The sequence below is a fragment of the Lissotriton vulgaris genome, chromosome 4_1 (genome assembly GCF_964263255.1).
Source record: "Lissotriton vulgaris chromosome 4_1, aLisVul1.2, whole genome shotgun sequence".
Taxonomy (NCBI): domain Eukaryota; kingdom Metazoa; phylum Chordata; class Amphibia; order Caudata; family Salamandridae; genus Lissotriton; species Lissotriton vulgaris.
Genome location: NC_141691.1, coordinates 136,145,608 through 136,217,696, shown reverse-complemented (window position 1 = coordinate 136,217,696; position 72,089 = coordinate 136,145,608).

The window sequence follows — 72,089 nt, the reverse complement described above, 5'->3', positions numbered from 1 at the left end:
TGTGGTAAAATGCAGGCAGAGACATACTAGAAGTAACTCTTGGCATGCCCCCTGTGGTAAAATGCAGGCATTGACATACTAGAAGTAACTCTTGGCATGCCCCCTGTGGTAAAATTCAGGCACTGACATACTAGAAGTAACTCTTGGCATGCCCCCTGTGGTTAAATGCTGGCACTGACATACTAGAAGTAACTCTTGGCATGCTCTCTGTGGTAAAATGCAGGCACTGACATACTAGAAGTAACTCTGGGCATGCCCCCTGTGGTAAAATGCTGGCACTGACATACTAGAAGTAACTCTTGGCATGACCCCTGTGGTAAAATGCAGGCACTGACATACTAGAAGTAACTCTTGGCATGCCCCCTGTGGTAAAATGCTGGCACTGACATACTAGAAGTAACTCTTGGCATGCCCCCTGTGGTAAAATGCTGGCACTTACGTAGTGGCGGAAATTTTGCATCGGGGCTCCCATGCAGAAAGGCTTAAGCACGTACTATGGACATAGTTCTTTGCATAAGGGAGGACATCCAAGACAAAATGAAGAGCCTGAAATGCTGAGAAAAGTACTTGACATAAAGAGACACCTATGACAAAAAGCGGCTGCCATCATACGAGAGACACTTCTTTGCCTTAGAGATGGCACCCAAGGTGCGGGCCCTTGGCTAGGCATCAAAGAAGAAGGTTTCCTTTCCTTACTCTCCATCAGGGTCTGGGCATCCTCTCTGTCTGGACTGAAAACATTATTTAACATTTATTTATGAAATATAGATGACTAAAGTTCACTGACTATGCTCACCTTAATTATGCAAGCACCCAAGTTCTATTTTAAGCAATAAATATTTCATTACACAGCACAGAAGGGGCACCATTCTTTGCTCTGAGAGCTTCATGTTCTCCTCAGAAATACAGTAATAGCTCACAGTCTGAATTTAATTAATTCAATGTAGACACGTTCATTCTACCCAATATTTACGGCTATGCTAACACTTTCTGACATTCAAGTATTTTCTAAAGAGATTAATTCTTTTTAAGCTTCCAAATACCTAAAAGAAACAGCTACCGGTCTGAAATTAATTAATCCATTGTCAAGAATTTCTTCTGAACAATATTTATGACTATGCTGCCACCTTTTTACCCTAACTTATTTTCTGAAATAGATTGTTTCCTGGAAGCAATGGCATTTGAAACATCATACATATGGTGCTTGTCTTCTATTCACAGGCCTTGCTTTGAAAATAATTTGTCTCCATGTGTATGGCTCATTTGTTCTAAGAAAGTAATTCTTTTAACTGGCTTGTGTTTATTTTAGAGCTCCTTCCCACTACTTCCTTTACTGCAATATTGCCTTCTGGGACACGCTTTTCAAAAGATTTAGATTCGTGCATATTTCTTTTTCACATGCAAGGTAATGATATAATATTTAATTTAAAGTGATAGCAGTTCGTTTTCTATTATATTGTATTTTGCTCCCATAAGCAAATTCCTGTTCACCACACCCTGTCATTAAGGTGGATCAGATAGGAATTGACTTTATAGAATCAACAACCCAGCTCGGTTGTTTGCACAAATCTGATTGCTGCTCTTTGTATTTGTCTTTCATATGGGAAAAGCCAGGAGACTAAAACTCCTCTATGTCTGTTTACTTTACTCCTCAGGATAATACAACTATACAATCTGTATCTGCTTTCGATATCAGAGATGACCCTTCAACTCTTAAATATGATTCTTCCACTTATGTATTCCTAGACCATCCTCGTCTATTAAATCTGGTCTGCCCTCAAACGCTAATCTAACAAAAAGTCATAAGAAAGATCCCTCTTCTCCCATTAACTTTTTTCCTCTGTTTCCTTTGATCTGTTACTTGAGGAAATTAAGGGCCAGATGTACGACCATTCCATTTTGTGGGTTGCAAACTGCGATTTTGTGCAACTCACAATTTGTGACTCGCAAACGGAATGTACGAATGTGTGTCAGACACATTTAGCGATTTCCAATGGGGTCGCAAATGAATTGCCTCATCAATATAATATAATATATTAACATGAGGCAGATCGCAATTTGCTGCCGATTGGGAATGAGCTACAATCACAGAGATGATGGCCTGTTGGGGACAGCAGACCACCATGTTTGTTTGCTTTCTAAATAAAACAACTTTTTTCTTCAAATGTAGCCAGTTTTCCTTGAAAATAAACGGGATGCATTTAAAAAAAAAAGTTTTTTTCATTTTTTGTTGATTGTCTTCATGATGTTGATTGTTTGTTTCTTCTCCCTTTAGGTACCTACCCTACTATATAAGGTCCCATCTATGTATTTTATGTCTTCCTCTCCTAGACACCCCACTCATAAATTAAAGATGCACGTCTTCGATTTGTGCATCCCCCAACCCAATAGGAATATTGTCTGGTTTATTCCTACTTGGTTAATGTTGTCTGTTCTTTTACTTTTCCCTTCCTCCTCCCCCTTTCTCTCATTTTGACATTAATATTGTCTCTCTCTTCTGCTCACTCTTATCTTATATCGCTTTTCTATTCTTTCACTTGGATTTTGCAAAACTATTATCCATCTGTTCTCATGATTCAGAATGTTTGGTACATAATATTTACCTATGTTTTGATATTCATACTGTACATGGTACTCAAAATAGTCTCTTGGAATATCTTTGTCTCTTCATGCTCTCACATGAAGAGACAAAGAGTGCTAGATCACTTATCTAAACTTTTTGAAAGATTTTTTTCTTCCAATATTATACAGAGAATGAATCATCAAAAGATGTATTAATCCATCATCAAACGCATTTCCCGATGCATTTCGGGCAATGTCAGCCCTTCGTCAGGGGAAAAATACGAATGGCGTTAGCAAAAGGTGCGTGTTCAGAGGCGAGTGTCTATATGATGGATTAATGCATCTTTTGATGAATCATTCTCAATATGGAGCCATAATATCAGAAGAATAAAATCTTTCAAAAAGCTGCCAATCTATTTCATTCATTCATCACAGCATTTATTAAGATTCATAGATCCTGCTTTCAGCAGGCCTCACGCTGTGCTCAGGGGACGTCACCTATGTAGGAGACGCTACCTATTGTCTATTCAGTCACACTCTTCGGTCAGAGAGTGATACTCCTGAGGCACGCCACAACATTACAGCTTCGGACCAACAACCGAGTGTGTGTTCCAACCTATTCATTCCTTTCAATTACACAGAGGTGTTAGACAAGGCTGTCCACTTCTTGTCTTTTATTTATCCTAGCCCTTGAACCTTTTTTTTTACACAAATCCATCAAAATATAGAAATACAAGGATTTCCTTATGGAGATATACAACTAAAATTGTCAGTTAACGCTGATGATTTTCTTCTGTTTCTTTCAAACACTTAATCCTCACTCCCCACTTTTCTCACTGAAGTTAACTCATTCACTACTGTATCAGGTTATAAACTGAATCCCGATAAATCTGAAGTCTTGCCATTATAAACATTTTGTTGTAAACATATATTTAATTTTGATTTGATCTCACACCGTGCGAGATACTGAGCCGACAGAACGCAGACAGGCATCCGTTTCAGAGGGTTACATTGTTTGGCCGCACTCAGTGCCCTTTGCTTGCTTAATAATAAATACGAGACGCGGATCAGCGTCGGTGTCAGACAGGCCCGGTTCTAGAGGGTGGGCCGGGTGGGCCAGGCCCACCCAAACATGAGCCTGGCCCACCCAAACATGAGTCTGGCCCACCCAAACATGAGCCTTGGCCCTCGAGGTGAATCTGCCACCGATGTACAACAACAATAAAAACTGTTCAGACAACTAGTGATTTACGATACTGCTGCAGAGCAACCTTTTGTCTTTTGGTCGTTTTTAAATGCAGATAAACTGAATTTTATGGGAATAGCACAGTGGGTTACTACCTCTGTCACAGATATCCTTGTGTTACTTGCAGTTCAGAAGTTACTATCCTAACATAGGACAGTGACCTATGAACTGTCATCAAAGAGCTGAATATAAACGTCGCTTTTTTGTGTTTTGATATAGTTAGAACTTCTCCATTCTTTCAACATTCTATTGTTACTAAAAAGAGTTTGTTTGGGCAGTTATACCTTTTTATCAATAAAGCCAACCCCCAACCACTGGAGTACTCTTTAAATCATGAGTTTGTGCTTCCCCATACCAAACCATTGTAAAATATACTACCCACCAGTGTGGAGGACGTGATTTCTACACCTTGTAATCCTCGTTGGCTTCTGTGACATTCCCCATAGACTGATTTATTGTCTCTGTATAATGTGTGCTGTTATGTAAAGTACTGTGACAACCTACACTCATATGAGTAGCGCTATACAACAAATGGAATGGATATGCGAGAGGGGCAACGGCGAGATGAGGGGCACTAGTGGAGGGTGGCAGTGAGGGAATCCAAGTAGGAGGTCATGGGGTGGGGGGGGCTGCGGAGAGATAAGGGGCACTGGTGGAGGGTGGCAGTGAAGGAAGCCGAGGAGGAGGTCACGGGGTGGAGGAGGACTACAGAGAGTTGAGGGGAACTGGTGGAGGTTGGCAGTGAGGGAATCTGAGGAAGAGGTCATGAGGTGGGGGGGCTATGGAGAAATGAGGGGCACTAGTGGAGGGTGGCAGTGAGGGAAGCCGAGGAGGAGGTTATGGGGTGGGGGGGGACTACAGAGAGATATGGGGCACTAGTGGACGGTGGCAGTGAGTGAGTCCGAGGAGGAGGTCACAGGTTGGGGGGCACTACAGAGAGCTGAGGGGCGCTGGTGGAGGGTGGCAGTGAGGGAATCGGAGGAGGAGGGCATGGGGTGAGGGGCTATGGAGAAATGAGGGGCACTAGTGGAGGGTGGCATTGAGGGAAGCTGAGGAGGTAGTTATTGGGTGGGGGAACTACAGAGATGAGGGGCGCTGATGGAGGGAGCAGTGAGGGAAGCCTAGGAGGTGGTCATGGGGTGGTGGAACTACAGAGAGATGAGGGGCACTGGTGGAGGGTGGCAGTGAGGAAATCCGAGTAGGAGGTCATGGGGTGGTGGGGACTACAGAGAGATGAGGGGCACTGGTGGAGGGAGCAGTGGGGGAATCTGAGGAGGAGGTCATGGGGTGGTGGGGGGACTACGGAGCGATGAGGGGCGCTGGTGGAGGGTGACAGTGAGGGAATCTGAGGAGGAGGTCATGGGGTGTGGGGGAGCTACGGAGAGATGAGGGGCACTGGTGGAGGGTAGTAGTTGGGGAGTCTGAGGAGGAGGCCATGAGGGGGAGTCGCTAAGGAGAGATGAAAGGCACAGTTGGAGGGTGGTAGTTGAGTTATCTACAGAGAAAGATGTCAAAAAAAGAGGTCAAAAAGACTTTTGCACCAGCACTAAAGCCGGCCTAATAGGACAACTATGGATCATACTTTAACATGCATGATAATTACACTTACTGCTATATTCAGTGTTTCAAGTTTGAAGGTGATTTTACTATTGTTTTTTACTGGGAATAATGAAAGGGGAACTGAATGGTGGCTGATATGGGGCTGGGGCGCAAGGTCAGCTGTGAGATAAGGTGTAAAGGAGAGGGGTGATAGAAAAGTGGATAATCAAGCCTTTAAGGGAGTGTGTTGCAGAGTCAGGGGTCAGGTGGAGGTAGTAATGAAGCGGGGTTCTCCAGAAGGCTCGCACAGAGGGAGCCCGAGTACTGTCACTTGCTTGATACTTCTACCTTAGAAACCTCCTCTTCCCATCAAAGGAACATTATATGGGAGAAAAGCACTTTTTGAGAGTGATAACATTTAGAAAGAGACTTTGAAAAGAGTGCGTTTTACTGTGCCTTGTAAGACTAAAGAAAGAAAGGAGGGCCCAGAAGCAGGCCTGGCTAGATATATTAGCGATAAATCGGGCCAACAGTGGCCCACCCGAATGTACCTTTGGCCCACCCAAATAAATATTCCTGGAGCCGGGCCTGGTGTCAGATCGTGAGTATTTATTGGAGATTTACCACATTTGGGGCCTATTGTTATGTGGAGACAAAATTGTTTGGCAGCATCGGAAACTTCCGTAGAAGTTGTAATCTGATTTCTACTACATCACTGGCCAGGACGGAATTATAACCGGTACAGAGGTTCAGAACTTTTTGACATATCAATACAGCCATGAGGAAGTCGTGGGTGATTGGCCCAGACGACGAAACACGTGTTGGCTGGACAAACAAACAGAAGAAAATAATGATGAAGAATATAAATGGATTTGTGTGCCATTATATGATTGCAATAGGCTGTTATACTGTCTTTTGTGTGTGCTCGGGCAGCTTGTTGATTTAGACAGATCTCTTTGGATCATGTTGAAGGGGTTTGGGTGGTTCCCCCTCCCTTGGAGCACAACGTCTGGATAGACTTGGTTTTGACACACCCGTAAAGAGTGAGCGCCACCTCCACTCGGTGTCACATCACCCGTCATGTAGTTTTTGATAGCTTATTTAATAATTAATTATTTTATTTATTGAGAGTTTTATAACGTGCGAACATGGTCCGAGGTATCAGAGCTCTGTACGACACACAGCATGCAACCAACAATATACAACAAGTTTCCTAGAGGTAGTAGAGTCATGGAGAAAAAGAAAAGGGTATTGTGAAAAACAGCATATTGTGTGATGGTGAACATAGCCAATGCCAGAGTTTCCGATCCATTACGGAATCAGATGAGAGGCTCAGCATAGCTATGTAACCTGTCTAGGAACACTATTTGTGTCCAGGGTGATCAAAGAGTGATATTAGCAGTGTGCATCCTGAATATCAAACCTACAATATCAGAGAGACAGAATATCGGTGACAAAAAAATCAAAATAAAAGGCAACCATTAACCCCTTGTTCAAGTTGTAGTTTCTGCCACGCACTTTTGAAAACAGCACAGTCCCAATCACATTTAGCTGGTTAAGAATTTCTACCCCAACAGCACATTCCCATCAGATTATATTATACATCCCTTTAAATCAAAAGAACATGTTACACATACCTCTGGCACCGACGTTAGGCGAACATGGCGAAAAACCTGTTGTCCTCCTCCTTTGTTTTAGGTGGACAAAAAGTTGAATTTGTGATGCAAAGCACAAATCGTGCTTCAGAGGTTCTGAATTTGTTGATCTCTCCACTTGCTTACGGATACGGGTGGGAAAACAAAGGGGCAAGTCAGTGCAAAATATCCGGAACATCCGTAAAGCCAGAACTTAGGGCCTGATTTCGATCTCGGCAGACGGGTTATTCCGTCACACCTGTGATGAATATCTTGTTTGCAGAAAAATCAATCCCATGGGATATAATGGGATTTATATTTTGGTGGATGGGTCATCCGCCACGGTTAAACCGCCCGCTGAGATCTTAATCAGTCCCTTAGGTTTTTAGAGTATAAAGGAGTATACATCACTCTAATTTTTCAGGGGTGTATGGAGGAAGATTTTGTCAATAGTTAAAGTATTTTTAGGTGGATAATTCTGTTTTTTTTTACTCTTCTAATGCACATCTTTCCTGCTCATGAGGCCAGATGTACTGAGCAATTTAACGAAATGCCTTTTTGCCGTGTACAGAAGGCACAATGTGACTCTGTAACTTGTTACCAAATTGCATTTTGCTTTTGCGATACAGTATTAGGAAGGGGTGTGTTCAGAGCGTCCCTTTCTAATACCCAATATCACTGGTATGTATGAATGTTTTGCGACAGGTAATGTGGTTGCAAAACATTCAAGGTTAATAACCCATTCGCAAATGGGAAGGGGTAGGGACCCAACATTTTTTAAGAGCAGGCAGTGTTCCTAATTGTTTCTACTGCAAGAGGAGTCGTAATTAAATGGGCTACTTAAAGAGTCTGGGGAGAGAGCATCAGAAATAAAGGCTGCTACTGTCTCACGCCACCAACATCCGCAGACAAATATCAGGGTATCTCTTGACAAAAGACAGACAATACAATCTCCATCAGCAGATGTAATTGAGAGAGAGGGTTTTGGCAGAAACAATCTGAAGAGGATTGTTCCCTCCAAAGTAAAAGTTTAAAAAGTTACGAGCATCAAATTAGAAAGTTCATCTTAGAATTTGTTTGCTTTACTTTCTCAGAACATTTAGCCATTTATAACATAAAACACTTAAGGCACTATGTAAATGTAAATTGAACCGAAATGTTCCCTTCGGACAGTGGGTTCTATTGAGCAATCATTTATGCTCATAAAAACGAATCTGCATAATTGCCAGATTTGTGCCTTTTCCTGTGAATATGAGGTTTATATCACAGCTAAAGGAATGTTATAGTTACATTCCAGTACAAAATCTTAAAACATTTGTTGGACTTGGCCCTTCTGGCAGGTTCACCCCTGAACTTTTTGCTTTTAATGGTGACCTGGTGTTAGTGATTTTTGGCTTCTGTGCACTTTACCACTGTGTCCAAAGGGTAAAGTGCGTGCGTGTAGGGAGGTTGGCCTGCCCTCCAATAGGAATGCATGGGGAATGTATGTGTCCCTGGTAGTTCCTGATGCGTGGGGAGTGCAGGTGCGAGTTTGGTATGTGCGGACTAGTGTGATTAAATGCTGCGCGATGATGTTTGCGGCATAAATGTGTCTAGTGTGGAAGTGCCACTTCTAGAAGTTGGCATGTCTGTGTAAATTATGTGAATTGGCTTTCCGGCTTGTGATTGGCTGATGCTGGCTGGTGAGCCTGGCTCCAGGAGTCAGGATGGGTCTGCCACGGTGGTGATTGGAGAGATCTGCATGATTGATGTGAGGGAGGAGTGCACCTGGGACCTGAATAGGGCTGGGCTTTCCCCACACAATGCTGGCTCCGCCCCCTGTGGTGCGACTGATGACTCTAGCCTGGCCAGTGAATGGGAAGAGGGGCTGAGCACATCAGAGTGCTCCAAAACCAGCTGTGTCTGGTTTTCCCCCACCCTACAGACACAGTCAAAGGATTGAGGTGTATAAAAAAGGTCTGTGACCCCCTGCAAAATGTTCTCTTGCTGAACCTAACTTGGAGGGGGCCTGCTGCTGGGCGCCAGGAAGAACCACCACTTGGGACTGCCTCCCTGCCTGGAGGGCCCTGTGAGCTGGCCCCTGTGCCCAGCCTTTGCCCCCCCTGCCTTCCTAGGGACTTGGTGCCTGAACTTTCTCCTAGCGCCTGGGAGTGCTTTATTTTGCATCCTGGGGAAGGGTTCTTTTGTGCCTGAAGCTGCGCTTCTCCGTCTCCTAGTAGCACTGGGCTGGGCACCGAGTGCTGCGTATTCTTTCTTGGTTGTATATTTTAATTATCCCCCGAGCGGGTGCCTACCCCGCTTTATATTTCAATTTAGCGGGTGCCTACCCCGCAATTGTGGGCCTCTTGAGGGAGCCTACCCCTCATTTTCAACCAAGTTCGAGCTCCCCGGAGAAAGCAAGCCGAGGAAGCAGCCGCTGACGTCACCCGGGGAGCCGCGCTGCCATTGGTGAAGGCTGCGGGAGGCTCGCCCGGCGACCCGCGCTGCCATTGGCTACCCCAGCAGGAAGCAGACGGGAGCCTACCCCGTGCTCCTGCACCGAAGAGAGGTAGCAAGCTCTTCCCCCCTGAGGCTCCCGGTAGTGAGGGAGAGCCCCGGAGTGCCGTGGGGAGCGTGGGAGAGCCCCTGACTGCTGTAGAGCCCTGCATCCCAAAGGAGAGACAGCCCGAAGCAGAGTGCTGGCAAGAGGAGCACCGGCTCTGAGCGGAAGTAGCCGGTGAGTGCAGATGGGTCGGGAGGGAGCTCGGAAGGGGGCCAGTAGTGCAGAGAGGAGGCACAGTTGTGTTTAAAGCCCACGAGGGCTCCAGGGGGCACATCAGGGCATTTTGTTTATTTTGAGTCTGTCGAGGCTCCAATGACCGCGGGGGCATTATTTTTCCGAAGCCCCCGAGAGGGACTCCAACGAAGCGGGCATTTCTTTAGAGCCCACAAGAGGCTCCTGGGGCACAGTATATTCGAGCCCAAGAGGCTCTTGAGGTCCCCAGTTGTTCAATCACAGCCCACGAGGCTCCTACATCCCGGGGGCATTTTTGGGTAGGTAGAGCGGCCCCGGTTGGCAACGGGCCGCTCCCCCCAGTGAGGTAGCATTTGTTTCTTGAGCCCACGAGGCTCCCACATGTTCTTGGGCCCCATTGTTTGGAATTCAGAAGAGAGCAAGGAGGCACGCTGGTGCCAGGCTCCCTGCTACAGCTGCCCAGCACTTAGTGGGCAGCTGCTACATTTAGGCCCTTGCACCTTCTTCCTTGGCTGCCCGCGCAGCCTGCCCTGACTTTGCTGGACATAGGGTGTTTCAACCCCTGAGAGGCCAAGTTGGCCTGGGGACAGTTCCATGTGTTGTACACTTGCGTGGAGTACGTGTTTATGCCCTATGTGATCCTTTTGCACAAATGTAATTACCTGCCTAATGTGATTTCTGCGTCATGTATAATGTCTTTGTGCCTATACCTGTGAATGTGTTTTTATGCTTATTTGGTTGTGTTTCCTAGTATAGTTACATCAGTGAGTTCATGGTTCCCTGCGTGATATTTTCCTAAGGTGGTTAGGGTTGCGTAGGTGGTACTTACCTTTTATCAGTGATTACTGGTTGTGTGCTACATTTGTTATTTGGTGCTACAGTTTTAATATGTGCTATGTGCTAAGCGTTATTCCTACAAAGTGCTAAATCTACCATGTGCTAGTTCTAAAAGTGCTTATTCCTGACAGTGGCCCACGTGGCCCTGTCCCATGTATATAATCCCCTGTAAATTCCGCCCGTGCCTGTTGGCACATTGTAAAGTGTGTGTTTATTATCTAATGTGTTTGGTATAATACAGAGGCTATTTCTATATATAACCTTGTGTGGAGTTTCCTTTGTGGTGGGCCTGGGGTGTTATTGCTGGATGCGTGCGCAAATACTTAACCTACATTGCCTCCGAAATTAGCCTTACTGCTCGTGTCACCTTACCTAGAGGATGAGCAGGGGTGCCGCTCGAGTTGAGAAGTCTGTCCTGCTGCCTTGCTCGCCACTGGAGTGGTTGGGAGCTAACGCCTACCTGGGGGAACGTCCTTTGCACAGTCCGGCTGCAGTGGAGGTGAGAGGCGCAGGCGAGCGGGACTGCGAGGACCAGCATTCCATCTGACATCGCCAGCTGGTTCCTCTTCCCGCCGCGCCGCGCCCCCTCCCAGTGCCACGCCCCCCTGCCTGAAAGTGTACTTTGCTCCTCGCGGCCCCCGCTTTGCGGGTGCCGCTCGAGTTGAGAAGTCTGTCCTGCTGCCTTGCTCGCCACTGGAGTGGTTGGGAGCTAACGCCTACCTGGGGGAACGTCCTTTGCACAGTCCGGCCGCAGTGGAGGTGAGAGGCGCAGGCGAGCGGGACTGCGAGGACCAGCATTCCATCTGACATCGCCAGCTGGTTCCTCTTCCCGCCGCGCCACGCCCCCTCCCAGTGCCACGCCCCCCTGCCTGAAAGTGTACTTTACTCCTCGCGGCCCCCGCTTCGCGGGAGCCGCTCGAGTTGAGAAGTCTGTCCTGCTGCCTTGCTCGCCACTGGAGTGGTTGGGAGCTAACGCCTACCTGGGGGAACGTCCTTTGCACAGTCCGGCCGCAGTGGAGGTGAGAGGCGCAGGCGAGCGGGACTGCGAGGACCAGCATTCCATCTGACATCGCCAGCTGGTTCCTCTTCCCGCCGCGCCGCGCCCCCTCCCAGTGCCACGCCCCCCTGCCTGAAAGTGTACTTTACTCCTTGCGGCCCCCGCTTCGCGGGTGCCGCTCGAGTTGAGAAGTCTGTCCTGCTGCCTTGCTCGCCACTGGAGTGGTTGGGAGCTAACGCCTACCTGGGGGAACGTCCTTTGCACAGTCCGGCCGCAGTGGAGGTGAGAGGCGCAGGCGAGCGGGACTGCGAGGACCAGCATTCCATCTGACATCGCCAGCTGGTTCCTCTTCCCGCCGCGCCGCGCCCCCTCCCAGTGCCACGCCTCCCTGCCTGAAAGTGTACTTTACTCCTCGCGGCCCCCGCTTCGCGGGTGCCGCTCGAGTTGAGAAGTCTGTCCTGCTGCCTTGCTCGCCACTGGAGTGGTTGGGAGCTAACGCCTACCTGGGGGAACGTCCTTTGAACAGTCCGGCCGCAGTGGAGGTGAGAGGCGCAGGCGAGCGGGACTGCGAGGACCAGCATTCCATCTGACATCGCCAGCTGGTTCCTCTTCCCGCCGCGCCGCGCCCCCTCCCAGTGCCACGCCCCCCTGCCTGAAAGTGTACTTTACTCCTCGTGGCCCCCGCTTCGCGGGAGGCGCTCGAGTTGAGAAGTCTGTCCTGCTGCCTTGCTCGCCACTGGAGTGGTTGGGAGCTAACGCCTACCTGGGGGAACGTCCTTTGCACAGTCCGGCCGCAGTGGAGGTGAGAGGCGCAGGCGAGCGGGACTGCGAGGACCAGCATTCCACCTGACATCGCCAGCTGGTTCCTCTTCCCGCCGCGCCGCGCCCCCTCCCAGTGCCACGCCCCCTTGTCATACTTAGGTGAACCTGCTCACGCGCATCGCGGGACGCGCGCGGGGCGGTCACCGGGGCGAAGACCGGGCAAAGAGCGGGCCGTTCTAGGCCGTTAGAGGCCTGCAGAGACCGGACCGGGCCACCCCTCTGACGCTCCCTGCCCCGTAGCGCCTCCCTACACACTCCATAATGGCGACCAGAACTTCACGAAGTAAGTCCGCCCAACAAGGTCTAAGTACTCTGGAAAAATTCTTCCCAAAGGCGAGTAACCAAGCTAGCAAATGCTCGTCAATCACAGAGGCGCACCTTGAGATGGGTCCGGAAAGTGTGTTCTTGGATCAGGGGGATACTTATTCTACAGATGCTAGCACACCGATCCCACTGGATGCCACCCACATGTCCTTAATGGACAGTATTGATCAGACGATTGAGTCGGTCCTTCAGCAGTTAAGAACTCCCTTGACGCAGAGGGATAGGAACTCCTCCCGGTTATCTGGGATCTCTGACCATCCTGCCATTCCGGAAAGTAGGGGAACAGACTTGCAAGATGCAGGCCAGGTTGACCTGCTTACAGACCCTGCAGGCAGTGGAGTGGAACAGCCTCCAAAAAGGAAAAGGTCCAGGAAAGCAAAGAAGGCAAAGAGGGCCAAAGTCGACACAATAGAGCTAAATCAGGTGGACAGTACAGACATTTCTGCCTCCCCTGATCTTAATCTGTCAGGGTCCAGGTCAAATCATATGGGCTCTCCAGCTCCCGCCGCCCTACCCTTGCACCCGGGCCCTTTTATTTTTGGTGGGGCAACTTCTAATAGCACTGACACAATAATTAACTCACTCACAGATATCATGAAGAATTTGCTAATCCCCATCTCAGCTAAATTGGACGCCATAGAGACCAGACTGAAGGCCTTGGAAAACAGTCACTTAAGGAAAAGTCCCGGGTTAGCCATAAATGCGATAAATGCCCCTCCAGCCCCCCGGGCTCCATCGGGGAATAGACCGCTGTCCTCTGCACCGCCCCAGGGCGCCAATACGGTACTGCTGAGTACAGACGGTGCGCCTGTTCCCCAGACACACCCTTTGCCACCTTCAGCACCTAGGCCCCCTGTCCCGGCCCCTAGGAGATCTAAGCAACTTCCTGCGCCACAAACAGGGGGAGTGGTGAACTCTACCAATGCTCCTACTGAGGGTACCACTCCCCCTTTTGACAGGCGCAGGGTGGTAAATCTGCCCCCAGAAGCAGTCCCATACACGGTAATCATGGTGGGAGTACCTGAGTTAACTGGTGATATGAGGGAGCCTCAAGACTCTTTACGCAATAAGGTGATAAGCTGGCTTAGTATTAATAGGCCGCTGCCTCCTAACCTGAAAGGCGATGTCCTGATGGTTAGGAGGATCCCCTGGATTGGTCTTACTCCAAAGAATAGGGCAGGGGACTGCATTATTATAAGTTTTAAAAGCCCCCACGTTGCTAACTACATCTGCAACTGGCTTGTAAGGCCTGACAAGTCCAATATTGAATTAGTCCCCCTCTCACACTTCTACCCAAATGTTAGCAATACAGAGGCAGAGAAGGGGTGGACTAGAGTAGGCTTTGCTGTAGATGGCTCACGTTACAGACCAAGGCATTACTTACCACCTGCCCAGGCAAATTTCATACATCATAATAGATTTTCCTGCCTAGATCAGGTCGACTGACCACAAACCAGGGTGACCCCTTTCAGCCCTGGGAAGATGCTGGATGAGGTGCAAAGTCGGGTGGGAGAGAGTACAGCCCCTGTAACTGAACATGGTCTGCAGGAAAATGCTAAAGATGAGGTGCCAAGTCGGGTGGGAGTGAGTGCAGCCCCTGTAACTGAACATGGCCCGCAGGATAACGCTAAAGATCGATCACTTAGCACGGGTGACAGTCTGGGTCAACAGGAGCCTCCACCCAACACCGGGGCTGACCATATCCTGCAACCCGGGGGGGCGGAGTTGGCTGGTCCATCCGCCATCGCAGATTGCATTACTGCCTTGCCAGGAATTCATCCACCCACAGTCTTTGCGCAACCTCCTATTATAGGTCAAGGCCCCCCACCAACAGATCAGGGCTTGAGAATTGTCTCATGGAATGTGGCAGGCATTGCAAATAAGGAAGGCACACCGGAGTGGGACCATCTAGTGGGTAGTAGTGACATCCTCCTTTTTCAGGAAACATGGGCGAGGGACACCCAAACTAGGAGAGGGTTTGAAGTATTTGAAATCCCTGCCAAATGGAGTGGGAGGGGGAGGCCGTCAGGTGGCTTGGCAATCTGGATTGCGAGTCACACTGGGTGCCAGGCGGAACAGGTGCACACGTTCTCGCAGGACATCCAGTGCGTTCGGCTCACATGGCCTGGTAAACCATCATGGGCTATTGTGAATGTCTACTCGCGACCAGTTGCCGCGCCAAATGAATCACCAACCCTAAACGACTTGTCCTCCTTCCTGGGGCAACTCCCGGGAGATTTCAAGGTGGTGCTTGGAGGAGACTTGAACTGCCACTTTGAACCTCTCGAGGGCATATTGGAGGGTGCCCTCACGGCCGAGGATGACTACTGGGGGGTCCCACCCTCGTCTTCCCCTCATCCCAAAGCCTGGTCCCCCCTTGCAGTACAACTTATGTCCCTTACCCTGAACTACGCACTGAGGGCTTGTAACGGTCGTACCCCTTCCGATACCCCCTCAGTGTGTACTTTCAATAGGAGGGGCCATGAGTCGAGGCTAGATTATATCATGTTAGATATTACACTCTGGCCCAAAGTCCTCGACTTTAGGGTAATAAACAGGTCAGATAGTGACCACAATGCCCTTTGTTTAAACATCCAGTGGCCCCTGCATTTAGCGGGCATATTGGTAGAAAATCCAGGGGGAGATACGGGGGAATTGGTCCTTACAACTAACAGGCGCCGGGTTAAGTGGGGAAAGCTTGTGAGTTCAGAAGAGGCCATCATTAAGCTATACGAGTTGGCACTCCCAAGGTTTATGGAGGTGGACGCACTTCTAAATGCACCAAGAACCCCAGAATATAATGAGAAACTGGGTGGCATTCACCAGGATCTTGTGAGGGATTTGGCTGAGGTATTTCACCCAGTGGTCCCAAATCGAAAGAAAAAGACCCATGTTCCCACCTGGTATACCTCCTCTTGTAGGGCAGCAAAGTCTGAGCTTATTGCTGCAATAAAAGAGGGGTCAAATAAGGCCAAGGTACGTGACCTTAGGAAACACTATAAAGCAGTGATGGCGACTGCTAGGACCGAGTGGGACTGGAATCACTGGCAAGATCTTCATGATGCCCTAAAAGTCAGGGACTCCCGTAAATTCTGGGCCCTTGTTAATAATGGGATAGGGGAACTTAAAAAAGCAGTGGAACCCAACATTGCCCCCGAGGTTTGGGAGGCCCATTTTGGGGCGCTTTACCAAGACACTAACTCCTGCCCTGATATAGCCCTGCTAGCGCCCTGCGGCGCACAGGACCGTGACATGGAACTATCCCTGGGGGAAGTGGAGGCAGCCCTGAAGCATTTATCATCGGGGAAGGCGCCAGGTCTGGATAGGCTACCTGGGGATCTGTTTAGGCATCACTTGGACATCTGGGGTCCATACCTTCTTATTCTTTTCAATGCCATCCTAGGAGGTATGTCAATCCCCGGGTCTTGGCTAGGGGCAGAGATTGTTCCGATCCACAAGAAGGGATCTACTCTGCTCCCCGCCAACTATAGGCCCATTAGCCTAATAGATGTACCCCAAAAGCTTTTTGCGCGCCTTATCCTAAATCACCTCCTGGACTGGGTGGAGGACAATGACATCATGAGCCCCCTACAGGCTGGCTTCAGAAAGAACACGTCGACCATGGACCAGATCTTCCGCCTTCTCCTTCTATATTGGAAGACTGTAACACTAGAGGGAGGAAGACTGTACATGGTCTTCGTGGATCTGAGGTCAGCCTTTGACCTAGTCCCTAGAAGGAAACTATGGGAGGTTCTGCAGAAGCTAGGAGTACCCCCCCACCTCCTTAGTATTATCATCAGGTTGCATGAGAACAACTATGCACAAGTGAGGTGTGGGAAGGATGGCAAGCTCTCGGGCAAATTTCCGGTCCGTCGAGGAGTCAGACAGGGCTGTGTCTTGGCGCCGACCCTGTTCTGTCTTTTCATTAACAGTGTCATTCAACATCTTGACACTGTTAAGGACAATGATGCCCCGCTTTTGGCAGGCAGGAGGGTCCCGGCAATTATGTTTGCTGTCGATACCCTCCTGCTTTCCAAATCCCCCATGGGAATCCAGAGGATTGTGAATGGTTTTGGCCTCTTCTGTCGCCAACATGGGTTGGAGGTGAACACAGAAAAAACTAAGTTCATGATCTTCAATCCCCCTACCAAAACCAGACCCAATCCAAAACTGGGGGAAGTTAGTCTTGAGAGGGTCTCGACCTTTATATATCTGGGGGTAACACTACAAGAAAACTTAGCTTGGGACTGCCAGATAGCGAGATCAAGGCTGAAACTATCCCAGCTATCGGGCGCACTCCTGAAGGTGGCAAATAAGTCCACCTTTAAGCCTGTAAGCCCGGCCCTGGAAACATATAGATCCCAAGCGAAGGCAGCAGCCATGTATGGCAGCGAGTTGTGGGGTCACAAAGCAGGGAAGGCACTGGCAGCGGTGGAAAATAGTTTCTTGAGACGCCTACTTGCTCTCCCGCAAGGTACGCCACTCCTCCCCCTAAGACTAGACTTGGGTTTACACTCCATTGCTGAAGATCTCCTGTCGAAACCCGTGAAGTTTTGGCACCGGATATGGACTACCGAGGAACTGTACCATTACAGACAGGACCTTATTCATGTATTGAGCCTGAATGGTAGCAACAAAATTCCTTGGCTGGCTTTTATCAAGACGGAATTGCTCAGTTTGAACTTGCCAGACCTATGGGATGATCCAGCTCAGGGCTGCCAAAGGATTACGCGAAAAACTCTCGCCCAGCTCTACAAAAACAAAAATCTGGCTGACATGGATAATGCTCATAGCAGCGGCACCTTGATGGGACGTTTTATGGAATCCAAAAATTCTTATCTTTTCGAACCTTTTATGGATTTTATCTTTCCTCTTTTAGCGAGGAAACTGTTCCTGCAATGGAGGTTTGGTACACTCCCCACTAAAGTATTCACCCATAAATGGTCCACAGGTGGTGACAAACTTTGCCCTTGTTGTAAAACTCAGGATGAAGATGATTTACACATAATGTTTGTTTGCCACGCCTACCAGAGTCCCAGGAAGCGTTGGATAGCACCATTGTGTCGAAACCTGGGTTTTAGGGAGTACTTACAGGCATACAGGGTCATGAAAACTAATACCCTGGGCCATATTGTCTTTGCTGTTTCAAAATTCCTAATGGCAGCATGGATAATAAGTATTCCTTACCCCATGCAGACCCAGTAGATCTTTTTATATGTAAATAATGTGTAAATTATGTACTGTATTTTATTGTATCTTTTATGGCCTATGTGGCCGAAATAAAGAATTTTTGGAATTGGAATTGGAAGTTATCTTTGGCTTGTAACTCCCTTGCCCAGACTAGAGTGATGGTTTCTGCCTGGCTTTGGCGCAAGCCTTAGCTAACCGGAATTCCCATTTCTAACAACATTGATTTCTCTGGGTATGCTGAACTATGACTAGTGAATAGTGATGGTACACAGCATCCTGGGAGTCACAGCTCAGACGCAGTGACCAGTATCCCTGCCCCTTGGACTTGCAGAGCATGACAATGCTGGGTTTGACAACCCAAGTCCAGCTAGTGCCTGCACTGTGCATGCCCAGATGCCCTGAATTTGTAGCTTTGTGTGCTACAATCTGACGGCGTTCACTTCGCAACAACGACCGCATGCGCTGCTCCTGATGAAGGCCTGGGGCACATTGCATAGGGTCATGCAGGTGGTCATGCAAGTGCAGCACAGCTTCGGCAGAGCCCAGGAAATTATAGATTACATTAAAAGAGTCAGAGACAAGAAATGGAGGTGGCAATAGGTAGAAATAAAGGTGAAGGAAAGAAAGGATAAAGATCCACACAGAGAGTAAGAAGGCAGTGTGGGAGAGAAAGATTAAAATGAAGATAATAGTGACGGGGAAAAAGAACGAGGGGGGACCTAAATATAAGGGAGAGGGACCTAAATATAAGAGGAGGGGGACCTATATATAAGAGATGAGTGTGAGCCAACGAGCGGTAGAGGAAGAAGAGAAAATTAGAGAGAGACAGAAGGAAACAGGAAGTAGCGTATTGGAAGTGGGAGTAAGCTGGTGAACGAAAGTGAGCATAGAGGAGCAAGGGAGAAAAAGTCAGAGGCAATAAAGAAAGGAGAAGAGAAGTAAGGGAAAGGAAGAAGCGAGAAAAGAAGAAAATGTCAGAGAGGTTAGGAGGAGAGGAAAGAAAAATGAAATACCTGCGGGTAAAAATGATGGAAAGAGCGAAGGGGAGATATTAGAGGGGGCGGGGGAGTACAAGAAAGGGGGAATGACAAAAAAAGCAGAAAAAATAAATGTGAAAAAGTGAGATAAATGTGAGGATAAAAACAGAAGGGAGAGGAAGAAATATATGGGAAAGAATGAAAGAAAGCAGCGATACAGGAAAAGGGAAACAAAAGATAGAGGGCTGGCAAAAGTGAATGATAGTGAGAGAAAAAAGCAGGAAGGAAGTGAAGAGATAAGGGACAAAGGGGCAGTGGTAGGATTAGTGGAGAAATGAAGAGGATCATGACAAGAAGAACGAGGTGGGCTAGAAAAGGAAGAAAGAGGAGAAAGAGAAAGAAGGGCAAATTTCAAATCAGACCTATTCTTTTTTTTTTGTCCTCATACATGCCTTCAGGGACGCTCTAAATGGGATTCTTCCACACGTTATAAACAGGCAAATTCGATATCCACCCTTGTATAATGCCTATGGAAGGGGAGCGGAGTTCTCCCTCGAGATAAAACTGTTGCCTAGTCCCGATCACATCACCTGGAAGACCGTATGTTACTAGGGAGGACCGGACCAACAGGACCCTGGCATAATCATAGGACCAATTTATCTTCTCCCTCCAGGCCACTAAAGCCGCCCAGATCTTTCGTATGCTGGTTTCATCACAGGCCATGTCAGATTGACTAGTCAAAATAATATGCTTCAGACAGTCCGCAAAGGATGGAGGAATTTCAGATTTTCAAGCTCTGCAAATTTACCTTCTGGCGATGATTATAACATAGAACACAAGTTTCGAAGCTGGTGCGTTCAAACAATAATCCGATATAAGACCAAACAAAATCAACCTTCGGCTAACTTCAATCTGCTGGAGCAGCCCAACATCTAGAAAACCACATACCTCAGTCCAGAAGAGCTTGATTCTTGGGCAATCCACAAACATGTTCAGATCGTCTGCTGTTGAACACTTACATCTGGGGCAGTTGTAGACTCTCCCGGTTACTTTAGACAGTTTCTTAGGAGTACAGTAGACTCTGTGGGCAGTATAAAGGTGATTCCTCTTGAGTGTGGCTGGTTTCACCACTGCTTGCAACATAATGAAAGAGTCACACCAGAGTTTCCAAATTCCCTCCACATCTTCTCCAAAAACACTTCCCCAGAGTTTCCCAACCTGCAATTCCACACGATCCCCAGCTTCCAATAGGGCCCCATACCAGAATGAAACTTCACGTCTCCATGTACCCGTTCTGGAAACTGAATCGAATTTCAGACTTGCGTCGTCATGGCCCAGGTCTGCGTTGCCCACCATGCGGATAACTAGTAGAACTTAAATCTTGTCAGAGTCCCACCAGTCAGACTGGAGATTGACCCCCAACTAATCAGTTATGAATCCATCTGAAGATCCCCCCAGAGTTTGATACCAGCTACTCTAAGTGGTTGGCAAAGTTGGTCCTGAAGGCATTCAGAGATACCGGGGGAACCCCAGATCGGGGCCTGTACTGTATAGTACAGAATTTTCAGAGCCCTTCTAATGTAAATCTAGTTATTAAGTGCTGCTCGCAGGATCTTAAGTCGGACCTTCTTGTAGAACTTGGGGTCGCCAAATTTGTAGAGAAAAAACTCCTGTCCCAGCTGAACATCATGTAACATCGCCTGGAATGATAGACCAAGAGAGGAAGAGTCCATTTTATTAGCCATGATTCTAAAATTCTGAAAATGGAAAGCATGGCAATAAGAAAGTAAGTCGGGTAAAGCAAGTTCACCCAGTTTTAACCCTCTCCTGAGTTTTTTCCAAGGCAACTCTCTGGGTTTTAGTGGCCCGTATAAAAGACCGGATTTTACCTTGGAGTATAGCGATGTACTTAGCGCTGAAAGATAATGGAATTGAATTAAACAGAAAAGTTAATTTCGACAGAATTATCATTTTGACGAGGTTGACCCTCCGGTAGATATTCAAGGGGAGATTTGCCCAACGCAACAATAAGCTACCAACCTCCTTAGACACCTTCTTCCGGCTGATCTTTGATATATCTACCAGAGTCTGGGCTAGATGGACCCCGAGGTATCTCATCTGACACTTTGCCCCCTGTGTTATATTCGCACAGTTCCATTCCATTATATCAGTCTTCTCCTTATTGATTTTATAACCCGAGACTTCAACAAATTTCTCAGCCAACTCAAACAGCCTGGGTATAGATTCTGCGGAATTTGAGGTACGCATGAGAAGGTCATCGGCATAAAGAGCAAACTTTAACTCCAGGTCTGCGATTTTAAAAGGCCTAATGAGGTGGTCTGCCCTAAGGGAACATACGAAAGGTTCAATATATAGATTGAATAATAATGGTGACAGAGGGCACCCCTGCCTGGTGCCTCTTGAAATACTGAACCACTCCGTCAGAGCACCATTAACTAAAACTTTTGCTTGGGGGTTAAAGTAAAGGGATTTAACAGCCTGCACAAAATTTCTCGGGAAACCAAATTTTTCCCAGAGATGAAACCAATTCACCTGATCAAACGCCTTAGCGGCATCTATTGCAACTATTGTGAGTGGCAATTTGTTATCCATTGCAACATCTATTGCCCCTATGACTTGAAAGGTGAGCTCGTTTGGCTGTCTTCCAGGTATAAACCCCCTCTGGTCTGGATGCACAATGGTCTTAATGATTTTCGCCACCCTTGCAGCCAGTATCCCGGCAAAGATTTTATGATCAGAATTTTGTAGCGAGATGGGTCTATATGCCTCAATTTTCTGCGGATTCTTATTCTGTTTAAGGATTAAGGACACTGTTGCTTCAGACCATGATAGGAAGGTGCATTCTCCCTGCATGTATATTTTATTAAACAGGGTTTTTAAAACCGGCACCACCTTATCCAATAGCACAAGATAGACCTCAATTGGGAGTCCGTCCGGACCAGCTGCTTTGACCCTAACAATTTTTTTTAATTGTGCTCTGATTTCACCCTTGGTAATACTGGTGAGCAGAAACCGCCTATCATCTTCAGACAACTGAGGAAGATCCCTTGAATTTAACTACTCCCAAGCTTTCTCTGGTCAAGGGTCCATATCTTCTTCGTACAAATTATGCATAAATGATCTTGCCTCCTCTCTCATCTTGTCGTCGTCATATAATAGGGCTCTGAGTCCTGACCCTCTTTGGACCAAGCTCTTTATATGGTTTCTAACCCTATCTGCCCTAGACTTCCATGCCAAAAGGGAACCGCATTTTTCACCATATGCGAAATGTTGTAATTTACTGGCATCCCATCTGTCCTCCAGAGTCTTATCTAAATTGGCATGAAAGTCTGCCTGAAGAAGCACCAGCTCTCTTTCCAGCTGCAGCATAGGATTCCGAGAGACCAGGGCGGCCCGCTGTAGCTCGGCCTCCTTTTCCTTAATCCTCTTAAGCCTCTCGATTTCAGCCTCTTTCAAAGATCTTCTTTTATTTATCATTATAGAACTTAAAAGTCCTCTTAAATAGGCTTTAAAGGCCTCCCAAACTATCTGGTCCTTAGCAGAATCCAGGTTAAGCCTGAACAATTCTTCTGTTTTTACTTCTAGATCAGACTTCACCCCCTCATTTAATAGCAGAGTCCTATCCAGAGTCCACCTCCACTGGCGCTCTTTTTGCTTAAAATTAAGTATCAGCTCAACAGCGGAATGATCTGATAGAGTTGCCAGGATATAAGCTATAGACTCGAGTTCTGAAAACATAATCTGATCCACCATAAAATAATTGATTCTGGAATGGTGTTTATATTTTTTGCTATAGAAGGAAAACTCCCTTAAGTTACCATTCTTCACCCTCCAAATGTCTAACAAATTAAACTCCTTAATGACATTTTTGAGCACAGAAAAAGTTCTAGGTGGAACAATATATTTTGCTTTCGAAGTCCGATCTAGCTGCTTATCGAATACCAAATTAAAATTGCCTCCATTTATGACAGGAGCAGATGAAATTAGCAAGCTGGCCTCAAGATTCAAAAGAGCCCCTGAGTTGTCTTCGTTCGGTCAATAATAGGCTGCACAGACTAGCGGGGAACCACAGATTGTCAGGGTAGCCACCAGCCACCTCCCTGACTGATCCGTATCTAGTTTATCAACCTTAATCCACATATTGTCTCTTCCGATCAGTGCCACCCCCTCGTACAACCCCTTTGTTTAGAGCATAGCACATCCTGGACCCAGCTGAATTTACTAAACCCCTGTTTGAGGATGCACAACCGGCAGAGGAACATGGCGACCGGCTGATGCCGGTTGTGGGAGCTCCGGGAACATCGAGGCATATAACATCATTATTCAGTGTTTTTAAGAGCTGCCTGAAGTAGAAATGCCCGGTAAGAATGTGGCACCCTGTTAGCATTTGCGGAGAGAATGGATGGTAGTCATTCGCAGCTTGAGTCCCTGCTTCAGTCCGTAAGGGGTGCCCTGCTCTCTAAGTTTGAGATTTCGGAGGCAACTCAGAAGGAGACCCATGAGAAATGTGAAGCTCTGGAGACGAAATTGGATGATATTTGTGCACAAACTGGGACTCTTGAACTTGAAGTTAAATCCCTCTCAGAAGTTGTGCAGGGTAATACGAAAGACATAGAGTCCTTGAAAATTCAAAACAGATCTCCACAGGCAGATATAGAGAGGCTCGAAATGCAAGCGCGGAGGAACAATCTGAGAATCCTCAAAATACCAGAGGGGTCAGAGAAGGGGGACATCAAGGCATTTGTGTGCAAACTGTTAAAGGATGGAGTTTTGAAAGACAGAGAAGACATTGATCTTGAGTCGGAAATTCAGAGAGTGCCCAGAGATCCTTTTAAGCTGCACCCTGATAGGAAAGCTCCCAGGAAAATATTAGTCAACTTCCAGACGTACACGGTCAAAGAGCTGATCCTGGGGAGAGCCCTGACTGAGACAGCGTTGTATTTTGACTCTGGGCCATACCAAATTCGCTCTGACCTTGGTAAAAGAACAGCACAGAGGCAGTGGGAGCTTGGCTCCAGAATGACAGAGATGAGGAGTTTGGGGGCACATGTTCAAATGAAATTCCCCGCATTACTTAAAGTAATGTGGAAAAATAAGATGCACAATTTCAGCTCCCCAGAGGCCTCCTTTTTGAGCAGATGAAGGGGTAGCTATAGCTGTTTAGGGATCCGATAAGTTCCCCTGCGGACATGGATTGACTACGATGGGGAAAAAAGGAGAAGGAAAAAAGAATGTAACTGAAATAAATTAGGAAAAAAATACACATGGAAAGCACAGGGGTCAGTGCTTATTGGGTATTAGTTGAACTTTTATTTTGAGTGGGTAAGGTGCCTTCGCTGTTCCGGGGGAGGTCCCAATTTGACGTTTTTTTTATCGCCAAGGGATGATAGGGGGGTTTCTCATGGGAGGGCGAGGGAGGGGTGCACTGGGTGTTGAGAGCAAGGGGGAAAAAACTGAAAAAATTGTCCTCGTACGAGTCAAAGTAGAAAATGTATGATAGCTCAAGTTGGGAAGTCTTTTGTTTTGAATATGAATAGGTCGAAGAAAATCAAATTCCTCACCTGGAATGTGAACGGTTTGAGGAATAGTAGGAAGCTGTCCTGGGTCGGTGAGTTTTTGAAGAATAGTGAGGCCCATATCTGCCTGTTAGAGGAAACCCATCTAGAGGCCCATGACTCAGACCTGTTCTTGGATGTAATCTTGCAAAAAAAATTAAAATGTCTATAAACACTATCCGGTTTCTACACATGTTGGGTGCTTCGGATGGTTTAAAAGAACTCTTTCGCCGTCTACTTTAAATCCTACACTTTTATTATTAGTCCATTATAAATAGCCAAGTTAGCTGTATCCTCGGTGGGTCATCTGTAACTAACCTGCAAGCTCTAAGGACAACTACCCTCTATTGGAGGCGCATCCCATCATGCAAAGACAGGTGCCAAGACCATCTAGTTGTCAACCATAGGCGCCTCAAGAGCACAGCCACAATCATACCATTGTACCTCACTCTACATCAACAGAACAAGAGACACTTGCACAATGCACCTAAATAGCACTTACTTGTCCTCTCATCAACCAACACATCAGAACCATACAAAACCGAGTCATTGGACACTGATGCCCCCTAACTCAACAGCCACCCTTGTCCTTTGGCACTGCCTGCCACACATAAACAGCACTGTGTAGATTCATGATAGGGTGTAACCAGACACTGCCCAATGGGGATCATTAGACAGTTTCTATGAACCACCTTGACTCCAGTCAACAAAACTCCTAGAATCATAAATCGACAGCAAAATTACTACAGGACCATACAGATGGCGGAAGTGTGCTACGAAAAAACATAACATCTTTACAAACTGTAAAACAAAAAACGTGGTGTACGCATTAATATACCCATGCCAAAAAATGTACATTGGTAAAACAAACAAGGAAGTCAAACAGAGGATTGTGCAACACCGTTCAAGACTAAACTGAAATGACTTGGAGACAGTGGTTGAAGGTAGTGGAAAAGTAGTTTATTAGATCAACAACCCCAGGAGCATTCAAGGACCAACTTCCTCAGTATCTGTGCATCTCTGATCTGCTCCCTGGATTCCACACTCTGGAATCCAGTGAGCACAGTGACCATGAGACAGTGACATCATTGCTAAGATACAACATATCTCCCTTTCTATAAAATAACAAAACAACAACGAAAACAAAGAACACATTTCATATTGATACATATGAGAAATACACCATCAAGGACATATGTAATCCTTCATCCAAACTGGTCTACATTTAGGCCTAGTAGATACCGACATAGAAATGGGTACATCATCCCTTTTCTCCACAGATGTTTTTGAAGAAATGTTTACCAGACCATCCATTTGTTTGCACTCTAGATCGTTACATCTTGTAATGCTTCTCACATTCCACTGCTTACCATCATCTAACTTTACTATATTACCTGTTACACAAATAATTCGTTTGGGTTTTGACCATTTAGAAGAACCAGGTTTCCGATTGCCCATTAATTGAGAGCGTACCCAGTCGCCAACCCTAAATGCATTAGCATTACAAATGATCTTAGAATTGTGATTCTGAACATATTTATTTTGATATTGTTGAACCTTAGATGCAAGATTCTTACCATCAGTCACTTTTGAAATATTTTTAAACATCCATACAGGTTTAACCTTAGATCCAGCCTCACGCCCTTTTAATAGAGAAAACGGAGATATTCCCGTAGCCGTGTGAGGGGTATTTCTGTAACACCATAACATTTCCTTGACAGCATCCTTACAGTTATCATTATTGTTGCTGGCAAGTTGGATGCATTCCTTCAACACCCGGTTGAATCTTTCTATTAAACCATTTTCTCTAGGATTATATACAGAGGTGGTAATGTGTTTAACTCCAACTTTTTTTAGATAAGCGGAAAATTCTTCGGCTATAAATTGCGGGCCGTTATCTGATAAAATAGTGCTAGGGTACCCTTCTCTACGGAAAATACCATCGCAAAATTCGATTATGTTGGAAGCTTTGATATCCCTTACAAAAGCTACTTCAGGCCATTTAGAGTGAAAATCCATCAAGACAATTGCAAACTTATTTTCAATACCTTTGACATGAAATGGACCACAAATATCAATGGCAACTCTATCCCAAGGCTTTTCAGGAAAGGGAGTTGCTGAAATAGTGGTTTCATGCGATTTGTGAGATTTGTCACTAGACATACATGCTAGACAATTCCTAACGCACCTGTCTATATCCTTGTCCATTCCAGCCCACCAAAAGTCATTCCTTGCCCTCTTCTTCATGCTAGTCATTCCACTGTGTCCTTCGTGTAACAAACTCAATAGTTTGTCACGCAAAAGTGCAGGTACAACTAATCTGTCGCCCCTCCTAAGAATACCATCATGAAAAGATAATTCTGGCCAAACCATCTTAAAATCAGCCAAAATACACTTATCCAAGGATGACAGATCTACACCAACATGTAAGTTATTAATGATTTGTTGTAATAACGTGTCATCAGTTACAGCTTGAACCCACTCTTGTTCACTGATAGCATTATTACATGATTCTTCGATGCTGGCAACTAACCATTCATCTTTATCCTCAGAAGTATCATCTTTGTCACACGGCAAGGGAAGGCGTGATAAACAGTCTGCATTAATATTTTTGTGACCAGGAACATAATTTATTTGAAAGTTGTACTCCTGTAGTCTATATAACCATTTGGCTATTCTGGGAGTGGCTCTTGAAGCACCCTTAGTTGTGAAGATATCAATAAGAGGTCGGTGATCTGTTCTTAATTCAAAACAAGTGCCCCAAATAAAAGTTTTAAAATGGTCTACACCCCACCAACATGCTAAAGCCTCTTTTTCAATTACGGAATAAGAGGGTTCAGCACCCTTAAGTGTGCGAGATGCAAACGCTATGATACGTTCAGCTTCATTGTGCTTTTGCATAAGGACAGCACCCAAACCATAAGCACTTGAGTCCACCACAATTATAGAGATATGATCAGGATCATAAGGTTTAAGAGCCACTGCTTTTGTGATGTCTTTTTTGATGTTCTCAAAAGCTTGTTGACACAAGGTTGACCATGCAAAAGAAACGCCTTTTTTCATTAACAATCTTAAATTATGCACCTTGTCAGCAAAGTTTGGGACAAATTTAGAATAGTATTCCGCAAGTCCCAAAAATGATCGTAACTGATCTTTATTAATAGGGTGGGGTGCTTTTTCAATGGCATCTAAAAGTTTCATTTTAGGTTTAACCCCTTCGTTGGAGATGGTATGACCAAGATAATCAATTTCTTTGACTCCAAACTTGCATTTTTCCCCACATACAGTTAGACCAGCATTCTGTAATTTCTGCAGCACACCATGTACTGCTTGATCATGAGAAAGTATGTCTTTCCCCCAGATAAGAACATCGTCCTGAAAAATTCTTACATTAGATTCATCCTTCAGGACGCTACACATGACTCTCTGAAAAACTGAGGATGCAGATGCCAATCCGAATGGCATTCTGAGATATTGGAAGGCACCCTCAGGTGTAATGAAAGATGTTAAATGCCTAGAATCAGGATGTAATTTGATTTGGTGATATGCGTTTGACAAATCAATCGACGAGAAAAACATGGCATCTTTAATGCTTGAAATCATTTCATTGATGTGTGGCAGAGGATATCTATCAACCCAGATATTTTTATTTAAGTCCCTCAGGTCCACACACATCCTAATTTTTCCATTGGGTTTGCGAGCCAAAACGATGGGACTAAGCCAATTTGAAGCTTCAATAGGCTCTATTACCTTGGCATTACATAACCTATCTAATTCATCCTTCAAGGGATTCCGTAAGGCAAATGGTACATTCCTTACCTTATGAACAGATGGAGTATTGTCTGCTTTTAAAATAATTTTGTGTTCAAATTTGGTCAAACATCCTAGTTCCTTACTAAATAATTTGGGAAAAACAGATTCCCATTTAGAAGATGGATCCTCATTAGTTACCAATACATGCTCAAGATAATCATTAGCTAAGACTACTTGATCAGGATGATTACGATTTAGTACCAACCCCATTTTTTTAAGATCTTTCCAACTCAATAAAGCACGTCCCTGTTCAACAACATAAACTTTGGTAGAACATGATCTACCTTTGAAAGTTACTTTGGCCTCAAAATAGCCAATAACAGGTAATCTAACACCACAGTAACCTTTAGGTCGTGCATCAGCTGTTATTAAGGTGTACTTGTTACCATTTTCCCACATGTTTTTATCAATGATGGTGTACGGTGAACATGAATCCGCCCACAGCATCATGTAGACATCATTTATCAATACTTCACATTTAGGCGGACAGTAGTCTTCAGAGATATCATTAACAAAATCATCCTGCAACATCATCACTTCAATATCATTTTCATTGCCATCAAATACTTCCTCATCACTATCAAGGTGAGATTCTACGAGATTTACAGAACGCTTCCAATTACTGTAATCACCAGTTCTACACCATTTGGCAAAATTACCGATTTTTTTGCATTTAATGCATGTAACTTTACTAGCAGGACATTTAATGAAATCAGCAGTGTGTTTCTGACTACCACATCTGTAACAGACTCTCTTGGAAAAACTGGATTTATTTTTGGAAAAACTAGGTTTAACTTCCTTGTTATCGCTTTTATAATCAGTTTTTCTATAGCCTGTAGATCCAGCATTGACATTACTAGATTCATCCTTAGAACTTAACTCTTTGACATAGTGAGACGTATTCTCCATTTTTCTGGCTGTATCAAGAGTTTTCTGTAGAGATGGATTTTTTAGTTCAAGTAAACGCTCTTGAATTTTGATGTTTTTAATTCTATTTATAAACTGATCTCTTATTATTTCTTCGTGTAAGTCTTTGAACTTACATGTGATGGCTAAGGTTCTTAAACATGCCACATATTGTTGCACATTTTCACCAGCTAATTGTGCTCTAGAGAAAAATTTGTGTCTTTCAACAACGATACTCGTTTTCTTACCATAATTCTCTTCTAATGCTTTTAAAGCATCAGAATATACATCAATAGCTGTATCATTAGAACTGGTTTCACTAGTTTCACTTGTTTCATCATTATCAATAACCGTTGAGACAACACGATTTGTCACGGGTAAAGTTTTCAAAACTTTTCTGCCTTCAACGCCCAAATTATGTTTAAGTAATGCTAATTTTCTAGATGGTAAAAATACATCACCACCTATAGCCTCTAAATAAGTCTCAAAGGATTCTGACCAATCCTCCCAATTCATAGAAGGAGGACCAGGAGACTGCAAGAACTTGGGAGGAGCAACTACAGAAGATGAAACATCCATAATGACTAAATTAAAATTATAAATATTAAAATAATACTTTGTAAGTACAATAAAAATAATAAACTAAAATAATTAATGTAGTCACCGTTGTCAAAGTAGTTTGTAAATAATAAACTAAAATAATTAATGTAGTCACCGTTGTCAAAAGCTGGTATTTGCTTGAAAAACTGTTGTCAGCGTTTATTTCATTAAATATGTATTGTTGTTTAAAGTTATTTTCATGTTCAAGGTTCACCTCGTAGAAAATGTGTATAAAGATGAACTGTTTACTGAAGAACGTTTATTTATATTGAGTTATGCCTTTAAAAGTAATAAATTGTAGACCTGCCGAAGAAATTGTGTCCGACGAGTGAAAATAACCTTTTTTGCTTATGTTCGACGTCTGAATTGCTTGCGCGATGGAAATAGCATCAGTTGCTATGGTTATTCAAGATGGCCGCTACCGAAACGTCAGACGTGGAGCGTCAGACGTGATGATGCAGGTGGCTGATGTCAGAGCGTTAGACGTGGAGCGTCAGACGCGATGATGCAGTGATTAATGCTGGACGCGCTAATGTGATAGCGCGATGTGCACGCGAAGACAGGAATTAACAGAGCGGCATTTTTTAAAAGAAGAAACGAAGTAAGTAAGCGGCATCATTCAAAGTAAACAATGTTGAAATCCTTAAGATGATAACGACAGCATCTTTTGAAATACGATGTTCCGTAAATAAATGGCCATAAAATTATGAAGTTGCGTGGTACGTTGACATGCCAAAAACAGTTCAAAAATCGGATTTAATTAATTTAAATAAAAAAAATCCGAATTAAGCGCAAAACAAAAGTCTACTCGTTTCCAAACGACAAAGTAAATAAAGGTACCTTGAAACTTTTACAAATGTTCAGGCTTCCTGGGGTTGTGTGGAGAAATCTTCAGTTTGTAGGAAATCTTTAACCAAATTCACGAAATCTTCAATCCAAGTCAATTTTCTTCTTTAACTGGATCCCATCCTCGTGGCCACTGAAATGACTTGGAGACAGTGGTTGAAGGTAGTGGAAAAGTAGTTTATTAGATCAACAACCCCAGGAGCATTCAAGGACCAACTTCCTCAGTATCTGTGCATCTCTGATCTGCTCCCTGGATTCCACACTCTGGAATCCAGTGAGCACAGTGACCATGAAACAGTGACATCATTGCTAAGATACAACATAAACAATAACATTCTCACAGTTCTTATGGTAAACCAGTTTATGGAAAACAACCACACGGAGAAAGACTTTAAGTGGACCGTACTTTGTGCCATTACAGCAAACCCCAGAGGAGGGGACTCAGAAATCTAATTAATGAGAAAGGAGGCTTACCTCATCATGAAATTTAATACAGTCACGAGAGGGTTAAACAAAATGACTGAAATTGCCAAATTATGAAACATGCATTTTTTGGTTACTGAATATTTTTTCATGTGCCTGGAACTTCAAAGTCCATCATGCAATTCGACAAGACCTGGAAAATGAACACATTCCAAACATTTTTATCTCGGCAATTGACTGCAGCCCCTGGATACAACATAACAGCAAGTAGGCTTTCAACAAGTGAGCAGCCACAGAGAAGCAAGCGGTGTGGAATGGACGGAATAAGTTAAAACACTGAAGGGAAGTGAAACTTCCATAAACGGGGCCTCCCAGCATAATGCTACCTTTGATAATCAACCGGTTACAACGAATTTCTCAAGCAACATGTTTAAGAAATTAAAACACAGAGCGTGCATATCAAACACACGTGTTTATATATTTAACTGACAAACAACTTGTTTCCATTCTTCAGGCTTTGTTCATAACAAAGGCAACCAAAAGGGGAGTGTAATGTAGTGGAGGCAGTGGAACAGTCCACGTCTCTCCCTGTACTGGGGGGTGGTCCTGCTAGACCACGCCCTGTAAGTGTAGCTTAATGAGTCGGCTCAGACCACGCCCTGTAAGTGTAGCTTAATGAGTCGGCTCAGCGTACGCCGGCACAACATATTGGATTTAATAAATAACCCAGGGCTCTGGGCGTGGCTCAGTTTGGAGCTGGCCAGCAAAGTAACTGTGCCTCCTAGTGTCTTTATGTACATTGCCCCAGACCCAGGCCACAATATTACACTGGCGACGAGGTGGCTCAGCTGTCTGCTGCACTACCTCTCACCCACTGAGTCTACCGCTGTCGCCTATGTGGGAGCGCTCCTGCTGCGCCTCCCACACCTTTGACCCACTACGCCTGCGTGGCCAGTCCGGCCTGTGCCTCCGAGCGGCGCCAACTGCCTGGCGGCCCCGCAGCCCCCTGCCCGCATCTCGGTCCGGATCCTTGCGGGCAGTGGAAGTGTACGTGTGCGCACGTGTGATCCCAGGATACAGCCCGCGTGTCACCGCGGCGCTCAATGACGCAAGAGTGGGCTCGAGATAGACTGCGCTGCTCAGCCCTACTGCTCCCTGGCCACCCGGCTGCCCATCGACGATCCTGCGCTCCACACCGAGCGTCCTGCCTTCACGCTCCAATGGCGGCCTTTCTGCAGCCAGTTGCCTCTGTCCACATGGTCTCCCGCCCCCCCGGTGCCTCTGGCTGCCATCAGCTACACCCTGGGCTGCCGCCTAGACCGTGCTACATCCTGCTCGCATTGCCAGAGACTTGCCTGCCGTGCACACTTCTCCTCCTCGCTCCAGAGCCCAGGCCCTGCCGCCTGTCCTTCGCCACTCTTACTGTCTCAGGTCACAGGCCACCAGCCTCACGGTTAGCACGCTGCCACGCACTGCCTCCGGTGGTGGTGCCTACACCTTCCTGCTCCTGTCGCCTGTGCGCACGTCGCCACTCTCACCGTTTTTCTTCGTCTGGCCAGCATGACATCCATCCCGCTGTTAGAGCCCTTCACCATCACAGGACCGCTGCCCTCCCAGGCCGCAAGATGGAAGGCGTGGGTAGAGTGCCTAGAGATGTTCTTCGATACTGCTGACATACCCGCCCCACGGCAGAGACCCTTGCTCCTCCATTTAGGGGGTGCGGATAATCACAAAATCGGGAATACCGTCCGCGAGGCTGGGCCCCCAAGAAACTACACCACGATTAAGTGTTGGTGTATAATCCGTTCCGCTCGCGGATTTTCGGAAATTTCGCGATCCGCGAAATTGCAGAAAAATCCACCCGCGAGCAGATATGCAGATTTTTTCAACACAGCGGCATCTTCGTGGATAAATATGGAGGCAGGATTCATTCTGGAACGATGCTCCTGTCACAATAATTAAACCTCAACAGGAAGCACTTCCAGATATAAATAAAGCTGGTGCCCGAGTTGAAGCTCAATTTCAGTCACGCATTATAATCAGCCCAAACAACTAGTGACGTAGTGAGCACGGTCGAGGCTATGCAGGTGTGCTTCCTCCCTATATCTAACACCTACAATTAGATGTAATCCTTGATGGAGGTCTTTGCATACACGAGTTTCTTGAGCGCAATCCCTGTGTTCTTCCTGTGACCAGGAGGCTGCTTCCTTCTCATCTGCTGCTTTGATCAGCCTCTGACCCTTTATAAACAAGAGGCATGTGAACTCGAATAGAAGCCCTGCCCGCTTGGCCCCGCTCAACACACACTAGGGTATGCAACGTCTTCCCGCCCTTTCCTTACTATCATGGACAACTCACTCGAGGGACCTCGGCGCCTTTCGGCGCGGTGGCAAAGTTACAGACACACGTGGGCACATATTTTTGCAAATGGCAAAAAAATCCGCGTGAAAATCCACAAACTTACGGATTTTTTGCCATTTCGCGTGAATTCGCGGACCCCAAATCCGCAAAATTCGCCGATACTTAACCACGATGTGCGACGCTATCACCGCTCACTTCGAGCCCTACGCTAATACAGATTACAAGCGCTTCCTCCTCCGCCAGGCGAAACAGCAGCCAGATGAGTCTGTCAACGTATTCTATGCCCATCTCAAGGAACTAGTTAGCAGTGCACCCTCCCCGATGATGATGACGAGATTCAGACACAATTAATTCAAGGCTGTGCCTCCTCTAAGATGCGTGAACGCATCCTACAAGAACACCACATGCTGATGAGGGACATCCTGACCCTGGGACGCTCCAAGGAACTATCCAAAGCCAGGGCAGCCCAAATGGAACTCAAAGCTAAGGCTACCATCAAAGAGGAGCCAGTCTGCGCCGTCCGCTCTGAAGCCCGTGATTCCCGACAGAAGCCCAGAAGATCCTCAACCCAAGGCTCCAGACAGAGCCCAAAGACTCGCCTCTGTGGATGGTGTGGCAGTCCGCTCCCCCACGACGACACCTGCCCAGCCCAAGGAAAACCCTGCAGTGGGTGTGGTAAGCTCAATCATTTCTCCAAGGTCTGCCATTCGAAGCCACAACGACAACTGCAAGGCCCACCTCACCACGGGTGAGCGTTTGAACCTCTCCCGGACGACTCCTCAAGCGGCGATATGGATGAAGATGAGGTTGCAACTGTGCATTTGGTACCCATGCTACACGCCCTCTCAGCCTCCCTGCAAGCAGCTCCCATGTGCACTATCAATGTGCAAGACCACCCTGTGGCAGCGCTCATCGACACAGGTGCAACCATTAATCTCATGGTTTCCAGCATCTACTGACTCCTGCCCGGCCTACCAGCCCTTCGCAACACCAACATCCAGGTGTACGTGTTCGGCACCGGCGCCCCACTCAGGATATGCAATGTTTTCCAAGCCGACCTCTCCCACGACCATATTCACCAACGGTCCAAGTCTACTTCTCACAAGTAGAGTCTGGATTCTTACTCAGCTGTTGCACCGCACAGCACCTTCGCCTCATCCACTTTGCCTTCACTGTGCTGGGCCATGACCTGGAACGCCTGCTGACTTAGTTCACATCTCTCTTCGAAGAGATTGTCTGCCTCAAAGGCCCGGCAGTTCAGCTGCACATAGACAAGTCTGTGGCTCCTATAGCCCTCAGACACAGGAGGATTGTCTTCCACCTCTGCCCGAAGGTCGAGGCAGAACTCCGACTCTTGGAAGTGTCTGGAATCATTGAACGGATGCACGGACACACCCTGTGGGTTTCAGCCCATCCTGGTCGCAAAGAAGCTGAAGAAGCCTGACGCAGTCCACATCTGCGTAGACATGTGGATTCCGAACCTCGCCATTAAACGAGAGCGCCACCTGACTCCCACAGTAGACAACATCATTGGCGAACTTGCATGGTCCAAGTGGTTCTCAAAGATGGACCTCTGCTCCAGGTACCATCAGATCCCTCTGCACCCGGACTCTCCCCCTATCACTACTTTCTCAACCCATGCTGGTCTCTGGCGTACACCCGCCTCAATTTCGGAATCTCAAGTTCAGCCAAAGTTTTCCAGAACATTATCAATGCCGTTCTTCAAGGACTGGAGGGAGTGCTCAACGTGAGCAATGATATCGTAGTGCATGCTCTCTCTCTGGAATAACATCTCCTATGCCTTAATGCCGTGTTCACTTGCCTTCGAGACTGCAGGTTTACCCTGCACAGGGAGAAATGTGAATTCCTGCGACGAGACATCAGTTTTTTTGGATATCGATTCTCGGACAAAGGCTTTAGGCCAGACCCAGACAAAGTGAAGGTTTTCCAGGAGGCGCCCGCCCCCACATCAGTTTCAGGAGTCCGCAGCTTTTTGGGCATGGTCACATACTGCGGACGCTTCATCAGAAACATCTCAGACTTAACTGGCCCCCTGCGGGATCTCACTAAAACCACCAACCAATGGATGTGGGGTCCGGAACTGGAAAAAGCGTTCCAGCAAACGAAAGCTGCCCTGTCTGCTGACACCACGCTAGTCTATTTTAATCCACGACACGACTCCCATCTAGTAGTCGACGCCAACCCCACAGGCCTAGGTGCCGTCCTAGTGCAACAACAAGACTGTGGTAAGTGGGCACCTGACACCTACGCAAGCCAGACCCTTACGCCTACCGAACAATGGTTATACTCAGATTGAGAAAGAAGCCATCACGATCCTATAGGGGTGCCATCACTTTCACATATACTTGTACGGCCACCCGTTCACAGTCATCACGGATCACAAACCGTTGATACCGCTGTTTCAAGGCTCCTCGTCTCACCCTTCCCCGCGAATCGAGAAATGGATCCTGCAGCTGCAAGAATTCCAGCTCACAGTGGAATACAGACCTGGCTCCCAGGATCCAGCGGACTTTTTATCGTGACACGCCCAGCCAGCCACCCCGCCAGAAGCAGCCGAAGTGGCGGCCATGGAAGAGTACGTGCGGCTGGTAGTAGAAAGGTCCCGGCCTCTCCCTATATCCCTGCAAGAAGTCATAGCAGCCACGCAAGGCAATGACTGCCTCCAAATCGCTATACAAGCAGTCACCTCAGGCTACTGGAGACTCCTACAGAGTCCTTCACCACCACGGACTTCATCAGCCCAAGCAACATTGAAGTCCCTGTACCAGGTTCATCATGAACTGTCTGTATTGGCCGGTGGCTGCCTACTGAGAGGCCCGCGCCTTGTCCTGCCAGAGAGCCTAGCTAGACAAGCAGCCCTTCTTGCGCATGGCGCTCACCAAGAAGTCGTCAAATCAAAAAACAGGCTCCGTAGTAAAGTCAGGTTCCTGGTCCTGGACCAACAGATAGAGTCGGTGGTGCAATACTGCCCTGTGTGCCTAGCAACGAGCCTACCAAGCTAACCAGCACCAGTCCTCACTGAAGCAGCTCCGAGCACCCCATGGGAGAGAGTGAGTGCTGACTTTGGAAGCCTGCCGGGAGGAAAGTACATGGTTGTGGTGGTAGATGACTTCTCATGGTATCCAGAAGTCGAGTTTATTGCATCTACATCCGCTGTGGAAGTGATTCCTAAATAATCATGAGCGGAAAATCCGTTCCGCTCGCGGATTTCACGGATTTTCGGTACATCCGCGATCCGCGAACTCCCGCGAACTTACTGAAAATCCGCGAGATCCGCGAGCGGCGGATTTCGGGGGCAAAAGTTCAAGCCTGTTGAACTTTTAACTATTTTAGGATGGCGCCGGCAAGCTGCCAGCGCCATCCTAAAATAGTTACTAAGTTAGCTTCAACAGGAAGCACCTGCTTTATTTTATCTATTAGTGCTTCCTGATGAAGCTAATTTAGTAACTATTTTAGGATGGCGCTGGCAGCTTGCCGGCGCCATCCTAAAATAGTTAGTTAGGATGATGTGTGTTTTGTCGAGGCTGGGTAGGTGTGGGTTCTCCCCATATCTATCGTCGAAAATTAGCTATGATGCTTGATGGAGGCCTTTGCATAATTGACTATCACTAGCTCAATCCATGTGCAGTTCCTGTGACCACGAGCTTCTCTGATCCGTGCCTGTCCTTTTATACGCACAAGAGGCATGTGAACTCGCATATAAGCCCTGTCCGTTTGGCCCCTCCCCACACACTAGTGGTGTGTGCACCGTCTTCGCGCCCTTTACCCACTTGATGGACAGCGCACTCGAGGGCCTCTCTTTGGTGTGATGGCAGAGTTAATCAGCCCCCCCAAAAATGTGTGTTTTGTCGAGGCTGGGTAGGTGTGCGCTCTCCCCATATCTATCGTCAAAAATAAGCTATGATGCTTGATGGAGGCCTTTGCATAATTGACTTCCACAAGCTCCATCCCTGTGCAGTTCCTGTGACCACGAGCTTCTCTGATCCGTGCCTGTCCTTTTATACACACAAGAGGCATGTGAACTCGCATATAAGCCTCGCCCGTTTGGCCCTGCCCCTCACACTAGTGATGTGCACCGTTTTCCCACCCGGCCATTCCCCACACAATCCGCAAAATCCGCAAATTTGCGGATTTTACGGATCGCGAATTCGCAAATTCGCAAAATTCACGAATTGCGAATTCGCAAAATTCGCCCATGCCTATTCCTAAACTTGAGAAGTTGATGGCGACCCCTGGGCTTTTTGGCGAAATCCGCACGGACAATCGACCACCGTTCACCAATGCGGAAATAGCCGAGTACCGGGACTTCTGGTCACTCTAACACTAATACATTCATCCTCCCACTGGTGATTGTAGGTAGGCCAGGGCACATGTTGTCTGTGTCTTTGTATGTCCGTATGTGTGTGATATGGGTCTGTATGTGTTACTTTGTTGTCTTTCCATGTGTGAGCCTTATGATTTTTACCCGTCCATACGCGTTTTTACTTATGCCTGTTCATCCTTGTGCAGGAATGCCTCCATGCGTGTTGTTGTTTTATGTATTGGTGTATGTATGTTTGTTGTGTGCGCATATTTAGATCAGTAGGTGTGTTACTTTGTCTGCAGCTGTGTGTCTGCCCTTCGGGTACGTGCAAGATCATCTTGCCAAGATGCAGCCTGTTGGCATTACCCTGTAGTGTAGTTCCTATATTCCCAATAGGCTCTGCGCATTGAAATAATATATCCTATAGGTGTGACGTAGGACCTATGTCTAGTAGGTCTCTATCGAATATATTAAACTTAATTGTGAGTGCCAGCTAGCTCAGAGGTCACTAGAAACTTTCTCGAATAAAGAAGAAGGAATTACTTTCTGACAACCGCATAAACATGACAACTTTGTTTCCCCAAGATAAAACGTATCTTCAGAGTCATGGAAACAATAGATAGATATTTTACTCAGTCAATCGTGCATGCTTTGTTTCACCAGAGGTGCAGAAAAATAGAGAGACAGGCGTTTTCAATAAAAGGTATTTATTGAACAGTCTTCTTTCTCATGCAGAAGAAATTAACTGCTACAATCGTAATACTGGCTGTAAAGTATAATGCGTACAGCAAGAAGAGTATTATAAAATAATACTATAAAGGCATGGTATGGTTTCTAAGCCATAAAATACATAGAATACATACATTAAATAAATAAGGACTAAAAGTACTCAACTGGTGCTTCTAAAATACGCCTGCCCCGATGTACTTAACCTAGGATTAGTACGAGGGAAGAAGTAAGTGAGGTGTAGCATAAGTTTAGTTTCTTTTTGCCAAGAATCTATCCAAGATTTCTCTGAGGGTCTAATCAGCTCCGTACCTTGGTTTAGAATGAAGGAGGTCTGGTATCTCTCTGTCTCAGGGCTCGATTTCCCAACAACCCGCAAGGGTAGCTTGGAAACACTGGAGCTGGATTTCTCGGCAAAAGAAGAGACGGTGTCTCTCTCAGTGCGTCTGCTGGAGGGTCGGCTTCCTTTGGCACTTGCTGCAGCGAGATGCATCGGGCAAGTAGATAGTCGAACTGCTCCAAACCACTGTGTGTTTGCTTGGACAAGTGTGAGCATATTTATACCTTGAAGGTGCCGAGTTTGACGAAAGGTTGGACATAATAACGTCATCAAAGAGTCTCAGTTCTTTGAAAACTCATTGAGTTCTTGGATAAATCAATATTCAAGCAAGGGGAAGTCCCTAGCTGCTGAAGGCGAGTTTTCCGAGAAATCGTTGTGGATTTTCGGAACTAGTGGAAGTAGCCATGCCGTATTTGGACTGCATGAGCTATGTCTAAACATGGTTAGATTTCTATGCCTATATAAGGATACAGTGATTTAAACCTATATAAAGGCATGAATCGGGAAAATTACACTAGGGTCCCAAAATCCTATACAACACCCACTCCACTTTATTATGTTTGACATTACTAAATTATAAGCACTAAAACATATTTAAAGCATGTGTTTACAATCCCACCCCAAAATACATAAATGCATTTTAAAAATGGTTTGTACACAAAATGAGCATTTGTACAGTACGCATTTAAAAGCAATAGTCGTCATTCAAAGCATATGTTATGATGTTGGCAATGCTAACTGAATGAATCATGAAATTACATTTATGAAATGGCTCTAAATTACAGAAGAAAGGTTGAGACCATTCCATAGCAGAATATATAAACTGGTATTGTTTTGAGGACAAGGAAAATATTGCCTCTAGGAAGGATTCAAAGATTTCTTGTTCTCTAAGAATAGTTCTACTTTAAGCAGATTACTTTGTGCCCCAAAAAAATATTCAGTTTTGGAAAAGTCAAATCAATCGTAGAAAAGTAGAGTTCCAAAGTAGGAAGATTTGTTTTGAAAACTGAAGGCCGAATTCAGAGTTCATAGAACGCTGTGTGCTAATTTCAAAATGTATTCTCGTTGTCAGGAGAAAACAATAAATTGTCTAAGCTGGAAAAGAAATCGTCTACCACAGTAGGTAAAAGTTGAACCACTTCATTAATTAGATCAATCGTACACAGATGAGAAGCATCGCCGTCAGCGTCAACCGCATTAGCAATGTTCGTAATTGATGGTACCTGTGTGCCTGTTGGTCCACGTATCTCACCCTCAGCTGGAATTACCGGTGAGACCTCAATGAATGCCGTCATCAAGATTGGTAGCCGTTGGGGACAACACAATGCATGAGCCGTTACCGAACCAAGCAAAGCATCAACATCCGTTGGCAGTGCTGATTGAAGTGTCAGACAGATATCTAACACGCATTCTTCTCCACAAAGCAGGCATCATAGAACAGGTAAGATGCAATCTTGCTTGATTGGTCTGAATGAAAGGAACCATGTGGTATTCAGATCTCTCAAACGAGCCAAGCCAAGAATCTGTGTTATTCGGTCACGATACTGCATCGCCAGAACAGCATTTTCCATGGTAATCTGGGTATCGCTGGTGACTGGACTTGCCATATCGGAGCAGAAGGAACAAAAACAGTATCCCCGCCAAACACAGAGTGCACGAAGTTTGGAAAAATGCCTAAGACTGCATCAAAGGGTGCTAACAGTCCCGAAAAAACTGTCTTAAATACATGTACAAAACCACTGGTATCAGACATGTTTAAGATACGACCTAACATTTCAGCGAAATGTATTGGACAGTTTGTTGATAATAGGGCATGTATCTCCGCAGAGAACCTTGCAACTCGCAGATCATACGTCTCTCTGGACGAGGTCAGTGGCACCGTTTTTTGTAAAAGAATGGCTTTCATTCTGCTTAAAGTATCAATTCGTATAGAAGAGATGTTCAGTGAAGGCCGTAATGGCGACTCCCCGTCTGTCTTGCTTTTAGGAAACAATACTTGCATACAACAAGTGACCCTGGCTGACACACTAACTAGATAGGCTATTCCTGGCATCATTCCACAACAGCTGTGATCATTCAACATTATGTAGCTATCATTGGATAGCTGCCTAAAAACTGGATCTATCACTGCTGATGGTAAACCCTGCAGGTGGCAAGAAAGGTTATTTGAAGAACCCTCGCAGGCTCCGTGTATATTAATACCTTGACACAAAAGTGTTTCGCTTAGTGAATGTTTGCAATTATTACCACTAAGAAATATTTCCTTTCCCCCACCTTAACAAGTGTGTGTGTATGGTAAATCCCAAGTCGACTTAATGTATTCTTTATCTAACCTTTCATACAGGCCTGCTGGTATGTGTTTCAAGCAATACTGAAACTGGAAAATCGTCACTGGTATTGTGATGGTGCCATGTATTATCCATTCTATTGCTGGTTTCTCAGAAACCGTTAATGGTAATCTTTCCAGTTTTTCTATGCTCAGCACCGTCCAGTCTGCTCCCCTTTGTGCCAAAGAGATTTGATTACCTGTAAGGTTAAATGCAGAAAACAATGACGTGGTGTTGATTAGACGCCAAGGCACAAAGCCTGAACGAAGATTTTGTAACGTCCAGCCTAGCAGCATTATAGAACGTAATTGAGACTGGCCATGTGGTAACATTAGCAAGTCATGTTTTATTATGTCTATGGCAGAGGATACTATGCTGTCCAAAGAATAAATTCTGGAGGACAGAGTCGTTAACCCATTGTCTACTACAGAAAATGCTTTCTCTAAATTAATACAATCAATTTCTCGTATTCTTTCTGCAGTTCTATTTGCGTGACTTTCCAAGCTTCATTATAAGCAGCGTATATACCGGCGTATATGACACGTTTATGATGTGGTTTACGAGGTCCTAATAAGAAGTCTCTCAAATCAACGCCATCTTTAAGTAAAGTTATGTGTTGTTTAATTTCTGGAAGTGTGGATTTCTGTAGCCAATCAAGGCATAGTTTTCCTACATTGTATGTTGTTATTATCCCTGGATGTTGTCTCTGGGCATATCTTGGATCTGGCCTAGTTACCGTAAACCCTTGTGTCTTGTTCAGGAATCGATTTCGACAGTTATTCGTGTCTGTGGGCCAGATTAACCATTTTTTCCAATCAGGAATATTTCTGTTCTGTTGTAAAATATAGTTTACGTCTACCTCCTCAACTGTAGTTCTATTACTACTAGGGGTGGGCTTAGGTATGGACGGTTTGTTTAAATCTTTTATCTTAGCCAGGCCAAGACAAGATGTCTGTTGAGCAGTGTCATTTAAAAACATAATTTGTTCCGGGATGATGCAGGCTCTAAATAAGACTTCTAAACCTTGCACCTGCCAGTCTTTTGTGCCCCAGACAGTTTTTGACTCAATGTTGTCTTTCCAAAAGTCAAAGCCCAATGTGGACAATTGAGCATAAAAGACTGCAGAATACATTTGCTTAGTATTAGTCAACATACTTTTCATTCCTGTCTTATTTACATTTTTAAAGTAAAACTTTTCTGGATTTGTGACATTAAAACCTGAAAAGTATGGAAATTTCTTATAAAATGTTTTTGAGCTACCCTTTGGTGGTGTTGGACAATGTTCCCATTGGTTATACGTTAAAACATTTCTAGGGTTTGCAGATCTGTTCAAATAATGATGACCAAAATGATTAAAACAATACATTTCTTCATAATCTGATGAACCTTCTAAGTATTCATGTTTTTCAAATTTTGCTGACATTTCTAAGTCTGCAATCATGTTGTTAACAGTCTCAAAGTCCCAATCATCAGGAAATGTGCTGGGTGAAACCAAGTCACTCAAAAAAAACTTAAATTGGTGTAGAATCTTCAACAGCTCCCCCGGGCCATAAATGTCATAATCAGTTGTATCCCATGCTATAGCACCAGGTATAGGAACGGCTGCGATGTTCACTGATGACAGGTCTCTTTGTTCACGATGAGATGATTTGTGAGGTTTCAGGAGCAAGTTGATGTTCCTACTTGCTGTGTCCATTTTACTGTACTTTCCATCTATCAGTTTTCCCAAACTTAAAACAAGAATGAGCCAAAGTAGTAGAAACAGTACACCTAACACAATCGAAGACTCAACCCATGGTGAAACCATAATATGGTTTGTCGAGTTGATGAAAGAGTTCTGTTATTTTTTCTTTGAAAGTTTTATTTGCTGGCGTCGTTTCTGGCTCACTGGGATCCTCAGAAAACGTATCAAAGTTGATGAAATAGCCAGAGGCAGTTCTGTCAATTGTTGGAATAGCATCTGGATTACTTGAAATTGCTGGAGTTGCCTGTTTCCTTGTCATATTAGTATAGTCAGATGCTATATCATTGTAGACAGGAGTGTCTTGACAAACTGTTATTTGGGTTTCAAGTGGCACAAGTTCCATGGCTTTGTTGCATAGTCCTTCTTTTCTTACTGCAGATTCTTCAAAGGTGATGAGTCTTTTAGTTTGAACCTCTTGGATGGTAGCAAGATTTGGTCGTCTGCTACATCTTTTGGAGTCCACTGGGCCTACTACTTATTATCGGGCACATGATGTGGTTTGACCAGGTCAATGGACACGACTCGGTTCCCCTTTCTTCCAGCAAGGGGCGGCAGTAACACTGATCTTGTTCCGTGGATTCTTAAGACAGGTACTGGTTTTCTGTAAGAAGGCCCAAATTCCTTCTTAACCGCGATCTTTTCCCTGACTAGATCCCAATTTTTGGAATCCAGACAGGTCTTGCTGGGACAGGTGATTTTTCTTCAGTGGTCGCTGGCTTTTTTGTTGTGTTGCTCAGACTTCTTCGTGTTTCATTTAAGTCCTGTAAAACAGCCAAACGATCTTTGATATCAAATCGTTTTTGTTCCACCAATGAAGTATGACGATCAAGGTCCTGGATAAGCATTCTAGTACCAAAAAGTATTTCATATGGAGTGATTCCACCCAGAGAATTTCTTGGCAGATTATTAAGACTACTTTGGACACTTAGATGTTTGACCCACCGTCAACCTAACCTAGTACCCTAGCTGTTATAGATTGCTTTATGTCACGGTTTTTTCTTTCCACTACCGCATTTCCCTCAGGATGGAATGGACTTGAGTACCGCAATGCAACGGCCAAACTGGCCATGGCTTCTTTTTAAGCTTGAGAGCTAAACGCAGGACCCTGGTCAGAATGTAGTGTGCCGATTGCGTATGTGCCGATAAAGACTCGCAAATATTTTATAACAGTTTGGTCGTCAGCTGAGTGCTGAGGCCACATCCAAATGAATCTTGAGCATGAATCCACTGCGACCATGGTATATTTATAGTTGCCATCCCTCTGGAAGGGACCACAGTGGTCCAGGTAAACACACGCTAGTGGTTTATCTGAAATGAGAAGGGGCGTCTGCGCAGGAGGTTTCACTGTTGAAACTTTCATTTTCTGCTAGATTTCACATTCCAAAACATAGTTTCTGGTCTGCTTTCTCATGCGCGGCCACCAGTATCTTTGTTTTAATAACGACACTGTGGCGGTAACACCTGCGTGTGCAGCGGCCAGTCCTTCATGTGCTGCTAAAATTAGTCCTAATCTATGTTCCATGTTTGGAATTACTCGATCCCCAACTCCAGGGATTCGAGCAAAAGGAACATTATTCGCATTAGTTATATATGAGTACTTGAGTGGGAAGTCTTTTGGAAGTGTATTCCCACTATCTTTTATTGAAGCAGCGACAGCTTGCATTATTTCGCTGTCTATTTTTGTTTTTGAACATGTGATTGCAGCTACGGAAGCCGTTTGCACAGCTGCCTTCACAGCTTTATCAGCCAATGAATTCCCTTCGACGTGAACGCCATCACGCTGATAACTCAGTGTATGGATCACGTGAGTCTTTTGTAGTTCTTTCTGTATAAGAATTACTTGTTCCCAAAGCAACTTATGCTTAATTGTGCCACCTTTTGCATCTTTGAAACCGTTTTGAACCCAGTTCTGCAAGTATTCATTGTAAGATTGGACGCAGTAATACGAATCCCACACTATGAGTGTGCGGAATTCGCAATCTGTATTTTCAAGCACCATCTTGAAAGCCTGTAGTTCAGCTCGCTGAGCTGTACAGTCTCCTAGTGATTGAGTTTTTGTGACCATAGGTCTGAATTTACCATCGCACCAGCGACCTTTAACAATCGCGCACGCGGCACAATAGGCTTGTTTACCCCCAATAGCGGGCTAGGGCTGATCCGTCTGTATACATAATACAGCCGTAATGTTCAAGAGGCAGAATTTCAGTGAGCAGAGGACATTTGTGTTCGTATTGTAGAAATTCTTGATTTTTCAAGTAGGGGTCAAAAACGTATTCAACGTCTGTTGCAGCAAGAGTGTTAACACATTGTATCCATCTTGGATGTAAAGCTTTAGCATTTAGAATGCTCGCTTTTGTCACTGCCTCTAAGGCAGGTACAGGTGTAACGATCATTATGCGTTTACCCTGTGTGAGGGCTCTCTCTTTTGTTACTGCAGTTTGAACCGCTGTCAGAATATTTTCTGTTGAAGTGAGTTTCATTTCAGCTTGTTTGTACAAGTGTGATTTGTAAGTTATTGGTACCTTTTCACCTTCATTAAAGATTAGGTATGTGATTCCGCATCTCCCTGGGATGATTCGGATTACAAGATTGAGCACGTTGTCGTGTGTCTGTATATGTTTTGTTGCTAACATGTCTGTTTGCACTGAACGCAAAAATTTTGTGTGATTTTGAGTCCAATTGGTTGATTTGAAATCAGGTTTGATTAATTCATAGAGAGGTTTAACCCTTTCTGCGTAGTTTAGAATGTAAGTTCTTCCAAAATTCAGGAAACCTAGAATTGACTGTAAGTTTTTCAGCGTTTTTGGAGGTTGGAGCAGTGCACATTTCTCTAGAAAGATAGCTGCTAGGCTTTTGCCTTCACTTGAAAGTTTGTGCCCTAAGAATAGGACGTTGAGGTGGGCAATTTGTGGTTTCTTAAAATTGAATTTGTACCTTGCAGATGCGAAACCAAGTATTATGGTGTTCACTCTGTTCAAGTGCCTGTCCAAATCATCGTCTGTCAGATAGATGTCATCGACATAAGATAATGCCTCATCATCATAAGTTTATAGTAACTCTGTTACTCTGGCCGAAAATAACCCTGGACTATTCTTGAATCCTTGGGGGAGACTGCAAAAACGACGCTGTGTCCCCATGATTGAGAAAGCGGTCAAAAAGCTGCTTTCTGGTGCAATGTTTTGACAGAAGAAACCGTTAGAAATATCTAATGTGGTTTTATATTTTTTCTCACAATGTTATTCATCAGTGCTGCACTGTGTGCATTTTGTACTGTAAACGTTTTGCAACAAGAGTTTAAATGTCTGTAGTCCAAAACTATACGATAAGTATTGTCTGGTTTGGAGACAGGAAACAAAGGATTGTTCATTGATGACAAGGTGTATGTTTTAATCACCCCTTGGTATTCAAGTTGATCTAAGATCTCCCTGACCTATTTTTTAGCTTCTTGCTTAACTGGATACTGCCTTTGAGCAGTTGGTTGATTTTTTACTGGATTTTATGGTGAGGAGAATCCTCATCCCATCCCACATGACTTTTATATAATGCTGGAGCTTAGGCTACAGCCCATTTTCTGGCAAAGGTGTATTTTTTATGAATTGGAATATGATTTGAGAAGGCTGGAATAATGATGTCTTCGCCATATGGGCACTCCCTGACACATTGAGCTGGCCAGTCTTTTTCAGCTAGAAGAATGTCATAACCCTTAGAGAGCTTCTCCCAAAAGAGTGCTTTTATTTTTCTGGGTATGTCCCCCTCCATCCGGAGCATTACGTAAGGGGTACACTAACCCTGGTGTCGGCAGTTTCAACTTGAATGCATTCATTCAAGTCCACTGTCTCAAGATGATCCTTCAGGATCTTGCGAGCTATGGTAACTTCTGCTGCGCTGTCCAGCGTTGTCTGGGCCCACTCCCCGTTCTTGAGTTGTGTCCTCAAGATCCTCGGCATGTCTGATTTTTAGACTTTCTACCTTCTTTTTGCAGAATTGGGTTTTCTTATTTTTCTGAATGTGCTGATCGTCTTTGGAGTTCACGCGTTCTTCTTTGTGTTCTGATCATCCTCTTCTTTCGGATTTCTGCGAGGAAGTCTGAAAGGTAAGAGAGGAACGTGTATCAGTAGCTTGATATCTATCCGGGTTTCACAAATTATCCCTATTTCTGAAGTTATACCTCTTTTCAGAGGGCTCCTTTTGAGGAGACCTACCTCTGGACTGAGAACGCTTCTTTCTTGGAAGTGTCTGTTTAGTGTTTTCCCTCTTCTTGTTAGGAGTAGTGAGATTGTTTTTAATAAAAACTTTTTCAGGATTTTTTGTCAGTTCAGGTTTTACTGGTTTCCCACCCAAACTATCTCTTCCTAGCTCTTCATAGGATTTTTCAATAATTCTAGCAAGTTCATATGGTTGCCCAGTAATATCAAGTTCTTTTAATTTTTGGCAGATTGCCACGGATACTGCTTCACCTTTAATATTAGCTAATAATATAGCTGAAACCTTTTTGTAATCTTTTAGTAATTGCATTCCAAGATTTAAGGCAGGTTCTGGTCAGTATTCATTTTGAATCTGTTTCAGGACATCTGGTATTACCGCCATAGACTGAACACCATGCGTTTTTGTGTAGATGGAAGCAAAGACTGTACCCCAAGAGTCACAGTCCTCCACGTGTGGTGCAATCCCCATTGGTAAACAGATTGTTAGAATCCTGTGTTTCTCATGAGGTGTACTATCAGGAAATATTGCCTCTATTTGAGTTATTTTTTGAGCTAACCAGAACGGAATTTGTTCCCTTTTTGCGGGCAATTTACCAATGGCTGATTGTATAGTCTGTGGTGTAATTTTGTCTGTGTTCCCCTGTTGAGGGGTGTGCTGTGGAATCCTCATAGCAGGTTGGACTGTTAGAGTCCGCATGACAGATTGAACCAATTGTCTATGTATTTCGATTAACTGTTTTAGCTGAGCTAATAGTTCTGGTCCTGTCATTCTTTCAATTTCAGGATGTGGTGTATAGCTGGCTAGTACCGGCCATGTTGCTCGTGGTCTACCTAGTGGACCGAACCTGGTAATGTGATTTTGATGTTGTTGGGCGCCTTTAAACCAGAGCTGATGATCTTGGTAAGTTCGTGGAATTTCAACGTCCTCAAAAGGAACGTATTCCGTTGGAGGTTCCTCTACTTTGTAATAGTGGAACTCATGTGTAACTGGATTTGCTGTAGGAATCAGAATCCATGAATAGAATACCTCTGTCTGCCAATATTCATGTGCCTCTATAACAAATATTACCCTACCACCTCTTGATGATTCGCCATTTGTTATAAGCTTTATAGTGATGGTTTTCCCTACATTTATTGGGATGATTATAGCATCATTGTCGACTTCACTAAAGCCTGTTGTGTCAAGACCTGGTTGGTCTGCTGCTGCGGCTCCACTGGTCGCGTTTTCAGTCATTTTTGTTGACTGAAACTTTTCAGAGCAAGTTTCAAGGAAACAAAGATTAGGTGCAAAACATTTTGGAACACTGTATCCTTCAACATTGAACTAACCAAAAACGAATACATAGGATTTTTTCCCCCTACGCAGTTATGGCGGATATTATCCTTTCACCCACTCCAGACGTCCATTACAGTTTTTACGGGAGAAAGGGGTCTGTGTGAAAAGCACGACTGAGTTACTCTAGTATCTAGCATTAAAGTGGTGCCTTTACCAAACGTTGGGCGCCATGTAGTGTAGTTCTACTACATGTAGTGTAGGTCTTACGTCACCTATAGGTGATTGGAATAATATTCGCATTGGAATAACATATCCTATTGGTGTGACGTAGGACTTATGTCTACAAGGTCTCTATCGAATATATTAGACTTAATTGTGAGTGCCAGCTAGCTCAGATGTCACAAGAAACTTTCTTGAATAAACAAGAAGGGATTCGTTTCAGACAACCGTATAAACATGACAACTTTGTTTCCACAAGATAAAACGTATCTTCAGAGGCGTGGGAACAATATATAGATATTTTACTCAGTCAATCATGCATGCTTCGTTTTACCAGAGGTGCAGAGAAATAGAGAGACGGGCGTTTTCAATAAAAGGTATTTATTGAACAGTCTTCTTTCTCATGCAGAAGAAATGAACTGCTACAATCATAATATTGGCTGTAAAGTATAATGCGTACAGCAAGAAGAGTATTATAAAATAATACTGTAAAAGCATGGTATGGTTTCTAAGCCAAAAAATACATAGAATACATATATTAAATAAATAAGGACTAAAAGTACTCAACTGGTGCTTTTAAAATACGCCTACCCCAATGTACCTAACCTAGGTTTAATACGAGGGAAGAAGTAAGTGAGGTGTAGCATAAGTTTAGTTTCTTTTTGCCAAGAATCTATCCAAGATTTCTCTGAGGGTCTAATCAGCTCCGTACCTTGGTTTAGAATGAAGGAGGTCTGGTATCTCTCTGTTTCAGGACTCGATTTCCCAAAAACCCGCAAGGGTAGCTTGGAAACACTGGAGCTTGATTTCTTGGCAAGAGAATAGACAGCGTCTCTCTCCGTGCGTCTGCTGGAGGGTCGGCTTCCTTCGGCACTTGTGTAGGAGAGTAGGGTCTGCAATCCTATGATCACCCCAGATTTTTGCTTTTTGCTTCACTGGTTTACGACTTTCCCTGGCTGTGGGCCTGCTAATCAGACCCACAGCCTAGCTGTTCTCTCTCTAAATTGACACACATGTACCTTAGGTGCATTTACCAATTGGTACTGGGCCACCTTATCAGCCCCTGTACAGTATACCTGAGGTATCCAGGGCATAGGTGTACCCAGGGCCTACCAGGGGCTGCAGCATGTATTATGCCACCCCTGGCTGGCCATCCAAATCTGACACAACTGGCTGCACGACAGCTGGGGCAAGGTGGTGTAATCACCCTTTGCTTTAGATATAGTATTCCTATATCTAACCCTAAAATGGACACATGTATTCCTATCAGTCACTCCTATGGCAGGCCTTATCAATCCTGAAGGCAGAGTACTTGGAATTATGTGAGATGGTGCTCTGGCATGAGCTGAGCCCGTTTGCAGCTTGCGGAACCAAGTCCTAATAGCTATTCCATGATAACGCATACCATATACTCTTAAGTGCCTTATAATCCTCGTGGTTATTTGCCAACTTTGGTATCGCTTTATCAAAACATGTCGAGGAAGGTGTCATACGAATTGGAATACTAACCCCTCGCCAATTCTGGCGACGGGGTTAGCATTCCACCCTTCTAGAGGGACACGACATGTATGTGACTGTGAACCCCGGTTAAAGCTAACTCGAGCCTCAGCATCACAAAATGGATGCTGCCACCACAGACACAAGTCTGACCTCCTGCTGCTGGGAGTCCTTCCAGCGAGGAGAGCTTGGACAAAGGGTTTCCTGTCAGGGGCAGTGCTAGCACCATCCCAGACAGGGTTTTGTGTATCTCAGGTAGGCAGGGCTGAGAAGAAGGTGACTGCAAGTGGCACCCCGGTGCTCACTGTGCATATGCCGGCTTAAACCAGTTCCAGGGGCACACCAGCCCCTGAGCTGGGGAAAGTCCGGACAAGAGAGAGGGGTGTAACCACCCCCCTCCTGGTCCCACCCATAGGCAGGACCTAGTCACGTGCCAGCCCCTTTTCTTAGAATAAAGGTAGGAGCGGGCCCCCTTCCCAAATTAGATAATTCTGAATCTCGACTACTTTCCACGAAAGGAACTCTTGATACCTTCTGAAGACTCTCCCTTGTGGCTAAGGAGTAGCCACCCTGCACCCGCAGGCACCATCTAAGCATCGCGGTTTGCTGTAAGTCCATCCTCCGGATCAAGACTGCCCAGCTCGACGAGACCCAGATTCCCTGGCATCTCTGACCTCTACCTGCATCATCAGCCCAGCTGAGATTCGTGGGTGTGACGAGACCAGAGGGACTGGCCATCTTCCAAAACTGCACGACGCTTAACCAGCACGTCCGCCGAGGGATCCTCGAGTGAGTGCTTTGGGGTTTGAGAAGCCCTAACCCTGAGCAGCTCCAGCACCGAAGTCCAGCCCTCCAGCATCCCCGAGATCTGCGTGGGGCCCTTCTGCTCTTTGCTGCTCCCCGCGTTGTCCGGTCACTTGCCTGCTGGCTAGTGGCCCTCCTGACGATGTACCACGATGATTACACCACTGGTCTGGTTGCTCCAGACTGGCCCTTGCTCCCCTCCAAAAGAGGAGCACCCTGGACCCTCCTGGTCCACTTCAGACGCCATCTTGACTCCACCGCGTGGGCTTGCCTTTGCCAAGGCTTGTTGCTCCAATCCTGGTTCCCGCATCGCCGACAGCAGACACCTTCGTGGGACAGCTCGCACCTCCAGCCTGGTCGCCAACAACACCTCCTGGTCCGAGGGACACCAGAGTCCAGCGTCGCCCACTCACCTGGTCGAGGTGACTTCATACGGTGCCATCCTGGTGCCCACACAATCACTGGCTAGTGATTAAGAACTGAGTCCCCTCTGCTTTCAGGTCATCTCCATCATCGATCCAGGCTTGGATCACTCCGAACATCATCACTGGTCGCCTGCCAGCAACTTCTTCTTTCAGGCTCCATAGACTGCAACTAGGATTCCCGACGTCTTTTGAACCCTATGCAGCCGCGGCCCCTGGGCTAGGTAACCTGAGCATTTCGGTGCTCCAACGTAGGTTCACTATCTAAGTGTCCAGATCCTTTTTCGTTTTCAGTCTACCTAGTCGGATTCGTCCGGAAACAGTAACTTTACAAATACTAGCATCCATAGACTTTGTCCCGCATCCCGCGTGAGAGTGCACACTCTGCACCCGATCTCCCTAGGCCTCCTGCTCCTAACCTTAGGGTTCAGTAGTGTAGTCCTACCGATCCTGAAGCCGTTGGATCTTGTTACTTACCTGCTAGTATTTCGCATTCCACTTTTAGTGTATATGGTTTTTTGTGCCCCTCGGGCATTTGTGTAAATTGTGCAACTTGAAGTATTTTCTTAAGAGTTTTGTATTGTGCTTAGCTCTCTGACTCATAAAGAGTTCAGGGTAGACTTGTTATAAATAAATATCCTTTATTTCCATAACAACTTGTGTGGTGTCCTTTCACTTGGTGTTCAAGGGGTATATGTGATGGTATAACAGCTGGCTTAACACGCCCTCTAGAGTTTAGCCTAAAGACTGCTCTTGTTCATGCTACTAGGATAGCTGGTCTATAAGGTTGACTTACAACCAATCATCAATAAGGGTCGTTTGGTATGATACACAGTGATCACTAGAATAGTGAGCACTATATATCAGGCCAACTTCTCACAACTTGCTGCAGCGAGATGCGTCGGGCAAGTAGATAGTCGAACTGCTCCAAACTACTGTGTGTTTGCTTGGACAAGTGTGGGCATATTTATACCTTGAAGGTACCTAGTTTGACCTAATAACGTCATCAAAGAGTCTCAGTTCTTTGAAAACTCCTTGAGTTCTTGGATAAATCAATATTCAATCAAGGGGAAGTCCCTAGCTGCTGAAGGTGAGTTTTTCAAGAGATCGATGTTCGGAGCTAGTGGAAGTAGCCATGCCATATTTGGACTGCATGAGCTATGTCTAAATATGGTTATGATTTCTATGCCTATATAAGGATAGGGTGATTTATACCTATATAAGGGCATGAATCAGGAAAATTACACTAGGGTCCCAAAATCCTATAAAACAACCCTTCTTCCTGAGTTTGCGCCTTAGGGTGGAATCAAACTGTAAAGCCCGGGGGCCAGGCTGGGTTTTCAGCACATTTTGGTGGCCAAGGAATGTGATCCACCCTTGACCTCTTCACCCATTGACACCTGTGGACGAGGAGCACAGATGTTCATTCTAGAGCTAGGTTGGATTCGGTATCATGAAACGTGCTCCCATTATCATTGTCTTCCGTTAGACCTTACCCGGAGGTACATGGGGACGAAGAGGAAGAACTGAAAGAGAAGAAGCTTGTACTATATTGTATTAGTATTCTGCGGATTACAGATTGCTGTGCTCCTGACCGGCTCTTGAACGTGACTGCCGGTGTTACAGTGCTCATGTAATGCAGTGGCTGGATGAACACTCACTGAGGCTTTGCAAGTTTAGCTGCCCCTCTTGTGTGGCGAACATGCATGCGCTTTGGGTAGGAGCCACACCAGTGAATCTATTTGGAATTTTTTTATAGCGCGACAGATGCTTCATCGACGAGGCGTCCCGGCACTTGTAGTCATGCCAACAGAGTACAGAAGCTAGGCCCTAGGAGTGGAAGCTAGGCCCTGGGAAATAAGAAAGTTTTAATAGCTTTACGGAAGGACAGAAGGCAGTCTAGATGGTGGATCTGCACAGGAAGAGAATTCCATAGTTTAGCAGCAAGATACCAAAAAGATCGACCCCCTGCTCTAAGACGCTTCACCCGGGGAACAGTGGCAAGAAAATGCTCGGCCGAGCGCAGCTGGCGTGTAGGAACATAGGGGATCAGCAGATTAGACAGAATCTCAGGAGAGGACCTTTTTAGAATTTTAAAGTCAGACAATGTGCCTTAAAATGAATCCGTCGAGGCACAGGCAGCCAGTGCAGGCGCCGCAGAGCGCCCATCGCTGAACACGTTCTAGGGAGCCGCAAATGGACTCGGGCAGCTGCATTCTGGACCCTTAAAAGGCGCGTAACTTCCGCCTTATTGGCTCCCAATAAAAGTGAATTAGCGTAGTCCAGCCTGGACAAGATAGTTGCTTGGACTATCAGCTGGCGGGTGGTAGGAAACCCACGAATCACTGGCTATACTACTGCCTACATAAGATCTCCGTTGGGGGCTGTCCGCCAAGGTCAGGTGCGTAAGAGACATGGTTTTCAGTATTCCAAGGGACACAAACAATGTACTGTGGGCAGCACAGGTGCAGTGGCACCAGGGTCCAGAGGCCTGAGGGAACCCTGATTATTGTTGTATTTTAGATCTCAAACAGCAGCCGGGGCCCAGTTCTTTCCTTTCACTAGGGCCCAGGGCTCACTGATTGTGCTACTGCCCTCAACACATCTCCGCTGGGGACAGGACAGGTGACTGAGGTTATGGTTTTGATGACTGGAAGTAACACAAACCATGCACTGTGGGCATTATAGCCACTGGGGACCAGACTTAGACCACAAGACTCATTTCACTTAACACACACCGAGGTCAGGGCTTGAACTGTGTTACTTGTCAAAGAACCACACAAGACGCTGTGCTTACTTTGTGAAAGAAATAAATAAAAAGTAAGTGCAGGGATCCTAATTTCATTTTAGGAGGTGCTGCTGAATGCCAGGGTTGTCCAGTGCTGGTTCCACCGCATGCCTCTTTCTTTCACTTCCCTGCTCCTCCGTTTCTCATTCTCATTGAGGTGTGCAGCATCAGTTCTTGAAATGGAAAAATAGAAGTGCAGATACTATGTACCAGAGTACCTGCTTGTTTCTGAGAAGTGCTGGTACTCTCAAATTCAGTGTATCATGTCACTCTTGAGAAGTGCAGGTACTCTCCAATTCAAAGTATCACATCACTCTTGAGAAGTGCAGGTACTCTCCCTCTTATAATAAACAAGCATTGTCATATCCAATAGGTTATTCAGCACAATATCATTGGTGCAACAACATCAACTGATGCATGGCTAAACACTTATAAGGTCCCAAAGGCGAGACCTATTGGCTATGCCACTGCTTGTTTGAATTAGTCAGTGATTTAACACACAGCCTTCATTGCACTCCTTGGAAAGGACAACTGCAGCATTAGTGTCTGGGAGAGATCTAGCACTGGCACCACTCTCCTCTTGACAACATTTTAAGCCAGCATTCCTAGGCTGTATGATATGTCAGTAAAGGACTGGTCAAATATGTTATGCATATAAATATGTCAGTAGGTTTGTACATGTTATTTATGTAAACATAACTGTGATCTATGTGTGTCCTATGTATGGGGCCGATTAGGATGGCGGACAGATTTTGTCCGTCCGCCATCCTGTCGTGGCAAGGGACCGTCCGCCATTATGGCGGAGGTCCCGTGCGCCGAATTAGGATGCACCCACCACAGTGGCGGGTGCATCCCGCATTTTTAGCATTGCTAAAAGCACCGCCCACCGCAATGCTAAAAAGGCAAAAAATGCATGTTGTGCGTTTCAAAGCACAACATGACAGGCGCCCGCGTGGTGCCTGCCATGTTGTACTTTGAAACGAAGGGGGGTACCATAGGTACCTCCCCATATGCACCCCCCCTTCACCCTGGGGGCCCGCAACGGGCCCCCAAAGCAAAGACTGTATGCCTTTCCGTGGCGGCATTGCTGCCACGGAAAGGCATTCCCCAAAGCCCATCCTAATATGGCTGGCGGTGTCTGATAGACACCACCACCATATTAGACCTTTTCCGCCACGGTCGCAAGGCGACCGTGGCGGAAAAGCGGCAGACGGTCTTTCCACCCGCCGCGGTCCCCCCCGCCATTGTAATATGGCGGGGGGAAATAGGTGGCGGACGGGCACGGATAGTGGATGGATCGCCACCGCCTGCATGGCGGTGGCGATCCGTCCGCCATCCTAATCGGCCCCTATGTTTGTAATAAGTGTGTCACAAATTAAGTGTTGCCCTTTATGAAGACATGCTTTAAATGCAAAAAACATTTTTCTGAAAAATATAAAGAAAAGTGAAATAAATTACAAGGGCTAATGAACTAAGGGCATTGGTTCGTTCATTTAATTTTGAACAAGTGAAAAACAAGGCAACTAGATACTTTGTTTGTATGAAACAAATGAAAAATACTTATGGCAGTCAGTGGTGGAGACAGCGAGAGGTAGCTCCTACCAGTAAAAGAGCAAGATATTTTCAGGTTTGCCTTTGCAAAATATCTGTGCAGTAGGTCAGGCTCCTCCTCATATAGCATAATCAGCACATCCTCAAATGTAAGCTACCTTCACAGCAAGGGTAGCAGAATGAATAGATCACTTCACCCATACCATGAGCAGCAGAAGCCAATCTTCCTTTACGAACAGCCGCGGCCAGTGCAGGTAAGAGCGGTTGGGCGGCGAGGCTGGGTGGGGTGGGATTTTGACTGATGACCAAGAGAGAAAATAAATAAATACTTAATTTTCCCTCGTGGTCGTCAGCTGAAATCCCCACCGCCCCACCGCTCTTACCTGCACAGATCGCGACTGTTCACAAAGCCAGCTGTAGCACCAGTGCTATGTTCCTCCATGCACAGAAGGTGCACCTGAGACCACAACCAAACATAAAGCCCAAGAAAACAAGCAGTTGGGTCTGGCATATCATGTTAAATGTATAGTTTCTGCTGTTTTAAACTCTGCCTATATAGTATGCATTTGAAACAGCATCGCAATTGAAGGCACCATGGGCCCTGAGCTCCTCTGGCAGCCAGTGAGCCATGTAGCTTTAAGCTCACTGCTGGTAGAAGACATTGAGAGACCATGTTAAAGCCTAGGCCCCTTGCTACCCCAGTTGATATGGCCAGTTTTGTGGGATGTGATGGTTGCAAAAAGCAAATATCTCAATATCAAAAGATCAAAATAATATCAAAATATCTCCAATCCCAGAAAAATATTGCAAGCCCTCAGATTCTGTAAATCTCACTTGGTTTGGCCAGATTTATGGTTTTGTAGAATGTGATGATTGCAAAAAGCAAATATCTCAATATCAAAATATAAAAAAATATCAAAATATCTCCTATCCCAGGAAATTTTCGCAAACCCTCAGATTCTGTAAATCTGATGTATCTGATGAAAGTGCTGCAACACTTTTTGAAATGTACTTAAAGCAATTAACAATTCGTTAAATGTTTCTGAATTCTTAAATGGGATTAGGAAACAATAAGGAATCAGTATTTTGAAGGGGTGGGTGTAGGGCGTCCCTTCCAAATACAGACTCCTTGAGGTATGTATTAATATTTTGCAACCAAAAACTGTTAGCAGAAGATAATATTTTACCACCAACTCAAAAGAGGTAGTAACCAATTCGTAATGTGAATGAGTCCCCAAGGGGCCCTTCTCCTTTGTGAATGCTGTCCACTGCCTAGGTGTGTATAACTTTTTATTTTTTGTCATTAAACACATCCCATTTTCCTTTAAGGAAACAGGCTATTAGTAAGTCGGTATACGATTTGCAACTGCATTTACTGTGTATGAGGCCCTTATAGTGGTAGGGCAGTAATTTAGGAAGCCAGGTATGTCAAGAATTCCTCAGAGAAATGTTTTTTTACCTTCGTGGGCCAGATTTTGATGTATGTCTCAGCGTGAGTGAATACATTTTGCTACCTATGCGTGCATTCAACGCCAGATTTCTATACAGTAATGTAGGGAAAATGAGCTCTTTTTGGCATTGATGTCAAATGCTTTTTTATGTGGGTCAGCCAGCCTTAGCAGCACCAGGAGGCCCATACACATGTATTTCATGTTGCTAAACAATGCATTCTTGAATGGTGTTAAGAATTTATCCATCAAGTGTTTAGGAGAAATAACAGAATGGAAAGAAATGCTCCTGGTTCCCTGCCCAGTTCAGCAGGATTAGGAAAGGCCAGGCTACATGACCCTCTGCAAATTATTCTAGTCAAAATCCTAGACTTTGATTCCACAGAAATGAAGCACTACTAACTGGGCCATCTTAACAGCATTATAGGCCCCCGGGCAAGGCAGTGCACTGGGCTCTGCCTGCACAACTACTCACGGGAATAAAAACGTTTCACAGAAAATGTGTGTTAAATTCTGGTCTGCACATTGTCCCTATGCTCGTGGGGCCCCAAGGCAACTGCCCAGCATGCCCATGCATTAAGACAGCAGTGACTATCAAGTATTTTTGTAATCTGTACTTATAGATTGTGGGATCCACCATGACGGTGTTCTTCCCAGAAGGTTTCTGCTACTAGTGTTGATGGAGCCAGTTCAGGGGGAAAACTTCAGGACACTTCAATGCACATTTCGTGAATAACCGCCATTCGTTGCATGGGTTCCATTCATGGTGTTGAGGCTGTCATAAATGGAAGATCCTTGTGAATAGGTGTAATAGGCTAGTGGGAGACCACCGTCCTGATGTGAGCTGTGACTGCACTACAGCAAGGCCGAAACCATCTGGCCCACAAAGGGAAACAGGTTTCTGTGATGCATTTCTGACCAACACTTGGAAGTGTGGCAAGTCTACCATGGCCATCTCATGGAAAATACATGAGGGATATGTGCAACATCAAGCTAAAAAACAATATTGTTAACATCTGTAGATCTTAATAGAGCTGACCCTAGTTATTTAATAAGACAAATATTTATTATGAAAAATACTACAAAAATTTGGAAAATCAGATGTTGGGCTCAAAGGTTACAGGGAAAACAAAAAATGCTAGATAGGGAGTATTGAGAAGAGGAATTGAATGTTATTTTTTGGAAATGCAAATAAGGAAATAATTGTCACTGCCTTTGGCTGACCCACAACTGAGACCTGTTGAAAGTTGGTGGTTGGCTTTAGTGAAAGTGTTTACATTAGGTATTTTTCTGGAGATTGCACACCTGGAATCTACATTCATTACCTGCCATCCATTGTAATGGACTAGTCCCTCAGTGCATTGCATAAAGGTGCTATAATTAGTTTACTTGTTTTTTTTTTGTTCATAGAAATACAAAAAAGTTTATGCCCACAATGATAAAAGGTATATTGTGTGATATATGTATTAAATGAATAGAAAAATCACTTCCTAGTCTCCACTGTAAGGTTTTACATCTGTGCAACTCAACTGACTTTTCTGATCCTAGACGTCCATGATCTATCTGTTTCCTTAAAACCCCGTGCAGTTCAGACCCAAGTAGGCCCTTTATCAGGGGATAAGCGTATCCCCTATTGACAAAACTCTTGAGAATGGAGACAGTAGGGATGACGAGATTGAAAACCTGAAATATTTAGCCAGAATTGTCTCGACAAATTAGGATGCAGTGAGTAAGGGTCACACTATAGCCTCTGTCACCAAAAAATATCAGGGTGAGACCAAACACTAAAGGAGCCACAAGGCTGTATCTTTTTAGATTAAGCTTTACAAGATGTCCTGGTCCTGCCAGAGCGAAACAAGCAAAGTCCTAATTTTGTTGTGGACATTCTGATAGCACTTCTTCTATCAAGAAAAAGCCTTGACTGTTCACTGAAGACTGACACTTCATACTCCAGCCCACGTTTCCTCATTGTAGGAGAATTCCCAAACCCTGCTGTCAAGTTGACTAAAAATGATCAGTTCTGTTTTCGACCCTACTGTCTAAAGCAGCTTTGATATACATTTTTTCTGCTGCTCTTTAGGAAGGTTCTCACTCTAACCTTTAAGACATTTCTAATAAGTACAACTAACCCCAAGATCTAGAAACAAGCATATTGTCCAGTAGACCGTGAAATCTCACTGAAATTGTCACCAGAACATAACTAATTATGGCGTGGGGATGCTTGTATCTTAATCTTCAGGCATAATCATTAAATAATCCCTGCCACTAGTTTTGTGGACCTTTGATCGTTAACAAAGAGAGTTTGAAAGGAGCAATCATTTACATCAATTCCTCTTTACCAACAAATTAATTTTTTTTATTATTTTAGTCAATAAAGAGATTTTGTGTGAGTTAAAGAGCTTTATTAGCAATTTGGTAAGTTCAAATAATTGTATTCATCATTAGTCTTTAGTCATCATTGGTACAGATTTGAATAATCCATTAGTGAGAATTTCAAAACAAGATAAAATACCATATTAGTGAAAATTTGAAATAGTATAGAAATAATACAGCAAGCATTTTCCATAAAAGAATTTCACTAAACTAAATTAAATGATGTGGTTGCAAATAGTTTGGGTGAAGGAGTCAGTCCAGAAACTCAATAAAGAGCTCTGATGAGAGGTTAGTTGCATACGAATGAAGCTTTTGCACTTAAATCATAGAACTATCAAGCCGGAAAAAGGTTCTCAGCTATAAATCAGCAGACATCTTCTATAAGTAAAAATGTTTAATTTGGACCATAATAAAGTCCAGAGTACTCTCGCTATTAAAAGCCAGAAGGTCCAGAGAGTGTGTCTCAACCTATTCTAGGCTAATATAAATTCAGAAACTACACACGTGGAAAGAACTAACACATCCCTCATTCTCAATATCCAATATCCAATAGGACCTCGGTAAACCCTGGGAGCAGGTCAACTCCCCAGTTTCTCACGTCTTCACAACAGACCACAGAAATAAGTCCTTTAAAAGATACTTCGTCCGAATCTTGTGCCTCAGACAGCTCTTCCCATGAGTCATGATTTCTACCATCTCCTCTGCTCTCAGTGATACAAAACAAATGCCTATTCACAAACTAGCAGAATGCTTCTGGAAAGCTACAGCATCTGCGGCAAAAAGAAAAAAATACATGTTATGCAAACAACTGTTCAATGTTCAAACAGACCTTTCAATGCTAAAATATAATTGCTGTTAATATGGCATCAACATTTAGGTTAACTTAAGCCGATATATTATATTATTTTGTTTATATGCTTGTGATTTCTAAGTATGACTGCCCACTACAAAATTTGCATTGATTTTAAGCTGATAATTTTGCATAAACTTTTGCACTTCTCAATTAAATGCTTTTTGATTTACAAAATGAAGAATTTCAATCTGTCACTATGAAGTTTTAGAGCTAAACTTACTCTAAACATTCCCACATTTCATACTTTCCTGTCCATCATAGCAATCAATCTATCCAAAATGCCAAGGTCAAAAGCCTAATGTCTCTTTTGTCGAAGGTAACACTGGTCCCCAAGCGGGACATAGAGAACGACTACGGTCCTGAGCCAGCCAAGAGAGGGAAGAATATCCTTTGAGACTGGCAACACAGGAAATGATGGAGGCAACATCTTTATTTATTGTCCATTCACAGAGCATGGAAAGAGTCTACCGTGAGGGCATGTAACAAATAAAGAAGGCTACAAAACAAGTGTTTTTACGTTTCTGAGCAAACAGCTTTTCCTGACCAGACCTATTATTCCCAAAACATTTCAAATGCTTAGAGTGGGCTAGGGTTGCTCGTTGCCATGATTAGAATCCTTTGTTGGCTAGCTTTGGTCTCTGCTCTCGATCCAATGACTTTCCTCACTATTCTTGTATTTGTCTTGCACAGGAGCATTAACATCTCACAGTGTTGAGGGTGGATGAAGAGTATGCCTCCACTGCTCACTTGATGGGATTCTTTTTCTTATCCTTTCAGCGCTCCATCGGATTACACATATGTCCTTGCCCTCGCTCATCTACTAGTTCCTCCTGACATTGCTATCCCGCAGCTCTCTCATTCTGCTTTCATTCTCCACTCCATGGCTTCCCCTTTCTCTTTTCTACATCATGCCACACTCCACCAGGTGTGCTCTCCATTATCTACTTTTACCCTTACAACTTACCCGTTGCTTACCAGACCCACTCTCTAATCAGGTTTCCCACACTCCTTCCCGTTTAGAATTTTTCTTTAAGAGGGGCCAGCAGCTGCAAAGTACTACAGGGCACTTTTTGCCTTTTCTGCACTCATTTTTGTTTGTAATTTACCATTTAAAAATTGGCATTGACCATGGTGGAGCTATAAATAAAAAATCCCAAAATGGTCTTCCATGCATTATGATGCATGCAAAAGCATGCATATACTTCTGTGGCCATCTTGGATTGGCCTCAATGCACACACATGGATTGAAATATGTGTACAACTGTGCCACGATGCATGCGCACACAAGTGTATGCATCAGCAGCCATTTTGGAATGAGTTTCCTAAAATAGAAAGAATGGGCTTTCTGTGATAAAAAAAATAATTCCAAGATAGCTGCCTATGCGTCCGCATGCACCTGCCTCGTGACTCAGTGGCAGCCATTTTCCACTATCAAATGCAAATACAAACTAGCACTGGCAAAGCCAATAGGTCGACCTTTTACAGGCAAGAAGTATTAACGTTGCCAGTGCTTCTTTGTTCTAAACGTTTGCACTACCAAGTAAATTATCAATGAAGAGATTAGAGCGATGCATGTTCAACACAGATTTGTAACATTGTTCCACTTCCATAACAGTTTTTGACAGTTACAGATACATACTGGAATATTCTACTTACCAGCGAACAAGCAACATTCAGGGACTGCTGGGGGAAGCTAAAGATGATTTTAATTGAATCTGAGCAGACGTATGGACTTTGAACTATGTATGCCAATACACTATGTCATTGGCAAAGTTTAGTAGTCTAAAATACCAAGGTAAATCAATAGACACCATTATACACCGATAACGGGTTCCAAGATCCAACTGGAATCAAACGCAATTCAGTAGACGTCTAAGAACTCGCTGACCTGCTACTAGAGCCAGAAAACCCATTTGTAAATGGTGAACTGGAATTTACCTCAGGGTATGTTTGGGTCGTGTTTCCTCCATAGAAACAGATGTGCTGCGAATTAGAGATCGCCCAATGCCCACCCATTTAGCTCACCTTCTGTCCCCACGGTATGCAATAATAAACATATGGAATAGAATAACACAATGCTACAGAAACAACACGCAGCATCTCCCCACGGTATGCCTTCACAATATGTTGACTCTTGGCCAAGGGTGAGGGGACTGCTTCCATTCCCTTCCTCTGCCCCCCACATCACAGAGGACCGCCTCATCCCTGTAGTATGCATTGAGCGTGCACCATATGGGACCAGTTTCCTGTTTATGGGAGGCTCTGGAGTTTCCTCTTCCCACAGGCACTTTTTTAAAATTTCCTGCTCTTCACTCTCCCGAGTATTAAAAAAAATTAGAACACAATGGGATTTTGTTGTTATGCAACACTAACAATGATATTTATGTTTCCAATATGCCTGTTTTTTTCCAAGACTTTCTTTAATATATTTTTTATTGGCACCGATGCCAAAAAATACAAACTGAGATATGGAAAGAGGTCAGCCAGCCCTTCCAGGGCATGTAATTCAATTTTGTTTCTTATGCTTTCTTTCAAGCGCCCATTAGCTGCTGCCTCGGAAACACTCCTAATTTCATCTTTCTCAATGCATCATGCCTAGTTACAGATTCATGAAAAGAAACAGCAACCGGTTCCTGAGACTCTAAACTGGAATTTTTTAGTGAAAAAGTTTGTCATTCTGTATGTATAAGGAAAGGGCCCACAGACTTTGTCCAGTGAAACATTCACTGCTACTTTACAGTGCAAAGGAGATGTGCACACTGAGGTATTCACCCCAGCCTCATTAACCTGTTAAGTGCGCCCGTCGGTCAACGGCCGTCGCGAGCACTACCTCAGTAGTGCTGCGCATGTCCTTTGGCCGACGTGGCCCGACCACTCAATGGAATGCCCAGCACCGGGGTGGAATTTGTGCTGCGATAAAGGGGTTAATGAACCCAGAATAGGGGCAGGCCTAATATGCTCCATAGAGAATGCAGGGATGGAGGCCACTGCGGCGCACCAGGCCTCCATCTCACTGCCGCGGTGGTGGCTCCTCCGCTAAGGCGGAGGAGCGTCGCCCCACTGCTCTTTAAGCAGGGCAAAAAAATAAATATAGAACAATAATAACATTAAGTTATTATCATTTTATTTTTCACTGCCAACAACAAGCCAGGTAAGGGGGGGACTGGCCAGAGCACTGGGAGGAGTGGTTTGAACTCCCTAACTGGGCATGGTAGTTTCTCCGCACCTCTGGGGGGGGCCGAATAGTCATGCTCACTTTGCAGGTTCCCCACTGGGCTGGGGTGCGCAGCCTGGTGAGGAACATGCACAGGCTTCCAGTCCCTCTCGGAGCGTCGATCCACTGCGCTCAGACCAATCACAACGCTGCTGTAAAGCAGCATCGTGATTGGCTGGTTTAGTCTGGGAGCATGAGTGCTTCTGTTCTGCCAGTGCACTGCCAAGAGAAGAGGACGGAGGGCAGGCGGCGGCCATGTGTAAATGTATTTAATTTAATTTTTCACCCTCGTACGTTCTGAGGCAGCCTCCACTGCATCTTAGCCTTCTCTTTCGCATTCTGCTCCCATTTCCACACACTGTCCTTGCACAGATAGGAGCAGCAATGCTACAACAAGCATTGGCAGTACATCTGGCTTTAAAGCCCTCAGGCATACAACATGCATTGGCACATGACTGTTTCATGTGTTACTGCATTCAATTCAGACCTACTGGCTTTAGACTTTAAACAGTACACAGAACATAGAGTGTAGACAGTGCATGTGTGAGATAAAGAATATAATTTGTCATGATTCAGTGTAGTTTTGAGATGTAAAAGAGCCTCTCATGCAGTTCAGTGCAAGCACTCCACAGGGAATAGAAAGATATATCAAGCAGCCAATGGCATGAGGTCAAAGAGGAATAGTCTTCTTGCAAGAGCCAAACAATACTCTGTATACATTATTAAAAAAAAGTAGTACCAATAGGTCTCCAGACAGCTGTGCTGCTAAGCCAGACCTAAAAAAGGCACACTTTGAAAAGGTCACTGAGAGCATTCACAGCGGTTCTTCGGATACCTACTACCAGTGCACACAAAGCGTTAGTGACAGGAACAGGCATGAAACAGATTGGAAATAATGGCATTCAGTAACAATGTCATGGCACGCGACCAGGGTCGCAAAGCATGTATGTGTAACCTCGTAGAGCACAGTGAAGGTGGGACGCCAGTGTGCAGCCCCAACCCTTGCAGCTGTGCTCTGGGATTTGCCGTGGCAGCTGCGCATCTGGACGTGTTTTTAGGGATTGGGAATTGGTATTTTTGCATTTGCAAACTTAGTGTGCTGGCTTTGCAAATGCCGAGCACTTTATTGATCTGGTAGGTACAGACAGACCCATCTGTAGACACCGTTACTTTGAACCTTCAGTTTAAGAAGGACCTTTTCAGAAACAAAATGTTATATATGTAAAACTCCCTGCATTGGGCCTCAGGCCTATATGATTAAAACACATGCAACAAATTTAAGCAATTAAAAACAAGGAAATTATTATTAATGTATATTGACAGGACAGCAAAAAATAACAAACCATTTGTTTTAATGCATACGTTCGTTATCAATTTATCGGACGATAAGCCACCACTGGCTGTGATAATTCAAATAAAACAGGAATTACTATCCTTATTACTCAGTTTATAAAAACTGCGCGCACACGTGGCTTTCTAGACGCCTCATTTAGGGGTCAGACTGACAAATGATGAAAGTTGTCTGCCACTCTGAGGCCAACCCTTCAACTTCCTGAAGCTGACCAGTACGATTGGTCTTTTTTTAAAAGTTGATCGGGCTCATATTAATGAAAGACGACAAAGGCAGGATCTGTGTGGTCTATTTAAGCCCTGGCCTCAGCAGTGATAGAATTGCTATATTTTTACAGCACTCCCATTGTCCACTCTTTTCCCACCAGCTTTAAATGAGCATAGAGCAGACAATGTTTTAACAGCTCTCTGGTTAATATAATGCATAATCCCAGGTCTAGAATAAATGCATATTTTGAAACAAGCTACTTATTTGAGTTTGAATGGAACCAGACCTTGACCTTACAGTATCCGAGCCAAACAGAAGCCTGCAGTGGAGTTATTGGGGTTTTAATCAATTTTCAATAGCATTATATCAACAACACTACAGCAGAAGCACTGAGAAAGTGCTGTCCAAATTCCAATGTCAGGGCCTCTGACCTGGGCTATGCAGCAGTAAGAGAGGTAGAGCCTTATTTGGAAAGGAGTCACTTTCCAATTTTCTAAAGTCGACTGTGTGCTGGAGATTGATAGCAGAACACCCATGCAGACCTAATGGGGTGAATTACCATTGAAAGACCTCATCAGTGGCGGTACTGTTTACAGTTCTGAGGTGCTTCATCAGGGCAAGGTTTCTGCTCAAATGTAGTCCCAAATATTTTGTCCTGCTTCTAACTGGGGTGGTGAATCATGATCTCTGCGATCGCAGGTGCAAATTTTGCTCCAAAAACACACCCCTGCAATTTGTTTTGACACATTTCGCAAGAATAATCTGCTTAAAAGTATCAGGGCAACATGTGATGAACACTTTCATAAAAATAGGTGCTGAACTCTTAATGAAAGGTACTTACCGTGCCCGGTAAATACCTCATCCCAAAGAGCAGGCATTTACTGGGCACAATGTACACATTTGAGTTTCTCCAAACTTGCATTTAGGGCCTTTGGTTCCATTAAGAAACCAAGCATATTTGTCAGATTTCTTTCCAAAGGCCACATTTTGAGTCTGAGCTCATTGTTAATTTTTATGCATGTCAACACTTAGCAAGGAAGTTGACATGGCCCTGAAGGTCCATTGCAGTCTGGTCCATCACGAGCGGATGAAGATGTTAACATTCTTGACTCATCTTTGGGAGGCAGCATTTTACTGCCCCCAACATTGCCATCAAGTCAGACAGGAAATCAGTGTCTGCAGCCTGCGCACTCAAAGAGTACCATGAAAAAGCTGTCACAGCCGAAATTGACATCTAATATTTTGTGAATGGTTGCCCCTGCCCATGAAAGTTGATAAATATTTTGTGCTGTGCAGCCAATGGCGGCTCCTCTGCTAAAGCGGAGGAGCGTTGCCCCACTGCTTTTTTGCAATGAAACAAAGGAAAAATGAAATGATAATATCTAATTTTATTATAATTTTATTTTGTCAACTTCCACAGCTTTGCGTGAGGGGAGGGGGTAATGGAGGAGTGGTACCACCCTCCTAAGTGTGCAATGACTGCTTGGCCAGCCCTCTCGGCCCGCCCACAACAGTCTTGCGCACTTCGGATGTTCTCCATGCAGGTTGCATTGCAGCCTGCATGGAAAACATGACCAGGCTCCCAGTCAGCATCTGTGCGCCGAAACACAGCACTCAGACCAATCACAGTGCTGCTTAAGCAATGTTAGGATTGGCTGACCGTGAGCCTGGGTGTGCTTCCTGTTGAGGCAGAGCAAGGGAGGACTACGGAGGAGAGACGCAGCAAGGAAGCGGCGAAAAGGTATTTATTTTTTTTGGTTGGTTTTTTTATACCAGCTTTTCCCAACGTCCTCCCCCCATCCTGCACTCCTGCCTCCGATCCGTGCCGGCCACAACTCTGGGGGTGGTGGTGCAATCACAAGAGTCATCAGGTGTAAGAAAATGACTTCTACATTTCTTCAGATTACAGGGATCTTCACTTAGGTCATATTTTCTAACAATTCACACAGCGCTGCAAGGAAAGTTGCTGCACTGTATTGCATGAAAGGGAGAGAGCTAAAATGCACCACAGTTACAAAGATATGACGCCGTTCTGCTCCCTTCTAGCACTGGCGCACAGGCACCATTGCGCTGTCGCACAAGGATGCCTGCATTACGGGCAGGATCGTTTATTTGTAGAGACACCTTCCTGCACAAAAACAATCCTTAGAGGCTTATATCTCTTTCTTTGTGCGCTGCGAAATGCCGCAAACTTGGAGAAATTGATAACCAGGTACTCCTCCTTGTGATACGCACACCATTTTGGCACAATTGCAGGTGTATTAACTTTAGTAAATCTGGCGCTGTGTCAAAATCCTTGAGTGGATGCACGGGATGCCCTTGCTCCACCCATGTAAAGCCTACCCCAACGCAACAAAGCACAAGCCACTGGGTTTATTATTTTCATGTACAAATTGACGCAAGGCGGTTAAATGACCCCTTATGTGGGTTTGTAAATCATATTTCAGGACATGAGTCGTCTTGCAACACAGAAGGAGCAACAACCCCTAAGTATAGCTGGCCCACGGAGCACATTACTAACATTAACTATGATTCACACATGCGTACTGTGTGTGCACATGGCGCCTGTTTACAAAAGTATTTTAGAATATGTGTAAAGTGGCACACGTTTAGTGTTCTTTAACATGGCTGTAAAAGAAATACACACAACTCGGTATGGCCTGGAAAGTCTAACACGCATTTAAGTGCTGAATGTTAAAATAGTGTACCAGAAAGCAAAAATATTGCAAGGTCATTTCTGTTTGAAGCATCCAGAGCTTCTGCCCTTATCAGTTGTAGCATGCAGTGCTAAAATTCATACATTTGTTTGTTACATTTATATACTGTTTCTCAACACAAGAAAATGGAGGAGGGAATACATGACAGAGAATTAAACTAACTGAAAGTTCAAAAGGCACAGGTTCCAAGATCTTCTTGTGAGAAAGAATGTGAGGAAACCTTGACCACTGATTACAGAACCCATAGCCAAGATCTGGCTGCATTATTTTCTAAAATCATTGCTTCTTCGTGCTAATCTTCAGAAAGAGGCTATGCTTACTACTTGGTACAGAAATTGTGTAATTGTACAGCATGAAATTAAACGACAGAGGTGCATTAACATGTGTGTAACGCAGCATGAATGCTAGGATTGTAGTGGTCTTTACATATGTATAAATATGCCATAACAATTGAATACAGTGGCGGCTGGCATCAACGGGGAGTGGAGAGGCGGGCAAATGGGTGGTTGGTAAAAATAAAAAATACTTACCAGCAACATGTCCGACTCTGAACCCTTCCTCGCTGCACTTCTTCCTCCTGCAGCACGAGCCCTCGAGAAGTGCCTTAACCGATCCTGGTGCTGCTCTCATGCTGTGAGAGCAGCGCCCTGATTGGAGTGAGCGGCCTCACTTGCCGCTACCAAAGTGCGCATGTCAGGCTGGCCCTAGCATTACTGGCAGCCAAAAAGACAAGCCCACCTTCCTCACTGCTCCTGTCACTCAGCAGCGGCCCGCCCCCATGCTGATGCGAGTGTCAGGACGGGGTCATATTAAAAAATTTCAATTCTGGGGCATGGAGTGGCATTTTAACCAATGGAGCGAAGATTCTTCGCTAAAATGGACCAGCCGCCCCTGATTGAATATAATAATATAATGTAACAGTACATGTTAAGGCACACATGAGCATTGGTGTGTTAGTAGTATGCATATGTACTAAGGCACATATATATTATTAAATGTACTTTCTCAAAATCTTTTTCTTCAGGGACTTTTTTAAAAATAAAATGAAAATATTGAGGTAATATTCATAAACAGTTAGTACAAATAGGAAGGACTGTGCCTTCTTCGTACTATCTTTGTTAATCTGCTAATATTGTTTCACTTCCTAAACAGCGAATCCCTTTATAGCCATTATGTACCCCGAGGTTAAGAACAACTTTCCTAAAACAATGAAACACATTAAGTGCTCCCCAAATCACAGTGACGCTTTTAAGCAGGACCTGTGCACTTGATGGGCACGAAAAAACTTTCAAAGCCAACTTTGACTCTGCATTAGAAACACTCTCTGCGTCCCTGAAAACCTCAGCTGACAATTCTGTTTTTCTAAAACTGCGCTACATGAAACCAAACTCTTCTGCACCTTCTAAACCCAAGAACTCACCACCAGGCAAAGGGATATCCAGAAGCTAAAGAGGAAATGGTGCCAAACCTGTCTCTAAAACAGCATCATAGTAGTGAAAGATCCTCATGCAGAAAAGTCATGTGAACAAAACCGCAGAACACTACCCCTGTGTTTTTTTTTCTCAATGAAATCAACTCATGACCAAAGGTGCTGTTTTGTTTTAATTACTTCTTAGGGCCTCATTTACAATATTTTGACACACAGCAGCGCTGCAAGCCTTCCTTTCCTGCTGTGCTGCTGTTCGGCAAAATAGAAGTGCAGGATTGTGGCATATTTACAAGATGTCGTGCATTCCTGCCTTTTTTCCCCTGTGCCGGCGCACAAACAGCAGCCGCACTTAGGGGGGGATTGTTTTTGTGCAGTAAGGGAAACTGTTAGACCTGTCAGCCCTAGGGTGGTCTTTCCCCGTGATTTTTGCCCTTGCCTCATTTTTTCCACCTACTTTTTGTTGGCTTTAGGACTCTGGGCACCCTCCCATTGCTAATCAATGCCAGGGTGCAGGTGCTCTCTTCCCCCAACATGGCTGCCACTGACCCCTGCTACTGCAGCGTGGTCTGTATAGGCGCACTCTAGTAGCCAGGAGCTGGCTGGAACCCTTAAACAATGTTGCCATATCAGCCTGCCAGCCTGCCCATAGCTAGAATGAGGGAAGCTCCTGGAACCTTCCAGAACAGGGGAGGTGACACCAACTGCCACTGCCAACTGCCAACTGACGCTATATAAGGAAAGGGAGGGAAATTTTCTATTCAGTTGGGGCATCACTGACCTGGGGAACCCACACAGGAGTTTTAGGCGGGAGGGCCTAGTGAGGAACCTATGCTACTGGGAGTGACAGGATTTAGGTGCTGCCTCTTAAGCTGGGTGAGGTGTCCTAAGCTAGCCCCCTGATCTGGCCCAGTGGTAGGGAACCCCAGGGTCCATCTGCAGTGACTGAGGAGAAACTCTTCAAGCCTTCAACTCAAACCCCCCCCCCCTCTCAGCAACTTCAAGTAACCAGCATCCAAGGGCGCAGAACCATTCAATCGCCAAGAAGTCTACTTTCCTCTGACCAGAGATCGCTGTGGGATCGACCAGGTACTGGACTGTGCTGCCCTGCACACCCCCTGCCTGCAGTGGGCCCACTTGGCCCTACCTGTCTCCCCCTGACTGAACTGCTCTGCTGTCCCTTCTGCCTTCAGTCCTTGCCAAGTCGTGTGGAAAGCGCTATATACTGTCCCTCTGTGCCCTGGCGCTGTTCTGACTGGGCAAGTGGTATTCCTGACTGCAACCCTGCCTAGCGCTGAGAAGCTGATTGACTCGGCCTTGTAGCGCTGTGGAATTATCCCCTGGCGTAAGATCCCCACGCGCTCACCTATCTCAGCGGCGAGCGCTGTGTTCAGCCCTCGAGGCGCCTGAGGAGATCCAGACACCATCGCTACATTGGCGCCGCCCGCGCAACACCTGCAGGGCGCCTCCGGCCTGTCCTGTGGCCGCCTGCCTCCCCGCTTTGTCCAGCGCCGTGATTATCCCCCTCGGTGGCCCCCGTATGCCAGGAGAGAGCCGCTGCATCGAATCCACCAGGCCGCACCAGGCCTGAAGCCTTCCCGGGCCTGCATCACGTGACAGGGGAGCGCCGCCGCGTCATCGGCCGCTCCCCCCGCCCGAGTCGCGCAGCCATTGGCTGCCGGGACCAAGCCTCTGCACTCGAGGCCCGGCACCCGGTAAGGCCCTACCTCACCGCGGAGGGGGTGAAGGATCCTCAGAGCCCCCCTCCGCTTTGCCCCACACGCCGCTTCGGAGCCCCGACTCTCGGCGAGCACCGCAACTGCCCTGGTACTGCAGCGGGCCCTGTGAGGTCCTCGGGGGGATCGAAGCCCCTGATCCGGCGGAAGCTCATCCCGCCACCATCACCAACCAACGCAAGGGCCCCGGAGGGCCGAAGTACAAGGTAACCCCCCGGGGAGGAGGGCGGTAGGCTGAGTTGGCCCGAGGTCGCCCCTCCCCCGGGGTTAACTGAGACTGGGCCCTGTTGGCCCCCTGCTAATGTGCCTCAAGAGTTTGGAGGATTAAACACTTCCCCCTCTGCACCATATTTACAAGCCTGAAATGTTCATAGGGCACCATATTTACAAGCCTGAAATGCTCATAGTGCACCATATTTACATGCTGAAATGTTCATAGTGCACCATATTTACAAGCCTGAAATGAGAGGGAGATTCACTGCACTGTACTGAATTTCTTGCAGAGGTGGGCTTCTCTAGTATTCTGATGATCTGATCTAGGTCGCAAGCCGACCTGTATTCACAAGAAGAAAGGCTTGTCACTGATGACTAAAGGCTGTGTTCTTTGGAGTTCCTTGTTAGACTGATAAGTACTTGCCGATATGTTTTATTACCTTCTAGGAAAAGCGTCCATGAGGGGTTTGATGTATTACTTAAACGCATTACTATAGTCGCTTCTTGTAGGATCCTCCAGGTTTATACAATTACCCCTTTGCCTGTCAAAGAGTCTGATGCGACAGGCTGGGTTAGTTAGTGTTTCATTGCTAGATGAGCTGGTTATTATTTTAATGAAATGTTCACCCATTCATAGGAAATGCAACCTGAACGTGATTCATGAAATGTCTTAATGAAATGCTTACCTAAAATGCTGATGAATTAATAATGCATCGCTCTATTTGAAAGCCTATATAAAAGATCTTGATTTCTTTCAAATACAACTACTGGTGTGGTCTCCATTATTGCGCCACTGTGTGTTTCATTGGATGTGTGTGTTAAGTGGCTGCTTTACACGCAAGCCCCTGGCTGCCTTCCTGCTCGAGCCAAGCTACCGCCTTGAGAGCTGGTGGTCCCAGTTCTTACAGAAACCTTCATATCTTCCTGCACAAAAACAATAA